The sequence below is a fragment of the Pholcus phalangioides genome, unplaced genomic scaffold, assembly GCF_987345545.1.
Source record: "Pholcus phalangioides strain wild (caught in Gottingen) unplaced genomic scaffold, Ppha-v1.0 ptg000012l_1, whole genome shotgun sequence".
In the NCBI taxonomy this organism is placed as follows: Eukaryota; Metazoa; Arthropoda; class Arachnida; order Araneae; family Pholcidae; genus Pholcus; species Pholcus phalangioides.
The window spans coordinates 854,645-926,733 of NW_028301605.1; the positions used below are offsets into that span (position 1 = coordinate 854,645).

The 72,089-nt window shown below is 38.9% G+C and overlaps 1 protein-coding gene across 1 annotated transcript; it reads left to right on the forward strand.

Moving 5' to 3' along the window:
- The first annotated feature begins 17,959 nt into the window (after nt 1–17,959).
- Nucleotides 17,960–18,451, forward strand: LOC149079117 (uncharacterized). Its single transcript, XM_089240407.1, has one exon. The coding sequence runs from the start codon at nt 17,960–17,962 to the stop codon at nt 18,449–18,451; it is 492 nt and encodes a 163-aa protein (XP_089096533.1).
- Nucleotides 18,452–72,089: the final 53,638 nt, after the last annotated feature.

The window sequence follows — 72,089 nt, forward strand, 5'->3', positions numbered from 1 at the left end:
CGTTTGTGTTTCGAAGTCAGTGAAACCAGTCACACAATAAATGTAATTATAATTGGGAATGTAAATAATTTGGCACGACTCTTCTCTGTGACCCCCTGCGAATAAAGTTCGGATCGGGACTCGTGGCTCAAGAATCTGTGGCTGCACGGTCCCATCTCCGAAGCCGCGGCAAATGAAGTTTGTATCGGCTCAAGAATCCCTGGCTGTAAGTGTAATTCAACGACCCATCTCGGAAACTCCGACGAATCAAGTTAGGGTTGTGATCCATTCCTCAAGAACCCGTGGCTGCAAGGGTTTCTGTACACCACTCACGATAACCAAAGCCTAATAAGCGGCACATTTTCAGATCACTAAAAGGAACCATGGCATATTTACGGACCACTTAAGTGACTCGCGGCACATTTCTACGTAACAAAAGTGATCTGCGGCGCATTTACAGACCGCTTGAGTCAGAGGTGTTGGGGAGGTGTAGAGACCCCCCCCCCCCAAGCCGACCAAAAATATAAAAAAATATAAAATATGCTTATATTAAGCATTTCAAACAATTTCTATTAATGTAAATGCTTTATGAAGGGTGGTAACTAGAAATTTATTGGGAAGAAAATTTTTGTGTCTCCTCCAAAGGACAATTGTCGGTACTCTACTTACTTGAATGACACGTGGCACAGTTCCGGATCACTTAAGCAACCCGCAGCAAACTCCCTGTTCACATAATTGATCTGCGGCACATTTATAGATCACGGAAGTGGCTCACAACATGCGTTCAAACCAATAAAGTGGTCCACACTCTCTACTAACCGCTTAGCAACCCTTGGTTTACGCAGGAGGCCTTCAACCTTTTTCTATTCACTGCCTTAGAGCACTGCCTATACTCGTCATTAAAAGAAGAGCACCCTTAAATTTGACCATGCGTATGCATGAAATCAGGATCATTTTAAACTCCCAGTGCAATTCGTACAAGGGGTTTAATTGAGACCTTGATCAAGGCCTCGCAAGCACAAGATCGGACTCAATCATCCAACACTCTCCGTGCTCCAAGGAGCACCGTGGTGCTCGCGAGCAACAGGGTGGAGATGCTCAGTTTAGACCCTGTAATATTTTGTGATGCAATTATATGTATATATTTTGTGTTTGGTGTATCAAATTAATACACAATTGAATCATTGCGTCTATTCCTACTTGAATCTTCACCATCAACTTGCAATTTCTTCAGCATTTACTTACAAACATACTTTCCAATAACTCAAGTACATTAATCTCCATAGTGTGTGGGTGTGTGTGGTGGGTCACGTACAAACTTAGTTCTATCGCGAGAAAGATATTGGTTACTTTATACCCAGTATACAACATAGCTAATTGCAGGCTCCGCAAATTACTGCGAACCGTTGACCGTAGAACATTACTAACAATTAGATACAAAAATTAAATAACTTGTAGACTTCAGATGTAAGTCATTCATGTTGCAAGGGATTGTATGGGTATTAAAATTTAAAAAAATTAGATTTTTATATGGGCACGCTGTCCCTAAAAACCGAATCAGAAAGTTGTTGCTCCGTCTCTCCTGAGCCCAATAAAAGTATCCAACGTTTCTAATAATATAGAGACCTAAGATGTTCTTAAAAAAATATGAAAACATTTGAGTACCTTCATCTCACCTGGAAAAAATTAGCGTTGGAATGCAATTAATAAAGCCGCAAAAAAATTATTAAAATTGCAGCGGTCGGCTACTCATCGCCTCTCGCGCTTCTTGGCGATATTTGAAAAAAAAACCTTTCCTTTCACTTTTTTTCCCTTTCCTTTCCCAGTTTCTCTGTTCTGGAACTGTAAGTTATTTCTGTCTATTCTAGTTATTTCTTTTTCCCCCCCTCTTCCTTTGTCTGTGCTGTACCTGATCAGAGCCGTTATTTGAATGGCGTCACTGTTACACTCTAGATTTGAGGGAGCTTTTTAATTCCTTCTTGGCTTTTATTGGCGTTGAAGATATCGATATATATATAATTTTTTAGTTTTGTGATTGTAGTTCGTAGTAATTTCGCCGGATTTTGTATTTTTGTGCATATTCAAAATAGTAGAAATCAATGGTAATTGAACTTTTTAAAGACACCACCTTGGGACCCTTTCCTTGTATGTGCACTGAGATATTTGAATTCAAAATTTAAGGAAAGTTGGGGAAAAACAGCATAAATGGGTGGGGAGAAATGTACGTAGTCAAAAATTTTGAGGTTTTTCCCCAATTTTCCACTGCGTGTGTGATTTTAGAGAATTCTAATATATTTCCCTTACAAACGTGTTTTTTTTAACTACAAATGAGAGACACAGCAATAGCTTTCTAACTGGGTTTTTTGAGGACAGAGTGTCCATATAAAAAAGGTCTTTATTTTAATAGCTATGCAACCCCCTTTCTACACGTTATTTGGATATTTAAATAGGTGAACTGAACTTCAATTCTGTGCAATTTGTACTTTTTCCTAAACTAGTAACACACATCGTACGCTACGTATTTCGTTATGTAAGTAAAACTCCAGCTTCAGAATATTAACAGTCCACATCAAATATCCAGTTATTTTTCGCCGGAGATCCAAACTAAATTTTAGAGACAATCACGTGACAACTGCGAAGACATTCCATTTCCTCACGACAAATACAACAACAAAAAAAGACATTTAGACGAAATTCATTCTTATCACGTCCACGACATACGCGACATCGCGTTTAGAGTCTCCGCAGAAGCATCATGTGCCGCCCCTAGGAGCCGAAATTCTTTTAAATCGTGTTGTGTTGTTGTTGTTGTTTCCTTTTTCTTCACTGTGTCGACGCCTTTTCGGAACCCGATTGTCCCATTGGTTATTTTAGATATATCAACTTCTCTAGGAGGTGAAATAACGTGTACGGAATGCGTTATCATAAAAAACAACAACATAATAAATAAAAGCCAGATATCCCCGAAGAAATATTTTACCAAGATGGTGTCATAAAAATGTTTCGAAATGGGTCCATGAAAACAGCAAAAAAATAATATTTTCCCAGAAATAAAATGATATGTACTTCTCCGTCATATTATATCAATTTTATGAAAAGTATGTCTAATGATAAGCTTTATTCTCTCTGTATATACCTTCGAATTACGTAATTGATATTCTAATTGGTTTTTACGATCGCAAATGAAGGAAGCCATTAAAAGTCCAATATCTTGTTTGTCTCGCATGATCCGGAATTTCAATAGCTTCAAAGACATCCAATTATGGGAAATGTATTTCATTTCATTCTCGTGTCGTGTGCATGCACTGGCATATACGCTTGTGATAGATTTCACAATGAAATATCCTTTGATGTTATGAAGGTATAGAATGAATTAGGGAACGGAATATCGAAACATATTTATAAGTGCTGCTTTGAAGAGTATTGATCATTTTAAAATCATCTTCACAGGTTTGGGAATTTAATAAATTAGTTCCGGATGAGTATTGATCGTAGTATTACTTGCTAATCGTGCTATTGTAGGGTGTGGGACTTCTAAATTTGGGCACTAGAGATCTATCAAAGTTTAAGATAAATTAAGATGTCTCTATAGTTCTGAAAGCATGGATGTTTCAAATGAAGAAGAAATCGATTGTAATCAGTGGTGGTGGCTTGAGTGGGACTACGAAACAGAACCCCTCCCCAAATCTATATACAAGGCGATTCAGAAAAGATGGGAAAATCTTTAAGAGAGCACATTATTACAAACAATTGTCATCAAAGAAAGCATGGTCTAACATCGAAACGGCCGGTCCGCAAACGTTAAAACGGCATTCCTGTTGAAATTCATCGGGAGAAAAAGAACATGCATGCAAATGTTACCTGGAGAAGAAAAAGAAACCGTATGCAAATCTGCGACACAGTCAATAAAAGGCTTTATTTTTTATTTTTTTCTTATTTGATGAAAAATGTTCGTTTTTATATGTACTGCCACCTTTTAAAGTTTTTGTATATCTTCTTAATTACCCTGTATAATGTATATACAGGTGGAATCCGACCTATTCTGACAAACAAAAGTGGTTATAGACGAGCCCGAGACGAGTGAATCACGAAACACCTCCACCAATCCGGTCCCATCTCGAACCGTTTTCGAATTATGGAGGATAATCGATTATTGGGAACAAATGCATCGTCTGAAAAAACCTGAATTTCTGAAGTTTCTAAAAGACCTATAAGCAAACCAAGCGCACATTTGGAAAGAGTAAAAACATTATAAGGACTATCTTCAAAGAATATCTGGATTTACTTGTGAACTACAGGCGCTGAAATATTGACGAAGTTCAAAATCGAATTGTCGCTACAATTTTTAATATCCCCATTTCCGCAAACACCGGACTAACTACAAGTCGGTCAAATTTGCCAAAAAAACCTTTTCCATTCTACCAGAAAGATTTGGGAAGGTTTCGAAAGAGCCTAGAATAAACCAAATTGGTGATCTAGTTCAGGAGAAATTTAGTCGTTTCTTTGCGATACATGAAAATGAAATTTGCATTCGTCGAAGTAATTTTAGCAGGTTTTGGCGACAATTCGATTTTTCACTTCACCAATCTCTTGTTGCTCACCATTAATTACGGATATCCTGTAGATAGAGATAGTGTCACCTTATAGGATTTTTTCTACAAAATCAATAACCGCCAATTCCGAATTTTCATCGAATGTCTAGTTCGACAAACGCTTATTTCAGTGATGTATTGCAAACAAACGACAAAATTTCTCCTGAAACAGAAAACCGATATGGCTTATCGTAAGCTCTTTCAGAAGCTGGTGGAATGAACAAGTTTCTGAAAAATTAGACCGATTATAGATAGCTTATAGGGTGTTTGCAGAATTTGCAATTAAAAATGTTGATAACAATGCAATTTTAAACATTGTCAATCTTTCAGCGCTTGTAGCTTGTCATTGAGACCAGATGTTTCGAATAAAATCGTGTCACTTATAGAATCTTTACCGTTCTTTCCAAATGTGTGCTTAGTTTGCGTATACGTCACTCAGTTTACCTGTCAGAAAATTCACAAATAATGGTTTTTTTCTGATCTGACCTGGCGCAGTTTTTTTTTTCCATAACCGATTATCCACCATAACTCGAAAACGATTTGAGATAGGAGTAAGACTTGGGCTCGTCTATCATCCCCCCCCCCCCCATTCGTTTGGCATAATAGGTTTAACCAATCTGTTGGTCTTTCAACCCAGGAACGAACTCTGTCAAATTTAGTCTAAGGTTGTTTATGTTCTGATATATATAGGCGTGAACGGTGCACGCTTCTACAATAAAGACAAAAAAAACCCTTTTCTATGTTGAATTCTAGAAAAACAATCAAAAATCGCGACTTGACATATGATCTTACACAAACTTTTTTATTACTTGTATATAGTCAGTCACATTATGCTGATTTTGTAATGGGGTGTATCGACCAATAGTTGTCAATCTGGACACAATCATCAGTCACGGTTGGATATTTCAGTGAGCACCACTGTGCCTGCATGCAAAGCATTGAAGAATCTTGTTCTGAACTCTAGATGCACTATTTTATTTCCCGTAAAAACAGAGTGAAATCCATATCTGATTACAAAACTAAAATGGACTTTATTTCGCAAATATTTTTTTTTTCATATGATCAACATGATTTTAAATTATGTAATTTACAATAAAGAAAGTTATTACATCGAATAGATGATCGGGCTCCGGATTCACAAATGAAATCTTCTTCGACGGACGTAATCTGAACTTTGGTATTTCCTGAAGAAAACACGAACCAATAACACACATAAATGAAAGCTATTTCTGTTTCACCATCACCATCAATGGAAAACGAACGAACGTATGATAATCATGTTTTCTAGTTGCAATGCTGGAGAACTGGAGAAACCGCGAGACACCCAGGCAATTGCAATGCTGCTACATCTTAACACGTATAGACGAAACAAATTCGGCTCACTGCTCACGCTTCACACAATTCGGCTCACAGCTCACACCTTGCACGCAGCAAGTTTATCATGGCTCGGGCATGTCGGGACGCTTAATATCAGGTTCGAATACAAGTGAGCCAAACTTGGTTTCCTGCCACTAGTCATCAGAAAAAGCTTTGGCGCCAATTTATAAAAGCTTTTTTTGATAAACACGCGCATGCACATTCCAACATAGTCAATCCTGCCGTAAGCCTCTTATTCAGTCCACAATGAGATCCGGGTTGAATAGTAAAACCTTCATAAATCTTCATTTCTCAAATCTTTCTTCAACAATCAGATGTTCATCATGATTCCACATTCTCTAATTTCTTATAAAAGAAAAACAAAATCATTACATCAAATAGAAGATCAGATCTCGGATCCCTAAATAAAACCCGCCTTTCTTTCAACGGACGTAATAATCTGAACTTTGATATTTCCTGAAGAATACCCGAACCAATAACATACAGAGATGAAAACTATTTCTGTTTGACGAACCATCAATGGAAAACGAACGGACGTCTAAGAATCTTGTTTTCTGATTGCAATGGTGCTGCTGCATCCATACACGTATAGACGAAACAAAGAAGCAAGAATAAAAGAGTAAGAAAAAAAAAAAAGCTTTTATCGTTAGGGGTGGGATAGATAATATTCCAAAGCCATTTCTTTTCTTTTGGGTTTCCCGATAAAGAGGAACAAGCAAAACCAAGTCCTTTGGGACAAAATTATGTTCTGGAGGAATGCTGTAGTTCGATTCCAGGGAGTCTTGATGAATAAATTGGGAGGATTCCTCTATCTTATATTTTTCTTTAGCAGCGTAGGAACCTTATGAGGAATGCATCAGAAAGCATACAGAGGAAATCTCGTCTTCCACATTTTCTGTTGATGTTGTTGTTGATGTTTTTGTTCCGGAGGAAATAGCCCCTGACTCATAAACGAACATGTTTGCTTTGGAAATGAGCGGAAACAAAAGACCATGAGAATGATAAGGGCATCTCTCTCTCTCTCTCTCTGTATGTAGTTTTCTTTGCAATGCTTATTGGTTTTCATTTCAGCTGAATATTGCTGATATCTATCTGTCTATCTTGAGTCTGATAAAATATTGGACATTACTATGCCGGTAGATTGAGAGAAGTCTGACGAATGAGGATAATAGAAATCCTACGTGATAGCCCTGGGTTATTGTCTAGAAATAATCTCCGTTAAAGGATACTTTGTCTTTACTTACATCCCATAATGGCGATGCAAATTATGTTGTATCGAATGTCTGCCTCTTTTGTATTCCGTTTCTTGAAAGCTATTTTCTGTCCAGCCAAGTCTCCAGTTTGTTTTTCTTGCTGTTTGTTTACAGGGCGAGTTAATTAAGGGAATAAAATAAGAATTCGAGTTACTGAGGAGTTTTACTATGGGATATTCACAAAAGGCTTTTTTATCCCTTTTGTTCGACCAAACGGGATGCATGGCCACCGTACTCGCAAATAGGACTTTTTTGGGATATAGTTACTCTTCGGTTGGTTACTATCAGGAACCCCGAGTCCCGATGCGATCACATTCACTGGCGTGCACTGTATCATGAACAATAAAACCTTTCCTTTGCGGACACCGGCCGGATAAAAAAACTGTGTCCGCAAAAGAGGGGTAGCCGTTGATGCGGGGAAAGAGTTAAAATGCATACTTTTATCGAACATGGGAAAACTATTATTTGACCGTAAAACAGGGGGTGTTCGTTAACAGAGTTTTCACTGCATTATGTGTATTTATGTGTATACTATACTATACATTGTGGAGAATGTATATGTTTATACTATGTATGTTTATGTTTATACTATACTATACATTGTGGAGAATGTATATCCCTACTCTAACACTAGAACCACCGGAACAGTCATTTTGGTCATTTTTGATTTTGAAAACGTTACAATCTGCAGAGTATTTGACGTACACACTCAATTTTGATAACTTTTCGATATTTCTGTACCTGTCCCTGTGTACAAAAATTTGAAGGCAGTGGAAGTTTTGATCGGGAGATATCGGCATTTATATCTAGAACGGCCAAGAGCAGTGCTCTTGTAAATTACATATGTTTTCCTCTTGTGGTGGTAGTTGATGTATACTTTTGCTGTTTGATTTATTCCCTGTTATTCCCTGATGACATGCACAACACAACACATATTCACGAGGTACATACAGATCCAAAAAAAAAAAAATTATGATATTCGTTACATTATGCTACTGGGCAACCTAAAAAGTGTATTGACAGGCACAGCAGAAGTTCATGTATCCACAATCAAAATGCTATCCCTTATTTAGGCCGGGATTACACTGTAAAAGTTTTGTGAAAGTGATTTTATAGTGTAATCCTGATCTTATATAAGCTATAGCATCTGTTATCAAAAATGATGATTTTTCTTCCTGATCGTTCACCTGGCAAGCTCAGTTTTTGTTGTAGTTTGACATTTCATAACTCTTCATGCCGGTATCCGCTTTGAAAGCTTCCTAGGAAACACAGGCTCATTCACACTGTGCAGAAATGGCTCTTAGAAGGACCTGTTAGAATAAAATAGATGATATTTTATCAGCACCAAATGATGTTTAGACAATAAAGCTGAGGCTGTGGAGACTAACGATATGCAAACTCCGACAACGAAAACCATGATTTTCTGCTATATCAACCCGAAAGAGAAAGTAGTGATTCCGGAATTGACTGGTCTGAATCAGACAACATGTAAATTAACTGCACATCTAAAGCACATGGCTGTGCCCGCTGCTAAAAATGCCACACTCTGGATTAGAGAGATTTTCAAAAACAAAAGTAGAATAAATTAAGTCAAGAAAATAATTAGATGGATAGAAGGCAATGAAGGCAAAGTGATACCACAGATTCCATATCAGCCAATAGCACAAGTACAAACTGCGCCACCTCGCCGTACACAAAGGACAAAAAAGAAACTGATCAACTATAAAGAAGACTGACTGATAGCACGAGAACAGTATAATGACGGGGAAATCGAACGATTTAAATTGAAAATGAAATCGATTATGAATATTATCTGATTTATTATTGCTTTCAATATGCGATTTAGGATTTTATATTCGAATTAAGATTTAATATGGAATATAGGATTATATGCTTGATTTCCGATTGCATGCGTAGATTGTGATCCTGCAACTGATTTTGTACTTAGATTATGATTTTATAGTTGTTATGATTGTAATGTATATTTTGTAATGTATTCTTTTTATGAATAAATTGCCAGATGTATATATATATATTCAGTCTGTGAGGACAATGAGCCGATATTGCCATATGGCGATGCGGCCTTCATATCTTTCGGTTTGACGGTCTGAATCAGATAATACTGCTAACTGTATATTCTTCAAAAATTAATCTCCATGATATGGAATTATAATAGTGCCCTAATTACTCCTCGATAGCGCAAATTTACAGTAGATAATGATATATGCTATCCATAACGTACGAATAACTAAATAGTGTCAATAAAAAAAGACCGTGGTGTACAAATAAATAGGTGTACATCATTAAAATGGAGCAATGTACGACGTGATGTAAATGCAATGTGTTTATAAATATTTTTCATGTTAAATCTCGTCCACAATTTCCCTCTAAATTTTAATATTTAAAGCTGGGGAGTCATTATGTAGACATCCTGTATGCTTCAGAAAAAATAATTGCTTTCAAAATCAACCATGTGGGATATGTAAAGCTTGTTATATTTTATTGTAAAAAATTAGTGTTGGAATTGAATATATTGCACCAAAAAGAAGCAGCAGGCGAAAATGACTGCTAGCGGCCTTTATAGGCATAACGTATAGAGTCTGGTCCTTCTAGTATTTTATAAAGACGTCATTTACGTTAGTACGCAAGCCAAATAAAAGTTGTTCTTGAAATTTTTCGCTACATTTAGCTCCTAAAATATTTAACTTATTTTCTTTTAATAATTAGAAAAACCTTCATGCACATCATTTTTTTTTATAAATTTAAAATCATGGTTTTTAACTCAAGAAAATTTTAACTATATTTTTTAAAATCGTAATGAAATCATCTTGCATAAGTTAGCAGCTGCGCCAACTTTTTTTTTTAATCTATCAACTTCATTCCTGTGGCTCGTAATTTCTTATATATAGATACTTAAAAGTTTTGCAACAAAGGTTGGCATTTTTAATGCAATCAGGCATAGCCACCCTTCAGAAATACCTACTCAATTCGAACCATGCATGGGGTTCCCCTCGATGACGACCCACTGCATATAGGATGTATTTAACGCTCATAAAATTTCATGTTTTTCCTTAAAATAATTTCCTCTTAAGTATATATTTTCGCAAAAGCGACAGAGCCTGGGCGTGCTCGGTTCCGTACTATATATATTTTGAATAAACACGTGAGCAGCACAGGTGCTTTGGCAATTCGAAAAGCTATTTTTGCTATTTCTTCATTCTCTATCTTCATATCTCTTGATCTCACGATCAACCGACACATACGCACAAAAATAATTTTTTCAGGTCTCACAAGCTAGCTCAGCCCTATAATGTTTTGTGTCTGTGTTTTTATCCAATAAATATAATTATCGTATCCTAGATTTGTCCCAAAAAACATTCATTAGAAAAATACGGTGTTTTTGAACACACTTATAGCAGTGATTCCCAACTTGAGCGTTAACGCCCCCCCTGGGGACGATAGAATGATCCAGGGGGTGGCGGTAGAAGCTACGAGTATAACATAGGATCCTATGGGTTAGATTGCGTTGGGGGGGGGGGCGCGATGGCAGCTTCTCCCTCTAGCCATCCCTCAATAGCTAATCAAAAGCATAATTATCATACGCATTCGCAAAAATAAAACAGTTGCATAAACAAACTCATACAAGACCTAAAAAAATAAATTTCTAATGATTTTTACTCTTAAAAAAGAAATGAAGAAAAAATTGAAATTTAAAAAAAAAAATGAAATTCGGAAGATATAAAACCTAATGGACGCAAAATAAACAAATCAATAAACAAACAGACCTCACGTGAGTTATGTACCTATCAGTAATTTTAAAAGTTGATCTAAGACGTAAGATGATATGTAAATATATTTTTTTTCTTCCTTCATCATTTAACAAATGTTTAAGCTTCTATAAACCTCAAGGAAGATTAAAATTTGAAGAAGAAAAAAAAAATTCACGATGAAAGTAATTACTTTCATCAATAAGAAAAAACATCAACCATTTCTTCTTTTTTCTTTCCTACTTAAGTTAACATTGGCGAATAAATTTACCAGGGACGTGATGATGATGGTGATGAGAGCTTTTCCACAAATATTTGCCACTTTCGGACCAACGAAGGAGGGGGGAAAATAACATTTATACACAAATTGGGCCTTGAAGAACGGTACTTACTTCAGGGAAAAGATAGGGCACACACATAAGAAATAATTAAAGAAAAGTTAAGAAGCAATTTTTCTGGTTGAAAAAAAAATGAATTTTTGTGAAGAGCGAGAAAAATTGTCGGGCAAACATAAGCGAAACAAGGTTCTTGTTTGCCAAGTTATTTTTGGTAAATTGCTTTCCGGTGTTATTCCGACATTGAATAAATAGCTATATATACTCTCGTAAGGTTTTTTTCCCTGCATCACTTCCTTTTTTTTATCTTCAAATACATGTTATCGCGCTAACTGAGAAAAGCAGCTAATGATCGGAAAGATAAGATTTTGATGGCAATGTACCAAAAAAGTGCTGATTCTGTCCTGGCAGTATTCAAATTTTCTAACGTTAGGTTGTTATACAGAGTGGGCAAAAAGTCCGTAGGATCTTTAAAAATAAATAAAAACCGGAAAAATAACTGAAATAAAAAACGGTTTGCAGGGTTAGCGTCGCTAGGTCACGGGGATATTTTTTCAGACAGGAAAAAAAAACTCAAAAAATAGCCGATATATGGCGCTGGTACAAGCGACTTAGGTGGGAAGATGTAAATGAGACGTTTATAGGAACTGCGCTCCTAATCAACAACGACCTCACCGTTGTAAACCGCGTGCGTGAATAAGGATGCTGAGTGCCCAGGATAAAGCTTTGTTGGTTGAGTGTTTTTACGGGAATCATACGAATCAGCGACCATTGCCTAGCGTAAATTCCGAACTCAGAAGAATGTGAGGACTGGTAAAAGGTCTTTAAGAGCGACAGGCCTCATAAATCGTGTTTAGCGGTTTGAGGAAACTGGAACGCTGAAGGATCGTGTAATATAGATCCCTGTTTATGGAAGGCACGTTGCCCGCGTGTTGCAGCCGAAATGGAAGCGTTAGCGTCCGAATCAGCAGTGCTCGTGAAGCTGCCAGACGCTTGGGATTACCACCATCCTCGGTACGCAATGTTCTTGATGGATTCCTTGATCTGTATACATACACATTATAGTTGTGCCATGAACTTTTACCAGCGGATACCGTAAAGAGGGAAGCATTCGCGAGGTGTGTGGGTTTTTTCCAAAATCGAACAGAATCCCACCTGGGTCTTCAACATCTTGTGCACAGATGAGGCTCATTTTTCGCTTCGTGGTGACGGTAACACCCATAACTGTCGCATCTGGGTGACGTCTAATCCTCGTGAGTACACGTAGAAACCGTTGCATTCCCCAAAAGTGACAGTGTGGTGAGGGGTCACAGGTTCGTTTATCATAGGGCCCTTCTTCTTTGAAACGCAGTGCCCAGTAAATGGGTGTAAAACGGCTACGGTGAATGCGCGGCGTTATTTAAGGTTTTTGCGCGAGAAGGTCGTGACATGCTTGCGTGAAAGATATGCGCTTTCTACCGTCATGTTTATGCAAGATGAAGCAACTAGTCACACTGCTACTCTGGTCAGGGCATTCCTGATACAGACTTCCGGGGATACAAAATGATTAGCAGGCGTTCCAGGTTCCCATGGCCTCCTCGGTCTCCAGATTTGACACCGGCAGACTTATGGTTATAGGGATATTTGAAATCCCGTGTGTATCGATCCGGTCCATCCAATCTGTCTGGACTGAAAGATGCGATCCACCGAGAGGTGGCATGTTTTCCTCTTGGACCTGCTGCAACTCTGCCGTTGCTGGATTTGTGACTCGTGTGGTGGTGGTGGTCATGTGGGACGATTTAGGGGCATTCTGTTCGTTATCTGATGAACTACTAACGGATTGGTGCATGTTGGAATGTGTGTGTGTGTATGTGTAGTTAACCTGACGTTAAGTTTGTTTGTGTGTAATGCTTGTTATGTGTAGTGCTGCCATCTGCCATCACTAACTATGGATGAAGTGTAATGATTGAATAATTGTAATGTATTAGACCTTTTACTCTCTGTGGCGAGACTTTTTAACGGGGAGATCGGCTCGCATTCGTGCCTCGAAGTTGGGAACTGCAGAAAGCCAACTTCAGCCGACCATCACTGCACCGATGCTATGAAAATGTATTCCATTCGTTTCACGCCTTTATCCCCTGAATGGATGTTAACAAATATAGAAAATATATTAAAAAGTAGACCGCCCGCTTTTGAAGCTATTTAATATCCCCTTCCGTTTGCCAAAAACATAAACGTGCAAATTTCTAGAACATGAAAAATGATTCTTGACTGTGTTTACTCAACCCATGTTTCTCAATGGAAGTTGCTCTAGTTAAAATGGTTTTTAAAATGTTTTTCAATAGGGGATACACATTTGCGTTTCTGGAAAAACTTGAATAGCGAAATCAGTGATCCAACCAGCTGATAAACCCAACTTGTCTTTTTACTTCAATCTGTAATTTTAGGAATAATCACTAGCTTTCGTTGAAGCTACTTGTGTTTCCTTATGTTGAAAAATACTGTTATAAAATACATACGATCAAAATAACTGATTAAAATGTTTTTAGATACGGTCACTTATCTGAAATGTTTTGCATAAGAACATAATGTAGGACAGTTAATTGAGTTAGTGAAATAAATCAAGTTAAATGATAAACTTTTAATACAAATTTTTATCTAATTTTGATCGATTGCTCAAGTCTATCAACTAAACTAAAATTTTTAACTCCATTGGCAATTGATCGTTTTACCGACCCGATCGCGAAAGCCCTAAATTATACGTCTGTGAATAAATTGATTAAAATCATGCTCAATAATAATTACACGGTACCCACAGCCCAGTTCAATATGAAAAAACAAAAAATACCAGTCGTTAAAAATTGAAGCAGTTTGGATGACACAATCCCAGCCTTTTTTCATGAAGTTTGCCCCCCGAAAATAATCTTCATTTTCTAGGGCAGCGCTCCCTAAATACTTTTTAGTAGACACCAAGATCTCCCAGAAATCTTGGTGTCAGCCATGGACCCTATAGCTGCCAAATCCACGGCAATCCTCAGCGAGGATGTTCTCGAACAATGGAGGTCATTCTATCCAGTACTATTATGATGCGATAACAATGCCATCTACTGGACTGCAAAAGCACTAAAACAACGTTTCATGCTCCTATCGAGAGATGTCGCAAGTACAGTTTTTCTCAAAAATGTTTTTTGTCTTTAGTCACCTCTCTCATTGTCGTTTATATACTCCAAGTATACGCCATCATGCTGTCACGTCCATCCCACGTCAAATTGTTGCAAAGTCTTCTATCTGGAATGGTGACAAAACTTATATTATTGTTATTGAAATATTTCAGATCATTGTACTTCGCACGAGAGATTGGAATTGGGACCTTGTACAAAACTTCCAATTCTTCGATACATATGTTCTTCTCTTGTTGATGGTCTTCCTTTTTGCTTGTTTTTAACCGTAACTTGCCGTGCTGATGTAATTACCAAAGAAACTGGAACGGTGGTACACTAATGGCCGTATTGACCGACAGAGTCTAAATTACAATCGCAGGTTGAAGGATTAGCGATCGACACACGGATTGGATAAAATCCTCAATTTCGACCAATCCGTCTCGATCTTCAATCTTTCCACCTGTGATTATAGTTTTAAACTGTGTTGGTGAATATATATATACACGGCCGTAAACGTGGTGTAGAACTATCTACGTGAAGGCATCTGATTGGCCTTGTCGGTAGTGTCCATTTTCTCTGGTACATAGACTTTAACAAATCTCTCCAAGCTAGAAACATTTCTAGTTTTACAGTCTTTCACAGTGAAAGGAGATGGTTTCACACGACTGTTTCTCTGGAATCTCGACATTGGACGCTTATTTAGGACACAGCATTAACCTATACTCAGAATGATACGGTTATACACGAACTAACCTCAAATTCATAAGCGCAAAGCATGAACTACACAACAGTAAAGTGAAACAATTAATTAATTAATTTGCACCTGGAACGGCGTCCGATGAGACACGTGACAAATGAACACTTTCTGATTACTGTTTCTCGGGTAAATTTCTCGGTTCACTTAACCATGGGATTGGTGTGTATATGAAGGCTCAATACTTTACTCTTTCCTCACAATCGAAAATGCAGAAACATTTGCTCAAGAATTAACAAAATCGGCGAATGCTTATTTTGAATTCACTTTTGTGTTATGGGTCGAAGTGTGAAGTGTATAGAGTGTTAATTATTTTACTATCAACACGATACACACGGTGTATTGTGTTACGCTGCTCGAAAGACAATTTGAAATAGAAGATCTTCATTCACCCACACGAACCCTTCAACGTTGCAAAGGAAAATCACATTCCTGGTGTACTCACAATTACACTCAGTATACTTCGGTGATATTAATGTTGGGCCATGTTAAACAATGATTTCTTGTGGCTCTTCGCATGGTGGTTCGTATCTCCAGTTCAAATATTTTAAGTCTGGAGTAGAAGTGATATCCAAGTGCCAGATAAAAATGTCACAACGAAGACAGCCTGTTTCGAACTCATCAAACCTCTGAATGTGTCTAAGCGGGATAGTTTATTCATCTTTGAACCGAGTATGTTTTCAGTGTCCAATGAAATAATTTGGGCTCAGCTCTGGGTCAGTAAGCCCACCTCCTCAAAACCCGGCACCAACTGGCACAGTGACTAGAAAAATACTAGCCCGTGATACCATTGCCACGACGATGTTAAAGTGTAAGTGGCTGAGCAACTAACCTCCAATGATGCGAGAGATATTCGAGAACACAAAGGGTTCTCGACTCAACCAGCCAGGAGATCAAGGTACTCGGCACCTCGCTGATCCACAGAGCTGAGACCCAATCTAACCGGGATGACAACAAACAACAAAAAACATCAAACTAAAACAGTGGGTTATCCCCGCAAAGCTGCCTAACCATGTCAATGCCCAAAACATGTCCCGGAAACCTGTGACACTTACCTGAATCTATGTTAGGCCTCAGAGAGGCCTTTCCTAGGAAAAATACGCAGAAGCGACTTACAGGTGTGAAATTTCCAACGAGAATGATCATCAACAGACGACGGTTCAATACTTCCAACGTTTACTGTTCGTAAATCCACTGCTCAACAATTAAAAGCATTGCGTTTATTGCATGGTATTGTTGTTACCACATGATCTGGATACAACCACTTACGCTGCTCAAAGCCACAGCCTTTTATTGCATCTATTTCTAGACCAAGATAAGCTAGTTAGATGACTAGTGCGACTTTCCCTCTGTTTTTCGTCAATGAGGATTTTTCAGCGATTTTAGTGATAGTTGACATCTTTACTTGTCATTGTGAATTTTTTCTAGAATGATAATAATAATTTGAAATAATTAATTTCAGAAATATTGAAAAAAAGCAGTTTCAGAATTATGGAAACAATTGAAAGAAAATTATTTACAAAATTATTAAGAACGTTTTTCTCCATAATAATTGAAAAATATATATATTTGAAGAAATTATTATTCAAATTAGAAGGATTTATTGAAAAACAATTTTTTTCTAGAATTATCGAAAACATTTCTTCAGAATTATTGAAAAGTATTTCCCAAATTTGTTGAAAACTATTTCCAGGATTCATGAAGAATCATATTTAAGTAAAAAATATTAATTTTAGATAATTGATAGAAATTTATATTTGATGAAATTTTTTTTTTTAATTTATGAAAATTCACATTCACTTGAATTTATGTTAATTTTCAAATCTTCATAAATAACAGATTAATATTAGAATAAATGAAATTAATGAGTATATATCTGAGCATTTAAAATAAAATGCTCAGAATGAATAAATAAAATTTTCCAAAGTATAAGGACCCTATGTTTGATTCAAATCCCTTTCCCCTATTTTGCTCACCCATTAAGACACCACTATGGGAATATAGGTACCACAGTATGAGTTGGTCCTGGGGATACATGAAATAATTGTTTTCGCTCGCTGTGTCTGAAAAGCTTGTGGTGTCTCACGCAGACGACCCCCCAAGAGTCGGGTCAACGACCTCGAGCGTGTCACGTGATCCCGGGTACTGGAGACGACCGTCTGGAAAACAGCAGAGCAGAGAGTCACTGCACACGAAAGCGTGAGGTTCGAAAATTTCTATGCCTGTCTTACTTTTTCATTAACCCAGATAATCATGTTTGTGTCGTCGTAATAAATGTTTATTCCGAAGCTGTGGCTCTGTGTAGTGACTCCGCAGTGGTGACCAGCGACGTTTAGGAACATTAACCATAAAAAAAAGTCCATCTTCATTGAAGATTTAATCTCATGCATTTTCGGAAATTTTCTTCTTTCCGAGCCTCCATTATGTCTCTGGTTACGACGACTAGATTCTTCCCTCAAACAGGCCCCTGAAGAACAGACCCCTCTCGCCCACGCATCATCGTCTGCTCTTTTTCTCTCCTGGTGTGTGACCTCCTCCTCCTCTCTCTCTCGTCTTCTCTTTTTTTCTCTCTCTCTCTCCCGTTGGAGCTGAGCGATGGCGGAAGAAAATGCTCAAGTTTCGAGGATTGGACTTCGATTACCTCCGTTTTGGAAATCGAATGTGCAACTATGGATTCAACAGTGCAACAGTGCTTTTCAACTCAGTGGAATCACTAACGATGATACGAAGTATGCAGCCTTGGTCTCTTCCTTGGGCGGAGAATGCCTGTCTCGGATCTGATATTAAATCCTCCGGCAATCAACCGCTATCAAGCCTTGTCGGATCGCCTCATAAAGGAGTTCGCTGCTACGGAACATCAAAAAGTCAAGGAACTTTTGAACGAGCTACAGCTGGGTGATCAAAAGCCAAGTCAACTGCTGCGAAAGATGAAAGAACTCTCCGGCAACAAAGTCACTGACGAGTTCTTGCGCACCTTGTGGATGCAACGATTACCGCAAAATATTCAAGCAGTGTTATCGGTTTCCAGTGAGCCATTAGTTCAACTTGCTGTCCTAGCCGACAAAGTGGCTGAAGTCACTACCCAAAATTACGTGTGTCACCAACAGCGACGAGCTAGGCGTTCCACATCTCGTTCAAGTCGAGCACGGGATATCTGCTTCTATCACAACAAGTTCGGTGAGAATGCCCGCTACTGCCGTCAGCCATGTAAATTCCAGAAAAAAAACGACGACCTTCCATCATCGCTGGTATGATGGAATCGGGCAACAAATCCAGCAGGCTCTTCGTGATTGACAGAGTTACGGGTGACCGTTTCCTTGTTGACTCTGGCAGTGAAGTTTCTGTTATCCCGCCTAAAAAAAAGTCGTCAGCACTACATCCAAGTTTCCATTTGTTCGCCGCAAACAACAGCAAGATTCTTGCATATGGTTCCACGGTCAAGAAACTGGATTTAGGTCTCCGGAAACCTTTTTCCTCGACATTTCTCGTAGCTGACGTCACTTCACCAATACTTGGAGCTGATTTTCTCAGCAACTTCAACCTAATCGTTGATGTGCGAAACCGACGACTCATCGATTCGCAAACATCATTACGGGTACTCGGATCGATCAAGCCCACAACACAACCTTCCGTCACTACCATTGGAGATTCTGAATACAGTGCTATATTTCAAGAATTCCCAGATGTCCTCAACCCTTCACAGATCGGTAAAACAGTGAAACATGTGACGCGACACCATATCATCACTCGAGGACCACCGGTGGCTTCGAAGCCCCGACGTCTCAATCCAAAAATTCAACAACAGGTGAAAACCGAGTTTGAATTCCTTTTGGAACAAGGGATTATCCGGCCCTCCAAAAGCCCTTGGAGCTCTCCGTTACATATCGTGCCCAAGGCAGATGGTACTGTACGTCCTGTCGGTGATTATCGTCGTCTAAATAGTGTTACGGAATTTGATTCTTACCCGATACCCCATATTCAAGACTTTTCTCTAGAATTGCATGGTAAGTCTATTTTTTCTAGACAAGACATCTTCATGGCATACCATCAGATTAGCATTGCCGAAGAAGATATACCAAAAACCGCAATCACAACCCGTTGGGGTTTATTCGAGTATACAAGATTGAGCTTCGGTCTCGTAAATGCCGCTCAAACTTTTATGCGGTTCATGCATGAAATATTACGATGTTTACCATTCTGCTATGTATATCTTGATGACATTCTATGCTTTTCTGAACTTCTAAAGAGCAAATCAGCTTTGCAACTGAAGAAAGTATTTCTTCCAGACGCAGCTAAAGCGCTCTACTGCGATTTATCAACAGGTGCTGTTCGACCTTATATTCCAGAAAAATTTCGATATGATGTGTTTTGGAATATGCACAAACACTCACACCCAGGAATTAGACGCACTATTGATTTGGTCAGAAAGCGATTCATTTGGCCATGTCTAGCTAAAGACTGTGCTAAATGGACAAAAGTGTGCATACCATGCCAAAGATCCAAAGTGCACAAGCACACGAGATCCACACTACAATCGTTTGTGGAACCTACCCAACGATTTCAACATATTCATTTGGATATCATTGGCCCACTGCCCATTTCCGATGGATATTCTTATTGCCTAACAATGATAGACCGGTTTTCACGATGGCCAGAAGCGGTACCTATCCGCGACATCACAGCAACCACGGTAGCTGCAGCTTTTCTTTCCTCCTGGATTTCTCGATACGGCACACCTTTGACAGCAACAATTGATCAAGGTCGCCAATTCGAATCGCAGCTATTCCGAGAGCTGTCCAAATTCATCGGAGCAAAACGGGTTAGAACAACTGGATACCATCCACAAGCAAACGGTATGTTGGAAGAGTGGCATCGCCCTCTCAAAGCCGCGTTGAAATGCAACCAAACCCATAAATGGACTGAAGCATTACCTACAGTTCTACTCGGTCTTCGGTGCTCTCTGAAACAAGATTTGGAGTGCACACCTGCAGAATTACTGTACGGAGAAACTTTACGATTACCTGGTGAATTTTTCCAAGCACGAGCTAATTCCAACTCAACTGACGCTTCCGAGTTTCTACAAATGCTGAGAACTCACGTCCAAACTTTCCAGCCACGACCAATCAAACGGCATGGAGGACATCCTACGTTCACCATGATTTGAAAAATACTTCTCACGTTTTCGTAAGAACTGATAGGGTGAAACGTCCTCTGGAACAGCCATTTGAAGGACCATACAGAGTGATCAGCCGGACCGACAAAGTGTTCAACGTGGACATAAGAGGAAAATCTGTGTCAGTGTCAGTCGATCGGCTTAAACCGGCATTTCTTGTGAATCCGACGGTGGAACCGGAACCTGTATCTCCAAACGTACCAACTGCAGTTACGTCTGACAGACTCGCAGCTGATTCTGCTGTGAAACCAGTCAGAACCACTCGTTCTGGACGTACTGTCCACTTTCCAGATCGTCTACAGTGCTCGTGATCACTGATGCTACTCCATAGTACGCGATCACCTCTTATTACTCGTGATCACTGGGGAGGGAGTGTGTGGTGTCTCACGCAGACGACCCCCCAAGAGTCGGGTCAACGACCTCGAGCGTGTCACGTGATCCCGGGTACTGGAGACGACCGTCTGGAAAACAGCAGAGCAGAGAGTCACTGCACACGAAAGCGTGAGGTTCGAAAATTTCTATGCCTGTCTTACTTTTTCATTAACCCAGATAATCATGTTTGTGTCGTCGTAATAAATGTTTATTCCGAAGCTGTGGCTCTGTGTAGTGGTGCTTACAGCACTCAATAGATCAGGACCTACTTTTTCTTGCAGATTACAAGCAATATAAAATAATAAATCGATAATTGTGCAGTAAAACCCATGTATCGTAAACAAACGAAATTCGCAACTGAAATCCTGGAATAAATCTGCATCATTTGGAATCGAGTAAAATACATTTTGAGGTTGAAAATTTTCAAAATGAGATTTTTGACTCTAGAATGGCCGGAGCAGTCATTTTGACTGTTTTTCGATGTTGAAAACGGTATAATCTCAATAATATTTGGCGTACGCACTGAATTTTTTGTGACTTTCCATTATTTCTGTACTTCTCTTTGTGTGCAAAAATTTGAAGACCTAGAAGGATTTTTTTTTTTTTTTTTTTTTGGAGTCATTGACGTTTATTCCTATAGTTTGTTTCAGGTTAACTTTGCAGTGGAGAGAAAGGTAGAGAGTGTATTCCTTAGCCCCAAAACATAGTTCCCATACATCGGAGGTTTCTGATGATCATTTATATAGAATATTTCAAATTTTTTTATGATTTTGAAAAAGATACTGAAAAAATACCGTTTTGAACCAATGTATATTCGTTTAAAATTTTTAAATTAGAAAAATATTGGTTACCATTATCAAAAATCCATGGCGAGCTCAAGAACATTTTGGCGCGATTTCCAAGAAATTTCCCCCGCCAATATTACTATCGTGCTTTTTTTTTTTTTTTTTTTTGATTGCTCAGAGAGAGAGAGATTATATATATATATTATATCGTCATTTTGTTGAATTTTTTCCGATACAATTTTTCATTCAGTTTTGCATGTAGTTATAGGCCTACACACCCAGACGAATATTCAATCAGGTTTTTTTTTCTCGCGAAAATAACCTCCAACGAATTCAGATATTCACTCATAGATTACAGGAAGTGTCCCTCTTTCACGACAGCGCCGATACCGTTGTGAGAGGCTCTCTTTATGGGGGTACGTTCGTGACCTTCGAAAGTAACACTTTCACCTACGTGAGTGTCACTCACGTAGGTCACGGTAGGTTACGGTTCCAGACCCCCCCCCCCTTTTTTTTATATCTATTTCTTGCCGTGTTCGTAGGATAGGGGTGGTTTCTGAATTCCGATAGCGGAGGGTGTTGACATAAGTAATGTCTCTTTTTCACCCACACCAACTTCCTCCCCCACAGCAGAGGCTGTTCCTCCAGATGACCCTTTAGTGTCTCTCCAGATAAATATAAATAAGCAAGAGAGAAAGACCCACAATGGTTTAGGCTTGCAGTGTATTTTTTTCTTCTGTGACAGTTGTATCTTGCTTTTCACCAGAGATAGACACGCTAAAACGTTCTCCGTTCTTTTTGGCAATAATGCATAAAGCACGTTATTGAAAAAGAAGAGGAATTTTGGATTGCAGGTGGCCTGATGGAACACATGTTGGAGCAACAACAATTAATAAGTAATAGAGAATCAGATTTCTACAAGAGGCGAGAGAGAATCAGAGAATCTACAACGTCAAGTGAGGATTCCATAGAATGGGAATCCGTGAAAAATGACTAAAACTGTAGTGATAATAAGTGCCATCGACGTATATGCGTTCGGGTGGATGAGCGGCGGAAATTTCGGCAAGAAAAGTGAGTAAAAGAATTCAAAATTTTGCCTTATCATTTTTATTATTATTATTATTTGGGGCTATTCCCAAATTCAAACGTGAAAACCGGGTTAATAGGAGTTACTGAGATACTTTTCAATAAAAAAAAAATGATTTCAAAAACCGCAACTTTGATTTCTGAAAGTATCGACAGTGATTTTTTTTTTTCATTAGCTAATTTTTTGTTACTAACTGACTGCAATTTTTTCTACAAGCATTACATTAGACGTAAAAAATATTTTTTTCTGCGCGATTGGCGAGAATCAGCCATACCTTACCGAGGCCGCGCATCGATACATAGGTTAAGAGGCTTTCGTTGTCATAGCAACGAGTGATGCGGTTCCCTCGTAGCTTCCTCTTCACTGCAAAGTTAACCTGAAACGGACTATAGAACGGCCAAGGGCAGCCTTTCTGACTACTATATGTAACTTGTATATGTTTTCTCGTTGAGGATACGGTGTATGTACTTTTAGCTTTTAGGTTTATACCCCCATCATTCGCTGATGGCACACGCAGCACAACACGTTTTCATTAGTAGAAAACAAATAAAAAATAATTATAATATTTTATTGCATCATGTTACTCGGCTAGCTAAAAAGGTCATTCGTGGGGACAGCATGAATTCAATGTTTTCGCAATTAAAATGCCATTTCTTTTTTAGGTATAGCCTTTAATATCAAGAACATTTTTCCTGTCGGGGAAAAGCATCTGTTTTTTTTATGATCGTTCACCTGATATGCTCAGTTTTTGTTTTCATAACTCTCCATGTAGCATGAAAGCCGCTTTGGAAGCATCCTAGGAAACAGGTTCATTCATAGTATGCAGAAATAACTCTTATATAGAAGACGGGCGCGTTTAAACATTAATGATATTGTATCAGTACTAAATGTATTTTGGGGAATCAATCGGAGGCTGAGGATACCTACGATGCTCCCAGAACTCTGACAATGAAGATCATGGTTTTCTGTTATATCCACCCAAAAAAGTGGATGTATTGTAATTCCAAAAGTAACTAATCTTTCGCAGATAATACTGATGGAAAACCAAGATGAACCGGTATTTATATATACAGTGGAACTTAGCTTAACGAGCAATTCGCATTACGAGCAAAAATTTCGAGCTTTGTTCAATTATCTTCCCGTTGTCGCAACTAAGCTGATGGTTTTTCGCTTTCGTCCACACACGTGATGCGAAATTGTGGGTAATAATCTCCCCTACAGTCTCCGGTCAGCGTGGTTAACTCGAAAAAATAAACTTCCGTACGAATGTGACTGTCTACGATATGAAACTAGATGCATCATCGCAACCACGCGTATGTGCTGCACTTAAAGCATTCTTTAATTGTGCTTGACAAAACTGTGGGCTGATTCTATTATTGAACGTGATTTTAAGGGGCGTTACAGCGCAAGAATAAGGAGAAATTGTGTCCTTGGGAGAAGATCATGGGACTGGAGGTTCATGAGCCCCTCATTCAAGAAATAGTGGTAGAATATGGTCATATCCACACAGGCGAACAGATGAATCTCCATTACACGCCTCAGCAAGAGAGCTTATGCACGGGATCTCGTCTGAGGAAGACGAAGAGAGAAATGAGGTGTCCCTCACTTCAAATAAGAGATTAAAAGATGTGTTGAACGTGAAATTCTGTGCAAAATTTTTTAAAAGAGAACCACCCCAAATAAAGCTGTAGCAATGCGAGCAATAAATCTGCCAACGGTAGTGCGATTTCTCATTTCCGAAATAACCAAAGAAAGAGGCAAAATCAAGTGTCGTAGAATATGGTTGTTTTCTAAAGTCACACAAAAAGAGTACAGAAGAAGTGAGTCCTTAAGTCACCCTAACCCAGCGGTTCTAAACCTTTTTTTGACCCACGGAACCCTTGCCAGTTTATAATTTCTATGGCGGAGCCCCGTAGGCCTATTTTTTATTCATTCATCAAAGTTACTGACTTATTTTTATTATTCAAAAATATTAATAATAATTATTTTTTTCAAATTTACTGGTTTTTTTTTATTTTCCTCGAGAGGCCGCGGAGACCCTGGCAGTTTACACGGAGCCCTTAGAGCCCCGCGGAATACCGGATGGGAAACGGTACCCTAAACGATAGTCTTCCTCTCTCTATTCAAGGATTACGTCACTCTCCGCTATCCATAGAAAGGTTTTTAACAACGAAAGATAGAATATTCAACTGCCCCTGCGGGGAATCCAACCCACGTCTCCTGTCTCAATCCTCTCTCTGGTGGCTTAGAGTAAGTTGATTTGTGCATACATTATCGTTATTGTATATTTATTTATGACATTATCATATTTACTTCATTGTATTATTTATTATACTATTTTGCGTTATTGAATGAATAGCGTTTTTATTAGTAATTTTAATGTGAATGAATAATTTTGGAACGAATTATCCAAGTTTCCCTTGTTTCCTACGAAGAAGTTTGATTCGAATAACGAGTACATTGACAGAACGGAGTAAGCTCGTTAACCGAAGTTCCACTGCATTTTTAAATTTGTATTCTCTTTATAAATTAACTTGCAGAATGAAATTTCGGTAGTGCGTTTGTTTTTCCCTCAAAGTGCAAATTTATGGTGACATAATATTACATGTTATCTATAGAGCGCGCGAACAACTAAATAGTCTGAATAGGAAAGACTGAAACACATGCATCCAAGTACACATAATCAAAACGAAACGATGTACGATGTGATGTTAATACAATGTTTGATCCATGTCTTTTTCATTGTGAATCTTGTCAGCAACTGCCCTCTATATTTTCATATATAGAGTTGGATAATCATTTTATAGACACACACACATGCTGTATACTTGGAAAAAGGTAAATTTCTTCAAAAATTTTTCTAAAAATTTAGAGTGATTAAATAAATTATTCAAAACGGAAGCAGAACTCAAAATTACTGCCAGGGCCCTTATATATAGTTAGTTATACGGTATAGTCCGGCCTTTCTAGTCTAAACATTTTTCAGATGTTTTTTTTTATTATTTATTCGCGTTACAAACATGTGCCATGAATGCAAATGTCATCAATAAAGCAAGAAAAGTTGTCATTCGCGATACCGCTATGGTAAGCGCGCGGTCAGATTTAATACAATGAAACTACCAGTTACGACACGCAATATTTTACATCCACCATCATTTGACGCCATCATTGATTAAGTAATAGTCTCATAGGGCTTTCGAAGAGAAACAATCAGGCTTTGCATAGCCAATAATAATTAAGGCTCTATGGTACACTTCCGTCAAAACGCAATGCAGAAGAAATTCTCGCTTGATACTCGAACAACTGACTGCACATGGATCTCTGTGAATGAATTAAATTCTTCACTAACATAAGACCCTCCCCACACTGCTTGACTTCGATCACTGGATCCTGTTGAGCCAACCCATTAAGACCCGCCACTATGTGGCGTGTATCTCGGGATTCATGAATTCCTTTTTTTTTTGCCCGCACTGTCAGAAAAAATCACACTACAGTCATTTGGTGCTTACCATAGGCGGAGATAGATTTGTAAGTCTGAAAGGGGCACGGTCATTATTGTTGGGGGGGAGGCACGATAATGATGATGTCAATTCATATATACATAAATACATTAGATCACTCGACTCTACCTTTTCTCACGCTGGTGGAGGGCAACGCCCGCCCCCCCCCCCTGGTATCTTCGCCCATGGTGCTTATGAAAGCTAATTAGACTGGAATGCAAAAATATTCAGCTGATTTTAACAGAAAAAAAAACCCGGAAAAAACACAAATGAGTTCCAAACTGCTTAATAAAATTTCCAGACACACCCATCCTCCGGGAACGCTTCGATATCTCAATGAGATTGGAAGCGGGGTGTGTTTGGTTTTCAAAGGTCAAAGTTCCAAACTTACACTGAAGTTCCAAAAGTCATGCGATACCTCTTAATATCGTGTGGGACCTCCCAGGGCCGTCTTTAGGGCATCATGGGCCTCCGGGCCAAGTGATTTTTCTGACGCCCCACCAGGTAAATTCTCATTTTTGTGAGGCATCTCTCCTCCTGAGGCCCCCGGGCCGTTTCCGGGTGGGCCCATGAGTTAAGACGGCACTGGACCTCCTTTTACCTGGCGAAGTGCAATGAATGAATGAACGCCAGGGTCTGCCACCGGACTTATCCCGTTGCCGAGATCTCTTCCAGCTCAGCTTCGTGGCAGAGTCTGGAACAAAGTGAGTGTGTGTATACACACTCACTTTGTGTGTATACACTAACAGTCTGAGTGTGTAGCTAGTGTTGTGTATGATACTTCAGTGTTGCCATCTATACTTCAAATTGTGAGTGAAGTGAAATGATTGAATATTTGTAACGTTGTAGGCCTGTTGCTCTCTGTGGCGAGACTTTTTAACGGGGAGATCGGCTCGCATTCGCGCCTTGAAGATGGGAACCACAGAAAACCAACTTCAGCCGACCACCAGTGTGGGGTTCGAACCCGAATCCTCGCATCACGAGTCCGCCACTATAACCACTCGACCACCACACCGGCCCTCGCGAAGTGCAGCAATATTTAAGAGGTAACCCATGACTTTTGGCACTTCAGTGTATATTTTATAAACGTGCAAAATGTTGAATCCTCAAATCAAGTAATCATGAATCTACATAATTTTTGATACTATCCGAAATGATAGAAAATAAATTTTGACATCGTAATTTACGTCATTTATTTTTCTTCATACACGTCGCAAACATGTGTCATGAATACAAACTGCTATCAATGACGCAATAAGAGTTGTCAATCCTGACACCACTTCGATAAACGGTCCGATTTAACGCTATTACCTCACCCAATAGCCTGTCACCTCAATACTCACGTGACCGAATTCCATAGTAAATCGTTCGTATTATCGAGTGAGTGATATTTATTTCGATCACGGTTTTTGTTCGATAACTGCCAGGAATCTTAACGCACAACAAAATTACTTCTGTAGCGTTTATTGCAATAAAAATATATTTTGTTTTATTACGGCATCGACCACATTTTGCATATTTTTCAAGATAAAAAGTAGAAAATAAATTTTCTTTTGTGTCGTTAATCTTTATCACGTAGAGAAATAACGATGACAGCTGCCACAAGTAATTTTATACAAAAGAAAATTTTCCAATGTGTGGTTTAAGAAAGTTTTCTTTAGGGTTCCCTCCCTTCCCCCTTCCCGATCAAAGGTAGCTGAAGAAGAGCAACTTCATGTCGAGGAAAGGGTCTTATTTATGTATAAGTTTTCGAAAAAGTTTTCGAGGAATATTTTCATTATCATTAAAAGACATATTTTCAGAGTTAGTGAAAACATTTCCAGAATTAGTAACAAATATTTTCAGAAATAAATTCAGAAATATTTTCAGAAATATTGAAAGAAATAAATTCAGAAATATTTTCAGAAATATTTTCAGAAATTTTGAAAGAAATAATTTCAGAAATATTTTCAGAAATAATTTCAGAAATATTTTCAGAAATAATTTCAGAAATATTTTCAGAAATAATTTCAGAAATATTTTCAGAAATAATTTCAGAAATAATTTCAGAAATATTGAAAGAAATATTTTCAGAAATAATTTAAGAAATATTTTCAGAAATATTTTCAGAAATATTTTCAGAAATATTTTCAGAAATAAATTCAGAAATATTTTCAGAAATTTTGAAAGAAATAATTTCAGAAATATTGAAAGAAATATTGAAAGAAATATTTTCAGAAATATTGAAAGAAATATTTTCAGAAATATTGAAAGAAATATTTTCAGAAATATTGAAAGAAATATTTTCAGAAATATTGAAAGAAATATTTTCAGAAATATTGAAAGAAATATTTTCAGAAATATTGAAAGAAATATTTTCAGAAATATTTTCAGAAATATTTTCAGAAATATTTTCAGAAATATTTTCAGACATATTGAAAGAAATATTTTCATAAATTTTGAAATAAATATTATCCGAATTCTTCAAATAAATAATTTCAGATTTAACTAAATGAAGAATATTTCCAAACTTAAAGAAGAATATTCCAGAGAAAAACATCCAGAGTTAGTTAAAATCCATACGTAGTGAAAATACAAGTTTTGTTAGGGCTCCAATGTCTGAAAAGGGTGCTCATGAGAACTGACTAGAGCGGGACCTAAAATTTACAAAATAATAAATGCACAATTTCACAGTTACAAGCTACCATTTATCAAACCAAAGAAAATTCTCAATTCACAAATCAAGTAATGAACCTTCATAATTTTTGACAACCAATGATCGATTAAAATATATTTTGACATTGAAAATTTTCAAAATGAAATTTTAAAATTCATATCTCATATTTTTTTTTCTTTATTCACGTCCACAAAAATTTGTCATGAATACAAATCGCTATTAATTATGAAGCAAATCCATTCCGGTTACCGCTTCCACAAGACAAGTCTACAAAGTAACATGAAAAATTTAGTTGTTTTCAATTCACTTTTGGGTGCCGATTCCATATCTGACCTTAGAAAATCGCTATCACGTCTAGTTTTTGTATTGTATGACATTTAATTTTGAATAAATTTACATATTTAGGTTGTGAAATGATGCTGGAAATCGTATTTATATTTTTTGCCATGTAAAACACTTGGGGAATGGCAACACTGATTTTATCTCTAATTGCAAATGGATTGTCCATTTTTTTTAACTGAAAGAGAAACACGCGCTTCATGTTTATGCCCAAAAATGGAACTAAGTAAATGTTACAGATGCATCAATGTTACAAATGAGTTTTGCTGCCACCATTTCATACTAAAGTGGGACTGATAACAGGTGTACTCGGGGTGGAGGGCATGGGGCTTTTGTCCCTCCCAAGACGATCATTTTAACAATGTCATATAAATTGTAAAAATTAAACACGAAAGAATAATAAAATACCTTTATCAGCTATTTTAATAAATTTCTGTCAATTTAAATAATTTTGATCATTGATGATGAATAATTTATCTGGAAGAAAATCCTTGTGAAACCACCTCCTCCAATTGCAACCCCTCCTAAGTCGATCCTGCGTACGGCCCCTGAGGCCGATGCGATGAAAAACATTATGAAGGTTATGCAAAATTCTGGCCCAGGTTTTTGGATCCTAAAATAATTGTTTTTTTGAAATCAAATGAAGCAAAACTAAAAGAAGAAGCATTTGTAAAGTACATGTGCACTCTATGGATATAAGTATGTATAAGAGGTAAAAAAGTGCTATTTCATGTACGACAATGAATGGATCTCTCAGGACCGTCATTTCAACTTTTTCCAGGAGGGGGGCGGAGGGCAAAGAACATGTACTAAAGGTACGCATATATATATATACCATTTGTAGTGTATTTTCTAAAGCCAGGGGGCGGCCTCCCCCTGCTCCCCCAAATGACGGGCCTAAATGACGGATCCATTCAATGGATATGATAAAATAACTATCGAATAAATGTATTATAGTGTTCCGGATAATTTTTCACAAGACTTAGAGATTGCAAATCAAGAAGCGATTCGACGGACAAACACAGATTTATTTACAGAACAGCAATTTATATACACGTATTTATCAGCTAATCAGAGAGCGAACAACTTTCTCGCAAAGTTAAACCACAACTGCCTTTTCATCGAGTCTCTCTCTCTCTCTCTATCCTGGAATCCTGCGATCGCTTCATAGCTCCGGTCGAAACTTCGAGAAAAAGAACATTCCACAAATTTCTATTTCATAGTACCAGGTTTGTGGCGCCACTGTCTGGACGGGCGTAAGCTTCTGGAAGCTTCTGTCCAACCCTCCACCAGTTCTTCGCCAATCGCATTCCTTTGCGCAATACCGAAACCGGTGTCAACAGATTTTGATATTTCTGAGAGCAATCGAACAAATCGCCTCGTCTATCGTCTATAGATCGTAACAATAGTTTGTTATTAAGAATATGCTAATTACAACCATTAATTAACCAGTTCTATTCAAGATGTGGAATTTTTTCATAGTATACTATATGTACTTTGAAAATTTGTCATCATACGTACAGAGAAATCTGTAGGTGTTATATTTGAGTTCAGACTCCAAAATTAGTATAGAAAAACTTATTTCGCTCATGTTAGAGAAAAAAAAAGTTGCAAAAATTGTTGACCTGTGTAATCGGTCCGAAGTAATGCAATTGCCTCACCAAATAACAAGTAATATAAGTCACTTGAATAATAATAAGTATTATAAACAAGTACCAAATAACAAGGTAAATCATTCAACCATAACACTTCACTCATAGTTAGTAAAACTGGGGGCAGATGACAGCACTACACATAACAAGCATTACACAGAAACAAACTTTACGTCAGGTTGCACTACACGTACACGCACATTCCCGCATGTACCTATTCGTTGGGGGGTTCCGCGGGGGGGGGGGTGCATGTGTGGTGTAGCAGTAGTAGGTAGGGGCTCAGGGATCCATGATGTTCTTAAGTCAGCCGCCTCGTTGGGCGGTTTGCCTGTTGTGGCGTTGTATTTGTATTTGTATTTGTATAAGTAATATAAGTCAAGCGCCCGAATTCCCCACCAAATCATTCGTAATATGAAAAATCCGTCGTTCAGTAGTACTTATTTTGATCACAATTCTTTTGTTCAGTAACTGCCGGAAAACACACACACATCAGAATTACATCTAGCATTAATTCCAATAATTTTCAATCTGATTATTTCCAGTGACATCACCCACATTTTGTATATTATTTTAAGGACAAAAAAAAAAAAGCAGCAAGAAAATAAATATTCTTTTCTGTCGTCAGTCGTTATCACGTAGAGATATAACGATGGCAGCTGCCACAGGTAATTTCCCACCATAGAAAAATGCCCAACGTATGCTTTAAGAAAGTTTTCTTGAGATTTTTTTTCATTTTTTTCGATCAGAGAAAGCTAAAGAAGAGCAACTTCTTGTCCAGGGAAAAGGTCTCACTTATTTATGTGTCACCATTCGAAGCAGTTTTTGAGAAAATTACGCGCCATTTTCTTATTTTTTGTCCTATATATATATATATATATATATATATATATAGAGTTTCTACCTCGGCTAGCTATTCACATTGAGAAATCTTCCTTTTCTATTCGCTTATGTGTTCTTTTTTGGAGAGAGAAGAGGAGAAAAACTTTTTTTTTTGAAATGAAATGGACCAAATGTATCATAACTTCTCGTCATGACCATAATTCATGGAACGGAGTTCTTCATACTGGGAAAATATTAAACTAAGAAAAAAATAATATAAAATTGGAGGTAAAAATAAACTGCCTGCCGCATCATCTAGGGGAAGAAAACCTTACGAGTTAGTCGATATAGTGGAAAAATATTTCTTTATTTCATTTTTTTCTTTTTTTGATTTTTCATCTCCTCCTTCTCCATTTTTCGCTTAATGTCTTTCTAATGGCTCGAAAAGTGAAAATAATACCGAAAGTGCTCACCGCTTCGAATTATATTTCTCTACGAAAAACTTATCTTCTGTTTAAGGAAGAAGGAAAAAAAGAATGTCAACTTTTATGAAATCGAAAGCAAATAAAGTTTGTTTTCAAAAGAATTCTTAGAATTTTTTTTTTAGAAGATTTTCCTGTATTTTTGGAAGAAGATAAATACGACTGTTGATATCGAATTTGCATAATTTTCTAAGGAATGAACGCGTTTGTGTCGAGAGGAAAAAAAAAAGTAAATATTTGCATTTTCTATGTGACCGCTCATCAGGATAACGAATCGTTGGAAATTTTTTTTTTTGGAGTTGCTTTGTCTTTAGTTTTAGAAAAAAAATTTTTGGAAAAATTTCCTTTCATTAATTTGACGGAAAATTTATGCATTAAAAATGATGGGGGCCGATGGGTTTTGTTTTGTTTGGTAGTGGAGTTAATGAAGCTCTAACTCATGGAATACAGATACTGAATGGTATTTGATGAACTTGCCAATGGGATGAGAATGGAAACTACTTGGTGCTCGCTTCACCTGTAGAGACCACAGACAGCACTCAGAAAAAATTCCGCCAAGCTAAATGGAATGCTTTCTCACAGACTTTATAACTATTTCTAGATGTTGTACAAATTTGTTGCTAAATTTTATTCTTGTTACACTCAACCAAACTAATCTTATGTGGTTTCACAGTTGAAAATAGATAAGAATTATAGAATTACTTTGTCTTAAGTTTCAGATATTTTTAGGGAAAAATCATGAATTTGACGGAGACTTAATGCATTAAAAATGAGGAATTAATGGTTTTTTTTGTTCAGTAAAGTTAACTAACTGACAAAGTGAAGCAAATTGAAATACACCAAGTTGTATTTGATCGACTTACCATATGACATTCAATACTTAATGAAATCATTAGTTAACATGATAGGGAAGATGTCATATATTTGTTACGGAGAATGTGATAAATCGAATATTGTACATAATAACTGGATACTTTTACTGACAAATATACAACGTACCCAATCATCGTTGGTAAATTTGATAAATACTGAAAATATTTTCACTTTTACTGGCGATTATGCATAATACCGTATTGGTGAATTTTATAAGTATGAAAAAAAATCCAAATGAGTCTAGTATGAGTAATGAATATTGTAGAATTTTTTCCAATACAATGATAAAATAATTTTAGGATCGTACCCCAATATAATGATACATGTGTCAATTACCATGTATAATACTGTATATCATATAGTAAGATTTATTATGTTTACCAACGATGCGACGCTTGGGGAATATTCGTAATCAACAGTAAAAGCGATATCTTTTTTAGTAACTATTAAGTTTATCATCGACGTTTCGATAAAACAATGCATAATCACCGTTGAAAGTGAGAAATTTAGGAAAATTTATCAAACTTACCAAAATACTCTTCACTGATAACCAGAATATCCCGGATTTTTATCCCGCCCGTTTTTGGAAATTTTTGACAATTTCCCGTTCCCGAACTCCCGAACATTTCGTAGTGAAATCGAAGAAATCGCTTTTAGCGATCTGTTTTACCCGCAATGTGAAATAATAATAAAAAATACTTGCTGATGTCTTGTCTGTGAGTTTTCGAATTTTCTTCTCCAGGCCCGTTTTTTTCGTTCTATCTCTGAGTCCGTTCAATACCGAGTGTGGGGAAGCAATCGCACCCAAATGAGTAACAGTTTCTGTCAAAGTAATTTCAAACTTCAAAAACTGGGATGAAAAAAATATAGTGCCACCATCTTGGCTGCGTTTTAAGTACTACTACTTTTAAGTCCCGCCAAGTACTACTCCGACATTTTTGGCTGCTGGACGTCACGAACGTGAACTTGAAATACCCACAAACATATACCCACGTTAATATTCCTTACGGAACCTCTATTGTAAAGGGTATCTGTTGGAAAAGTTGTGTTGTTTGTTACACACTGTATTTTCACTCTCAAAACTGGTACAGAATAATTTGTTAACGCCTATTGAGCATTTTTTAAATTGAAACCGTATCTCTACGACAAACGATTGATGAGGTAAAGATTACATTAGCACTTACAGGACACCCTGTATGAACAATGAATAATTCACGGTGATTGATTATTGGTCCAAGACCAAGTAATTACCCAAATATTTTATTCATTGTAACACAACACACACAAAGTATTTTCGAACGGTCAAAGTTGTCGTCATGCCATTTCGAAACATGTCTTTAAATTTTCACCAAGAACATCACAGAGCGGGAAATTGTTCCTTTGGCGTCTTCCTCTTTATGCACTTTAAGTAAAAGAGCGTTTTGAAGACAAGTCTTGAATTTCGACTGGGTCGGAATTCGTTCTAAATGTGCGTATGGAAGTGTTTCAGCTTACGTGTATGTATTTATACATGAGATATTCGGTGCGAAGGGAGGAGAATGAAATCGCATTTCTGTTACTGCGCGTGGCGCATAACGAGAACAGATCAGCAGCTTTTATGACAGTTAAATGGTAACAGCTGTAAACGAAGGGTTCCGAAGTTGATACGATTCCAAAAAATTTCGATTTGGGGGGTTCATTCGTAAATTTAGTTTCGTTTCCATGGTAGGTTCGTTTTTAGCCTTTTAAGAGGAAGCAATCTACAGTCAATATTCGTCATTACGACAACAGTTGTATCGACGCCTCGGCTATAACGTCAATAATTGTTGTTCCAGACTGATTCCCATCGAGAATACTATTGATGAATCTTGCTTGGAACGTCGATAAAAAGAAACCATATGGATATAAGTTGTCCCGACTTTTTTACAAATATGCCCCGGTTTTTCACGAATTTCTAACGAAGACAACTTGACATTTTATTCTTCAAATCAACGATTGAAATGATCCTTCCAACTCAGAAATTACATTGCGATATAATTACGACTGACTGAAGTGGAGCTTTATTTCCCGCGACTGCAGACTTTTCTGTGATTTCAGTATGAGTTAGCGACTTATACTTACTTTTGGCATCATTTTTGGCGATAATTGGCAACATCCCGCATTTTCCCGAATTTCGAAGCCCAATCTCCCGTTTTTTTCTCCAGCAAATATAGTCGGCCTAGAAAAAACGATAAATTTATCGCAAACTTAACTTTTTTCCGTTTCAGTGATTTTTTTTCCCGAGAAATTCCGAAGATTAAAGCTGATCACATCCAGGGAATGTTCGTCTGTTGTTCTATTTATACCTAACGTTCATAAACCGATTCATTGCACGTTTGACGTTCCGACTTGCTGATTGACATGACCAGTGCACGAAACATTTCCGTATTTTCCCCTTCTAGACAAAATTTTTATAAAAATATCCAATTATTTTTCAATAGGGCTCGCTTTAATTTCCAGTTTTTAATGGAAGCAGGAAAGAAGATAAATTTCATCATTCATAAATTGTGTTATAATAAATATGGATATAAATATGCATCTCGCATATTTGCCAAGTTCATTGTTTTCTCGTGAAATGCATTTCACCAGACTTGCTGTAGCATATTGTTTTTTCCCGCAAGGGTCACTTATAAAGAATGTTTGGTTATTCCTGTCGCCATTTGGCAGCATGTTTGGCGAGAATCGGCGAAAGGCCGTATTAATATTTTCCCGATTTCTCGTATTTTTCTCCATCAAAATGGTCACCCGAATCGGAAAGAATGAAAAACTTGATGAAAACTACACACGATTGTCTCTGATTATATTTTTCAAACATCGAATTTATCGAATAAGGTCTTGGAAACGTCGACCATGGATGTAAAAACGCATCGGTTGTAACGAATAAATATTGTACAATTGGCCATTGTCGTTGTAACCGAGTTTGGCTGTATCTGGGGAAAAAAATTAAATTCGTTTGATAATTTTCGAAAGAAAATGATCAGATGTCTCTAATCACCTTCGTTAAATTTCGGGTTTCCACGATGTTTCAAATGTGCGATCGATACAATAAAAATTTAACCAAGTATGTTTGAATAATTGATAACATTATCAATTTTAATGATTTTCATGGCTTCATAATTGTCATTGAAGTGATGTCAGTAAATGTCATTGAATGCTTGAAAAAATATTCAAGTGAAAATTTGGACTGTGTTAATATTACAATGATTTACAAAATAAGCGTCTTATATCTTCTTCAGTTACTTTATATTACACTGAAGAGCCAAAAAAACTGGTACACCTGCCTAATATCGTGTAGGGCCCCCGCGAGCACGAAGAAGTGCCGTAACACGACGTGGCAAGCACTCGACTAATGTCTGAAGTAGTACTGGAGGTAATTGACATCATGAATCCTGCAGGGCTGTCCATAAATCCGCAGGAGTAAGAGGGGGTGGAGATCTCTTCTGAACAGCACGTTGCAAGGCATCCTACATATGTTCAATAATGTTCATGTCTGGAGATTTTGATGGCCAGCGGAAGTGTCTAAAGTCAGAAGAGTGTTCCTGGAGCCACTTTGTAGCAATTCTGGACGTGTGGGGTGTCGCATTGTCCTGCTGAAATTGTCCAAGTCCGTCGGAATGCACAATGGACATAAATGGGTGCAGGTGCTCAGACAGGATGCTTACGTACCTGTCAGAGTCGTATCTAGACGTATCAGGGGTCCCATATCACGCCAACTGCACACGCCCCATAAAATCACAGAGCCTCCACCAGCTTGAACAGTTCCCTGTTGACATGTAGGATTCATGAGATTGCCTCCATACCCGTACACGTCCATCAGCTCGAAGCAAATGGAACTGAGACTCGTCAGATCAGGAGGCAACGTGTTTGCAGTCCTCAACAGTCCAATGTCGGTGTTGTCGGGCCCAGGCGAGGCGTAAAGCTTTGTGTCGTGCAGTCATTAAGGGTACAGAGTGGGCCTTCGGCTCCGAAAGCCCATATCGATGATGTTTCGTTGAATGGTTCGCACGCTGATGCTTGTTGATGGCCCAGCATTGAAATCTGCAGCAATTTGCGGAAGGGTTGAACGTCTGTCACGTTTAATGATTCTCGTGACTCGTTGTTGGTCCCGTTCTTGCATGATCTTTTTCCGGCCGCAGCGATGTCGTAGATTTAACTTTTTACCGGATTTCCGATATTCACGGTACACTCGTGAAATGGTCGTACGTGAAAATCCAAATTTCATCGCTACCTCGGAGATGCCATGTCCCATCTCTCGTGCGCCGACTATAACACCATATTCAAACTCACTTAAATCTCGATAACCTGTGATTGTAGCAGCAGTAACCGATCTAACAACTATGCCAGACACTTGTTGTGTTATATAGGCGTTGCCGACCGCAGCACCGCACTCTGACTGGTTCCATATCTCTTTATTTGCATACGCATGCCTGTACCAGTTTTTTTGGCTCTTCAGTTTAACTTTTATTGTTCAAAATATTAAAAACACTGCTTACAAATGTATTAAAATATTTGAAAAATGTTTATAAAAATATTAATTTTTTTTTAAATAGCTAAAAACAAATGTTTTGAAAAAATTCTTTCTAAAATTAAAATAAAAAAATCACGATAGTATTTAGAAAATTATTATAAAAAAAGTTTAAAAAAATCAGTTCAAAAATATTAAAAAAAATACAAAAATATTTGAAAATTCTTAGAGAAAATTTTGAAAAAAATTGTTTATAAAACATCAAAACTTTGCCTAACAAATATGAAAACATTGACCAAAAAAAAACTATATACGAAAACACTAAAAATATGTTGAAAAATTGGTGAAAAATAGTATTTAGTTGTCCACAAAGTTATTCAAAGTTTTAAAAAATATAAGAAAAAGATCTGAAAAAAATCACTTGAGAAAAAATGGTTTTATTTGAAAATTGCAATATGAAAATATTTTAAGAAAACAAATCAACCCTATTGTCTAATAGCACCATTGAATAAACAATTTCTTCACAAGCATCGACGCCTGTTGACCGATATTCAACACAATTTCTTAAAACGACTTATTCCACTGATCATCATAAATTTGACGCCCAACGAAGTAGCTTCTGAAATTTCAAAATTTAATCTTTATATTATTCATAATCTGCTGGAGAACAGGAGGAACTTAATCATAACTCATTTGAATACTAAACGTTGTGCTCCCGACAGAAAATGCATCAAATTGAAGGTCACATAAAGCATTCTAATCTGGTAGCGAAATAAAATCCGAGTTCACCTCAATTTGCGAAGGCCACGGAGAGAGAGAGAGAGAGAGAGTTGTTTCCACTTGGAAGAGTGGAAGTTGCAGGAAACCAAGAAACATCGCAGTTTATTGTCGCAGCAATTAAGTTTCAGATTTATCTCAGGCACTAAATCCAAATCTCTGGAGCTTAATCTAAACTCTTCTCCTCTCTTAATGGACTGAGTTTCACTCCACTACCACTGGCTCTTCCACCCCGAGTTTTGTATGAGAGAGAGAGGAATGCGTATTTTACTCCTTTATACCCGGCGGACCCATTTCCAGAATAGTTGGGGACACCCATCGTCCAACACCTGCCTTTGTGGAAGAACTAACCCCTCACGCTCCACAGTACATTGTTGCGGTTTCCAATGGAAGTGAGTGGAAGCAAATGTCATTAGTAGGAGCACTCTTCTACATCGATTAAATAACATTGTGTATATACTGCTCGGAAAAGAAACAACATGGTTTAGAACTGTATTATGTTCGGACGTTAATAACCCTTTCTGGTGACTGCTGATGATATGAAGTTGTTATTGGTATTACCGTTAATATACAGTCAGTGCCGAGTAAGTGGTCGTTTTAGTTGATTCAGTGATCTCTCACTTACGCACCGGCGATAGGGTAAAAAAAATCAGTGAGGCGTGTACGTGAATAGAATTATTGTCTATAACGTGTATTTATATATATATCACATCTTCCTTTTCTTGCAGAACATTCTGAAAGTTAATGCTCTAACACAGGCATCTTCAACCAGTTGCTCGCGAGCACCACGGTACTCTCTGAAGTACCCAGAGTGTTCGATGCTCGTGTCCGATTTCGTGCTCGCGAGGACTTGATCAGCGTTCCAACCACCTTGCACGAATTGCATTCGAGGATTGAAATCATCTCGATTTCATGCATTCGCATGTCAAACCATGCCGTAATGGTGCTCTTATTTTGATGATGGGTATAAGCAGTGCTCGTGACTAGAAAAAGGTTGTAGACCTCTGCTTTAACAGGAGTGGAGAATGTTACTTCATGGAACGTTTAAAGTTTATCAAACAACAAAAACATAATTTGGTATTTTGACATTTGTTATTCGGAATTTTTCGTTGCAATGCTAATTTATAGTTTTATTTTTCGCCCCTGCCAAATAAGTACTTGACGCAATATTTTTACCAATAGACAACAGCAAATTGGTTTTACCGTTGCCACAGTAGTAGTCGACTGAAGTTTGTTTTCTGTGGTTTAGTTTTTTTGTTTTTTTTCCGCAGCCACATTGGTGGTCGGCTGATATTGGTCTGCTGCGATTCCCACAGAGTGCAGTGATGGTATGGACAGACACGAGCTGCTGCGAAAGTACGGACGTTTGCTCCTTTGAGCGATGAGCCATGGACGATGGTGTTCTTTCGTGGGCTGGTGGAGCCGGGAGGATGTTCGCCAAGCCCAGATCCCTGCAGAGTTTTTCCAGCATAGCCCAGCCGCAAGGTAATCTGCGTATAGCCCGCAAGGGACAGAGCGGGGGCCATGTTTGGTGTTATGCATGCTGTGATTCCCAATGCCTAGTTGCAAATGTGCGCTGATCTTCCCGTTAAAAAGTCTCGTCACAGAGAGCAACAGGTCTACAACAGCAAGTACAATTATTCTAACAAAGCACTCCACTCACAGTTCGAAGAATTGATGGTAGATGGCAGCGGATGTGGTAGCCCAGGCCGATAAGATACTCGCAAAGGATGTTTAGAGGTGTTGCAATTTCGATACCCGGTTCATCCTTGTCAGAAACATGTTGAATCCTAACACAGGGGTACAACAGAGACGGCGACATGACCACAGAAAAAGATTCTTACCGCACAGAGACCCACACCGAGTGATTGAGACACACCAACCTCTTGGTGAGTATAAAACAGGCTGTCGTTCCGAATGGGCTATAAATTGTAGGTCCCAATATAATTAGCGATCGCGTGCAGAAAATGACCGTGGTGCGACAAAAAATGATCAATGAGGCAGATGGCAGCATTGCACACACATAACAAGCATTATACAGAAACGATCTACGTAAGGTTCACAACACGTACACGCACTTTCCGTCATGTGCCAGTTCGTTAGAAACTCCGTATAGGAATGTGTAGGAGTATCATGTACGGCTAAATAGTAGTAGTAGCGCATTAGGTGCGAATTTTTATGGAAAAGCTTAATAGGGGAATTCTTGAATGAAATTACGCTCGTCGAGATTACCATCATTGACCACAGATGATTACGCAAGGAAATGTGCTACCAATACTTCCATTACTGCCACAGACAGACAGGCATGACCGCACAGAGAGACTATCTTGGGATGGTTTGCACTCTTTCCCAATTGAATGGACGATCTCGGAGAGGAGACCATCCACATTACTCCCACAGTAGGTTTTTGAAATCAATCAGATGATCCGTGTGTTTAGAGAGGTATTGTGTTAGCGTGTTAAAAATGCAAATTGTTTTTGTCAAATCAGAAATATCCGAGGATGATGTCACTCTCCGCTATCTATACAAAGGTTTTTAACAGCTGGCTGATGCGAAGACATATTTTGGAAAGAGAGAAAATTCAATAGCCCCTGCGAGGGTATCGAACCCACGCCCTTTCACTTTCCGGGTGAAAGGACGCGGAAAGGAAGACAAAATATACCTTTTCGCATCAACCAGCAGATAAAAAACTTTGTATGGATTGCATCATATCCTCGGATAAGTCGCAATCTGGTGGCATTGTCAGCAATTGTGAGCTTTGCCATGAGTTAGGTACGACCATCAATGTACGGTACCGCTCAGTGCACACGAGTTAAAGATTGAGATGTTCGTTGCTTCTGTAGTCTAGTGGTCTAGGGCGTTAGTTCGATTCCCGGCAGAGATCACGTCTACTAGCTAATCTCAAGTTAAAAAGTTTTTTTTTGACTAAACTACCAAGGTGATCCTTCCGAATCGAGAAGGGAGATAGCAGCACTCGTTGGACACATAGCTGATCCTAAAATACCACAGACTTTTCAGTAGGTCACACCATATTCCGATAAAAATTATATATTTTTAGTAAGTAAACGGTCTTAAAAACCATTTTAACTTTTTTTACAATCGCTTATTGAATCTTTATGGTTTGGGGTCCTCATCACTATTTTGAAATCCTATCAAATTATCTTCTAACGCCAAGGCAAGACGAAACTGAGACGTCATTTGGAGGATAAAAGACAAGAACTTACTGGTGCCAAAACAGAAATTGAAAGTGATATCTCAAAAATAATCATCCGTTTTCTCCCAACAACGAAATAGACGTTCTTTCTATAGGTTGCCCAATTTGGTTGTTGGATTATTATGATTATTTGTTGATGTTGCCGTTTCACTAGTATCAATGGATTGCTGCCGATGTTGACGTTTTTGTTCGATTGGAAGAAATACGGTGAAAACAAAACGTTGGTGGAAGATCTATCCTTTCAGAAAACATAGGGTGACGTGGATGTCTTGCATGCGCTGGCCTGCATGTTGACCGGCTCTGCTGAAAATGTGGTTGCGCCGCCGGGTCTCCTAGAACTTCTGTCACCAGATTGTCCTGTCACGCGGATCTCTCGGGTTCTTCGCTGGGGACTTGATGATGGGAAAAAAACTCACTGGGGAACGAAGATTTGAGAACAAAGAAACTGCTTCATTTACATCAACCAGAAGTCCTGCTAAAACTACAGCAGCTTTCCAAACGTACGTCTCCTCTGTTCGAATTCTACTGTCCGAGAATCTCGTTCTTCTGTTCCAACAATCGCATGCCACGCGCACCACGCTCACCAGCGTTTTCAAATTTCCGCACTTCCTAACAATGTCATATTACAAGATATACAGAAGACTGGATGTTGTGAAGATATTTAGTATTTGAGATGTTAATTTTTTTTAAGGAAGGAAAAAACTCATCTCTGCCTCTACCGGGAGTCGAACCCGGGTCCCTCGATTGCCGGACGAGTGCTCTGACCACTAAGCTACAGAGGAGATAGAGATTTTCCTTCGCTAGAGCGTATCGTCCGGCAATCAAGGGACCCGGGTTCGACTCCCGGTAGAGGCAGAGATGAGTTTTTTCCTTCCTTAAAAAAAAAAAATGAACATCTCAAATACTAAATATCTTCACAACATCCAGTCTTCTGTATATCTTGTATTAACAAGTGGAGAGCGACATTCATGTCAAATGTCATATTAAAAACCGAAGAGGAACTTCTCTTAAAAGAATTCTTAGCATATGATAGGGCTTTTTCATTTTAATTCAACTCGAGTAGCGCTCATAAAAAAGTTTTTAGTTGGCTTTTTTTACGTCTTGAACATGCTCGAAGTTTTCATAAACCGATGCACCAGACCTCAAGAAAAAAACTCAATCAAGTCTTCATTAGAACTTACGAACTATCGATTTACGGAAAAATCACTGACAACAATTTCCCGACGTAGAAATTACAACTGGAGAAACTGGAGAAACCGCGAGACACCCAGGCTCTGTCGCAAGAAGCAACGTAAGCACTTCGCCCCCCCCCCGGAGGGGGGGAAACAGGGCATCTCCGGTAAAACCAAAATGTATTGATACGTCAAAGATTACATATAGTGCAAAGAAATCAAAAATTATGTAAATCGAAGAATCAAGTTAATCAAGTTAAAGTCAAAGTGCAACGGGCACGGATAATAAATAATCATGGAAAGTTGTATAAAAATCGTATCGCAAAAGGCGCAATCAGAAATTTGATTGATCAAGGATTGTATCAAATGACAAGAAGGGCAGAGCACCTCATTGCACTCCGGCAGTTCAATACAGTCAGTCTAATTTCTCCGAGACGTCATTAATTAGGTTTGGGATTCATCCTGCTCCTCGCTCGCAAACAGTGCCACCAGCGCACTGTCCGGGTGAAGACGCGGCGATCTCCTTAACGGCGCTGGCACCGGAGTCGCAGGAGCTGGAGGAGACGGATCCCTTATCTTCTCGGGATGTTCCTCAAGGAATTTCACCATTTTCCTTATCTTTTCCTTTGAGAAATTACAGCTGGGAAAATGCATCAGCAACAGTTTGGGGCGCGGTAGCACGGTCGACAAGATGCTCGCCTAAAGTACCAAAGGATGTTTAGAGGTGTCGCGAGTTCGATACCCGGTTCATCCTTGCCAGAAAACTTTCCTGTGTGACATAGGGGTACAACAAAAAACGGCGACTTGACTGCAGCAAAAAATTGCTACCGCTGGACTCTCCCATCGAGGGGTTAGCGCACCAACCTCTCGATGAGTATAAAGAACAAGCCTGCCGTTCGGAATCGGCAACAAATTGTAGGTCCCGGTCTAATTAGCCCTCGTGTGCAGAAAATGACCGTGGTGCGACAAAAATGATCAAATGTCCGACAACAGTTTGTCACTAATAAGTGACCAAGGAACTCAGTGAGTAAGGAGTTGACCGTATGGGCGGGGGCCCCCAAGCTGGGATCTATTGCGGGCTCCTCGGTCAGACTTTTCACAGGTTCCTTCTGTAGTTAATTTATAGCGTGAAAAGCAAAAAATGATGAGAGCTATTCCGGGCAACAGGGCTAGAAACCTGCCAGCCCGCACCCCCCCCTCTTTTTGGGGGCCATGCGTATGGACTACTCACTCCCGTGAGTAAGGAATTGACAGTATGGGCGACTCACTCCCTTGCTCATTTTCACAACTGCTCACTTGATCAGCCACTCATTCATTGGCTCACCTGCTCAGTCACTCATTCATTTGCACACCTGCTCACTAACTAACTCCTTGGCCCAATTGCTCACTGTCTATCTCTCCTGCTTATCCACGCACTCACTGTTGACACTTTATGAATGAATTGTTGGACGGTTAATTTTCTTGTCGGTGGATTTTCCACGCACGCCGATTATAACGGCTAACGAAATACAAACAACATTTACAAAATACCACATTAAGAACCGCAATTTTAGGATGATCCCTTCCCCCCAACCCTTTTATAGATCAATAACCACCTACCTACACATTAGTTTTTCAACAAGGACGGTAAAAACTGTAAAAAAAAAAATTGGGAAAAACTGGAGGGGGGGGGGCTACGAGCGGGAGTGGATGTGTTTTTTCCTCTGAGCAATCCCGTTATGAAAGAAACGGGAATTGAATTCGAGTAAAGCTCCACGTTAACTAATAACTTGGTTTCTTTCAGAGCAGGGTGGAGAAAAAATGAGAAATTTTCTCCGAAACGAGAGGAAAACGCTATATCCTGTGAAGCTGTATAAGTGTGTCCTGGATAGTTTATACGGCAATAAATGTATTAAAAGGATTTCTTCGGAAACACTTTCCGCCTCGAGAAAATAGAGGAAAACTTTTAAATTATTATTCTCCCACACGGAATTTTATTGTATTCTTTTTTTTTCTTTTCCTCCTTTCGTCGTTTATCGGTGTAGTCTTTGGGTATTGCTTAACATCAAACATGCATTAGCGGGAGCAGAATAAAAGTCATAATCTGTCGTTTTTCCGGGACTTTGCGAGGAATTTATCGCTGTATTTTTTGGTAATTTAGGAAATGAAATCCTCCTTCCTGCTTAGATATTCACCGTGTTTTTCCCACCACTGCCACCAAAGCGAAAAATGCGATGCAACAACAACAACAACCGGCTACAAATTATGCTGAAGGGAAATTTTTTCCGAGTTTTGGGAAAATGGAATTTTCGTCCTACCTTTAGACCGGGTAAGTAAATTTTGTTTCGTGAAAAGTTGATGTCCGTTAAAGTGGGAGTTTTAATGCATGTTATAAAGGGTGGGAAAAGGAATTTTCGGAAATTTTCCGTCGAATTATTTATTATCGGGTGTTATACGAGAGCATCGAGAGAGTTCGTCGGAAGTGATTCCTTCTGGATACAGGAAAACGGTTTTCCTTTTTGGGGGAAAAAGGAAACTCGCATATACGTATGTGTGACTTGAGCTCTATTATATATGGTATTTTAAACCCAAGGCGAAAAAATTAATTGATATATTTTCTCTGTTTTTAATTCACATAATGTCTCCACTCATGTTCTTCAGAGACGTTCGATAAAACAAAAATTTAATATATTTAATGCTACAATCTTGACTGAGTTCCATGGTGAAGACAATCGCAATCTATGTGTAGGTTGACCATATTTACTCAAGAAAAATACGGAAATTGAGCTTCGAAATACGGGAAAATACGGGACATCGCCAATTATCGCCAAAATTGATGACAAAAGTAAGAAAAGTCGCCAACTCATGCTAAACTCAGAGAAAAGTCACCAATCGCGGGAAATGAAGCACAAGTTCATGTTACAGTTTATTAAAAAAAAAAAAAAAAGAGAGACAAATATGTGAGATGCATATTCTTGTTTGTAGACGTAATTATGGTAATGCAATTTCTGTGTTGAAAAGATAACTTTAATCGATGTTTTGAGGAATAAAAAGTGAAGTTGACTTCGCGTGGAAAATGCGTGAAAACCGGGACATTTTTGTAAAAAAGTCGGGACAGCTAAAAAAGCAGAAAAAACCGGGACTATCCCGAGAAATACCGGACGTATGGTCACCACATTTATGAGGCTTTTTCGATCACGTGATATTTTCCTTCTTTCTTGAGGGACATTACAAGGTAACCAATATGACGACTTCCTGTGCGATTCATGAAAGAAACAAATCTAAATTAAAGAAACATAGAAATGAATCGTGTTTTTTCTTCTTTTTAATGGGAGCTAGATATTTAGAATTATTTTTTAAGTTCAAGTTACCGATCTGCCTGGTTTTGCTTAGGCTCCTTCCTCGAAAGAAATACGGGAAATTGGAATTCCAAATACGGGACATTGCCAATTATTGCCAAAAATGACGCCATGAGTAAAAAAAGTTGCTAAATATTGGAGAAATTACGTAAAAATCAAAATGGTGGGAAATAAAGCATTACTGCGAATTGCAGTGAGTTTAAATGAGAATTCCACGAAATAAAACGTTCACTAAGACAAATGTGAGAGATTAAGATTCTTATTTATAATTGTAATTATCATAATATAATTTATGAGTGGGAAAATAATTTCATTCTTTGACTTCAATAATGAATAAAAATTCAGGTAAGCTTCGTGTAACAAACGGGAAAAACCGGGACACTTTCGCTAAAAAGTCGGGCCGGCGAAAAAACCATAAAAAACCGGGACTGTCCCGGGAAATACGGGATGTATCGTCACCCTAGTTTTGCTTCAAAAAAATGCTTGATTAAAACTGCGGAATTTCTTCAGTGTAATTTATATTTGTGCTTAATCAATTTCAAAACAACCTAAACTATATGAATTTATGCAGTTGAATATTAAAAGACAATACGGAGACATTAATTCTCATTTCGTCTTGCAACAATTCAATTTTTTAAATTATTGATGTGGCGGAAAATCCCTCTAAATTTTTACATTTCTACGCTGGAATCGGCAATTTTAACATTGATCTCTATGGGAATCATTCAGTGTTTGTCCCTCAGAGTGATGCTGATGATGATTATGGCGTCTATTCGAAAAGCCTCATAGGCCGAAAATATGGAGAATGACTATTATATAAATAAAAATAATTTTCCATATATGCTCCTTACCCCCTAGCAATGACAAGAGGTCTTGAGTAACTCTATGTACCGTACATTGTATTCCCGCGAAAAAAATTGCCAGTTTTCAACTCAGCTAGCTCTTTGCAGAGCACTTTGTTCACAAACAGATCCCCTAAAAACTACTACTAAACCACGCATGCACCTCGTCCATACTACTGTGTGTAACTTCTAACGAATTGGGACATGTTCGAATGTGTATGTACGTGTTGTGAACCCTGGCGTGAAGTTTGTTTCTGCGTAGTGCTGCCGTCTGCACATCTATTTTTCTAACTATGAGTTAAGTGCAAATGATTGAATAATTGTACCGTTATGGGCCAAAACCAGCAGACCAACCGTAATCCCCCGCTCTGTCCCACTAAGGCAGTGGTCGGCAAACCGCGGCTCGTGAGCCACATGCATCTCTTTGGGACCTAGAGTGTGGCTCTTCCACAAAATACCACGTGTGGGCGCACAAAAACTCCAGATTTTTTAAAAATCATGTTTAGACCAGCGCCGTCTTAAAAGTAGGATTGCGCCCCGGGCCAAGTGATTTTTCTGAGGCCCTACCTGACAAATTTTCGAAAATTTCAGCCGGTTCTAATTTCTCTGAGGCCCCTTTTTCCTTGAGGCACCCGGGCCTTGCCCAGCTGGGCCCTATGCGTTTAGACGGCACTGATTTAGACACGCATCTTTGCCATTTTGTTCTCGCTCCTTTCTCCTCCCTTGTGAGTCATCTTTTTCGCGGGATTTTGCCGAAAGCCTGGCGCTGCTGTCATGTGACCCTTCCGCGACCAATCAGGTGGGTCGAAACTAGGAAGTTCGGGAAAAAGTTGTCGAAAACAAGGTCTTTTCTTAAGGTACTGGGGGGGGGGGGGCAGATAGAAGCAAAAGACGAGTCTCCTCTCGGAACATGAAGGGGGGGGGCTTGCAATCTTTTCCATACCAAATTAACGTCAACCTCTACCCGGCCACATCAACTAGGGAATATATAAGCTGGTCCGTCTCAGGAGACGCCGGCCACGGTGGAGGAATCCAAGACCAGCAAACCACCCACAGCAAGATACAAGCCAACCAGCAGCAGGACCCCCTCATACAACTTACCCAACCACACACACACACACTTCCCCACTTGTTGTACATGAAATGATATATCAATAGAAAGATATGGGGGAACATGGGCAAGTTCAGAGATGCAGATCGCCTACCATTATGGGCCTATTGCTCTCTGTGGGGAGACTTTATAACGGAGAGATCAGCTCGCATTTGCGCCTCGATGTTGGGAACCCCCCCCGGTCCCAGTAAACTGTCAGATCTGCTTCCAGCGGGCGGAGTCAGTTTTTAATTCAGAGTTTGATAACAGAAAGCGTGAGATGATAGTTTCTTCCCCTTGTCTCTTCGGGGTAGTATAGGCATACGTGTATGGAATAAAATTTATACTATACACATATATTGTTAGAATAGATTAGATAGAATTAGAATATTTACTATTTTGAATACTATTTGAGAAAACCGTATTAATTAAGTTTAAGACCAATAATTTTTGTCTCTTTCTTACCTTATTTTTAATTATCGTGCTAGTTTAATAATTATATATTATTTCCATTCATTATTCTAGTGCATGCATGCTCAACCTACGGCTCACGGGCCAAATGTGGCCCACAGAATGATTTGGTTCGGCCCGCAAACTCGAACCTAATTTTTCCGACAATGAACTAAGCGGTACGTCAACAGATCATTTCAGTGACCGGCTTACAGTTCCACTCCACTTGAACACACAGTTTCATAGCACTTTAGTGGCACGCAGCACATTCATAGATCATTTCAGTGGCACGCGGTAAGTTCATAGATCACTTAAGTGACCCCGCAGCACATTTATATATCATTCTATTAACGTGCGACATAGTTCCACGGCACATAAGTGGCCGGCGATGCGCTTATAGATCACTCCGGTGATCTGCGGCACATTTACAGATAATCCAAGCGGACCGTGGCATATTTAGGTATCACTTAACACTACTAGAAAGATGGAGATGGAGGGAGGGAGTAGAGTACACACATTCGTTGATCATATTCACAACCTACAATCGATGTAACATTGAAATCCTATCGGGAATATAGAAAATCCCCCCCCCCCCAGTGTTGAGCCTCCTTCACATTGACGCTCATCGAGGGAGATCGTTTGCACGGAATGCTTCAAAACCAAAGCAATGACAAACATATATATATAAATAGATCAATAGTTACACCCCTTGATTCTTAGTGTTATAACGATATTATGTCACAAAAATATTATACCATACTGTAAAATATAAAATGTTCAGAAATTGCCGGGGAAAATCAAACTGAACCAGTCCCGTCTTTCTAGTATAAGTGACTCGTATCCTAGTTGCGTATCATTCGGCACATTTACAGATACCCTAAATGACACGCGGTATATTTACAGATCACTCAAGCTGATCGCGGCACCTTTACAGATCACGTGAGTTGCGGCGTTGTTCCAGATCACTTAACTGGCCTGAAACAGGATTTGAAACCAATGAATTGGCCCCTCGCGACGTGTTTTCAAACCAATGAAGTGACCCACACTTTTCTAAATGTTCGGCACACTTGTTCCAGTGTGTGAGAACACTTATTACCTGCACAAAATGTGGGAAAAAAATGTTCTTCTCGAAAAATTGTGGCAGTTTGCGATTTTCACAGTGGAAATTACAAAGCGGATCAGGGAAATTTCAAAAACCTCTTTAAAAAGTTAATAAAAATCTGCATTTTCCTCCTTGAAATTTCGCTAATATAGCTAAAAAAATTCAGTAATACGCTAAAATATAGCTAAAAAGATTCAGTAATACGCTGTATTATGCAGCTACGAGTATGAAATATTTTGCCTGTCAAATGCACGTTATACGGAGTGCTCCAGAATTGACTTACTGACTATACTTATGCCTCACAGAGAACTATCCAAACTGATACAGAGTTTGAAAACTCCTGCTTTGAAAAAGGACAATACGGAAATAATCCGCGAGATAAAATTACCGTGGCGCCGTCTGTTATTCAAAAGTGCCATTAAATTCGCAAACTTTCGTATGCATTTGAAATTCGAAACCTGCCCATCAAACTTACCACTTCTTCTATCTTTCTACCACCGTTTCCAAAATATGCCGCTACAAACTCTTTGGGCAACTCCGGTGGCGTCTGACAATTTCACGTAAAAAACTGCGGCAGTGTCCGACACGCACTGCCTATTCATTCCTCTCTGAATTTTAATGGTGAATATTATGATACATACAAAACCAAATGTGAGTATCAGATCTATGAATCCGATCCTGTCCCAAATTTAATTCTGGTTTTTGTAGATAACTATTTAATTAAGCAATTGCACAATCTCTACTTTAATGTACAAGAGTTGTCGTTCCGTCACTGTTGACTGGTATCGGCTCTTTGCCCTCAACCGCATCCCCAAAAAACACCTGTCACGTGCACCGCAAACAACTTGAGATCAGAATTGCAGTAACAACCATCCCGCACCCGCCTCGAGTTTCCAAAACAACTCTATCCAATTTACTTTTGCACGTTAAAGCAAGACTTCTCTATAAATGCAACTGCTATTATTTACAAACTAACCAAATGCAAAAACATCTTCCAACTCGAGGATGCAGCTGGCTTATGTTCTGACAGAGCTAACCCGCGCAACCTTCACCCCTATCCTTAGTTAACAGAATCTCACAACAACCAGCCCAACGAGAATGAATCAAAGGTGCCACCCCGCACCCGCTACCGCTTTCTATTACCGCCATGGAATTCACCAAGGTTACCCTCGAAGTTAAAAAAGATGATTTTGTACATTAAAAAGTTAGCCGTACTCGTATGGGAATTATTCCCTGTTTATATAGTCTTTATTTTCTAACAGTTTAAGCCGATTCTTGCCTCAAAAGTTTCAAAATAGACTGTTGCAACAACAATGGAAGAAACCGCAAAATTCAACAATGGAATTGCGCATTGATTTTTTTTTTCAATTTCCTAACTGGAAGAATGACTCTGGGATCAACGGTTCACATCTGGTAATTTCACCACCAGTAATTTGTGGTCCAAGGACTTAGGCCATTACCCTGTATAATTCACGACCGTACTGACAACACCATCCATAGCAGAAGGCCTACGCGCGAAACTCGGGACGTCGCTGAAGAATGTCCTCTCACCTATAGCAGTGCTCGGCAAACCGCGGCTCGCGAGCCATATGCGGCTCTTTGGCCCCTTGAATTGTGGCTCTTCCAGAAAATACAACGTGATGGCTCACAAAATTTCCAGATTTTTAAAAAAAATCATGTTTAGACACGCGTTTTGGCCATATTGTTCTCCCTCTCAAGTGAATCATCTTCTTCACGGATTTTTGCCGAAACAAAGAGCGAAAGCCTGACGCTGCTGTCACGTGACACTTCCGCGACCAATCATGTGAGTCGAAACTGGGAAGTTCGGGAAAAAGTTGTCGAAAACGAAGTTTTTTTCCTAAGATACTCGGGGTAGATAGACGCAAAAGACGAGTTTCCTCTCAGAACATGGGGTGGGGGGGGGCATGCAATGTCTTCCATACTAAGGAACGTCAACCTCTACCCTACCAGATCATCGAAGACGATGCTCCTGGGGCACCACCTCTCATGACGGCTCTACCGAGGCCTCCTGTCTCCATCCAACATCGGTCAACACTGCTAGAAACGATTCACTAGGGTGCCACCCATCTGAGGACGACGCTCCTGGGCCACCACCTCTCATGAAGACTCTCCCGTGGCCACCTCTATCCATGTGCATTCAACGTCGGTCATCGCTGCTGAATTAATCCACCAGGGGCTGACGATATTCTTGGGACCTCAGCCCCGCAAGAACCGCATTGGGCTTTCATCGACGACGTCCTCCGGCTAACATCTCGTCGGATGAGCTTATAGTGAACCCGTCTTCCGCACATTTCTACATTCCGAACGAAAGTAGATAGACGTAACAAGTATACAAGACGAGAGTGGATAGGAGAGTTGGAAGGGGTCGACCTCAGCGAACGCACTTCCATCAGATCGAGGACGTTTTTAGCAAACGCCAGATTAGGAGTACCTCAATTAAGTTAATAACATTGTACCTACCTATATAGTTTAAGTTTGAAAAATTTGGCTCTCAAAAGGAATTTCAGTCGTTGTTCTTTGTTTTCAATGGCTCAGGTGACGAGAGAAGATTTTAATGTGTGAGTGCATATATTCGCGGTACAAAAGTACGTCGTGGAATTCCCTGGCGAGGGAAAAGGTGAAGACACGTGTTGCTTGTCATGTATGTGTTGATGTATGTATTGATGTGCGTTTTGTGGTTTCTCTATGGGAAGGCGAGGAGGGGAGGGAAGTGTTGGCGCACTCGTGACATTATGTTGCCCGGTATTAAATGTCAGAGTCCGACACGAAATTTTAGGAATGGAATGTCCTGGCAAATGCTGGAAATGAAATGATTGACGAGAAATGTCAGGAATGGAATAGGTAGACGAAATGTCAGTAATGGAATAGGTAGACGAAATGTCAGTAATGGAATAGGTATACGAAATGTCAGTAATGCAGTAAATGGAATGTCCGGGTAAAATGTCAGGAATGAAATGTTCAGGCAAAATGTCAAGAATAAAATGCCCGACGTGAAATGTCAAGAATAAAATGTCCGACGTGAAATGTCAAGAATAAAATGCCCGACGTGAAATGTCAAGAATAAAATGCCCGACGTGAAATGTCAGCAATAAAATATCCGGTGCAAAATGTCAGGAATGAAAGGTCCGCGCAATGTATCTGAGACGAAATGTTCCGGGCGAAATGTTTGGAATGAAATATCCCGAACAAAATGCCCGGGTGAAAAATATACCGAGACGAAACGTGCTAAGTGCGATGAACGTGCAGGGGACCAAGTTTTCGTAAACCTCCGCCAACGGGTTTCGAACCTGCATATCCACGATGCGGATCCACATCGATGATCCATATCACCGCATATTCGCTTAGTAAATGTATCTACGGTAAATTTCCTTGCAAACTCATGTCGGCTCTATTAATTAGGGTACAAAATAGTTGAGCGATATTAATTAAGTCTTCGTTTTCCCCACGAACTGAACCTCATCCAAACAAACCTTCGATCACCACACATTAGAGAGAGAGAGAGAGAGAACAACACACCGTTCTTCTTTAAACTCTAAAAATACTCTCCGTCGAAAACTCAAGCCTGCGTTGAAATAGTGTATCCGAAAAATCTTTATTCGAAAAATTTTTCCCCCAACAGTGTATAAAATTCCCGAACGACGCAAACAAACATTAAGAGCGGAATAAAATCCTAATATTTTAATAAAACATTAAAAAAAGGGAACTAGATTTAATATCTCTTTCTTCCTCTGAACTGGAGTTAAGTATCGATTACCTTTGAACTTAATTACGGATAAGAAATTTACTGCCACTTTCTACAACACCTGCTTTAAATGGAGTGAAAATTAATGAATTTGCCACTAATGACTCGACTCAAATTTACTAAATTGCTATTGCTGAATATGTATATATATACACACACATCTCGTTGTTTTGATAATGAAAGCGGTTCATTAATTCCTTCTTAATGAAGGCTATTTTTTATGAAAAAGAAAGGAAAGCACAATGCGAATAATTCAGTCGAGGGAGGAAGGGAAAGCGAAATGAAATTATTCAGTATATAAATCTGTTGGATTCGGTATTTTCCGTGTGTGTGTGTGTTCTTAAAACATCGTAATTATGATCCGAATTTGTGAATAACGACTGTGGTTTACATAATCGTAACGAAGATTCATAATCCTAATGGATATGTCTAATGGAAAAGAAAAGAACAGCATATTTGTTTCAGTCTCTGCAAAGAAAAGGCCTGTTCTCCATGTTTGAGGAATCGATAAAAAAGGACCCGTTGGAGTGAATTCATGAGGACTGACGACAATATATATATCCGATGGCATGGAAGAGATAAGCTAAGCATTATACAGGGTGTCCCAGAACCTCTAATGTAAAGACGACAAAACATTTTTTTTTATAATGGAACCTGTTGTATTTTTACGAAGTGGTGGAGCCTTTGACTGAATTATATTGATCAGGCATATTGTCGAAAAATAACATACTTTAATGTGACAAAAAGCTATTGTATAAAATGGATTAAATGCGGTCATAGTCAGAGCGGCAAAACATCGCGGCCCGGGAAATCTAAAGGTAAACAACAACAGACGGACGGCATTGACCACGGTTTTGTTTTTAATGTGAAAACTACAACAGAACGTCTTGTCGCAACTGACTATTTTTATCGTGTGGTAAAAAAGCAAATTAAGATATTGCCTAAAAAGCAAATTAAGATATTGCCTAAAAAGCAAATTAAGATATTGCCTAAAAAGCAAATTAAGATATTTAGATATTATTAGATATTAAGAAACTCTTTGAAGGGTTTTGGGGCAGATGGTGTCCCTCCTGTTTAAATGGTTTTTCCAAGGGTTCTGGAAAAATGTCTGCCCTTCAAAGGGTTAAAGAAGGGAGAAAGCAAAAGACCTAGGGGGCCTTTCGATCATTAGCCAACGGACCTAATGTGGCTCTCTGAGCTTCTTTTTTTTCTGTGGCCCACTGACCATTTTTAGAAAATAGCTACTTTACACAGGAAGACGAATAAATTTCTAGGAGAAAATCGTTAAAAAGCCTCTGGATACTGGATGGGAGATACTCAGTGCCATCTTAAGGCATGGGCCCTCAAGAGAAAGAGGAGCCTCACAAAAATTAGATCTGGTTGAAATTTTCAAGAATTTGTCTGGTAGGGCCTCACAAAAAACATTTGGCCCGTGGGCTCATGCATGATGTTCTTAAGACGGCCCTGCAGATACTTTACAGATTCAATAGTAATGTAGTGTATTTTTGATACATTAGAATGGACTGCGTATTGAATTCGGGTGGCCCGGAGCTAAAACAATTTTTGATGGCTATATCTGGCTATATTTTGATGGCTATATAATATTTTTCTGACGAGGATAATCCAGAGAGCGAACTCGCGGCACCTCTAAACATCCTTCGGTTACTTTAAGCGAGTATCGACCTCGGCTACCGCACCCAGAAATTATTTCATAATTAATGGAAATTTAAAACATTAATGAAAAATAATTTCAGATGTGTCGGGGAAATTTCACATTTATATAGTAAAAGAGATAAATAATTTTTAAAAAGAATTAATAGATGAAATAAAAAAAAATTGATAAGTGATTAATTAATTAATTAATTAACGAAAGGGAATTGTTAGAAAATTAATAAAAAAATTAAATTTGATGAAAGAAATGAATTCAGCGTAAATAAGAGTTATTGGCCCATTATAACCGCCATATTGGAAATGAACGCGCACTTTCGCTGCGGAATGTAAAATGTATAATCTACTTACCACTAGTATTTTATAGTCCCTTAATAGAACGCATTGATCGTGACGTTACGTTTGCGCCAACCGTTGGCTGGAACAAGACAATGGTGCACAGTGAAAGTGAAAATTAAGAATCCGAGATATTTCTGGGTGACCGGAACAAAGCAGAAGTGTGACGAGATATCTCGGGGTTGACACTGTAAGGGTTCATAATGGTGGACGAAAAATCATTAAAATTGACAAAAAATGAACCGATCGACGTAAAAAAATAGCGATTTGCACCAAAATACTTATCAAAGCGTCGAGTTTACTTTTTCTTTGATAAATTAAGAAAAAAATATTTCAAAACTTCGCCCATAGATTGCACTGAATCACATAATGAAGGAATTGCGACACATACAGTGCATAAATATAAAATATGTAAAAAACTCCCACATTGAAATATAAGCACCGTTTTTCTAGCTCGTATATTTAAAGGTATGCATTTTCTGTGTATCGTTCGTTCTAGTTATGCCAAGTTTTTCGTCATACATCACCGGGGTGAGTGAAATTTTGAAATTCATTTTGAAATTAATGTGGAAGGAAAAAATGGAGTTGGCTGTGTCATGGACACGGACGTGAATACGTTTTATTGCGCCTTGAATCGCGTGTTAGGGACTGACTAATTGAAATTGTCATTATTATCTCCATTGTCTTTCGAATAGCTTACAAACGACGCCAATGATCGATTTATTTTCGAATCGGGTTTGGGTCGCGACCGATAGCTGTGATTCCAATTTAAGAAGAAACTTTCACAAAAGATTTTAAAAATTTCCCTGTGTACCAATTTTGAGAGTGAAAATGCAATGCGTCACAAAATAATAAAACAATCTAAATAATTATACGCCCCCTGTCCTCTAACATCTAATCAGAAAGTTGTTGCCTTGTCTTTCTTGAGGCCAACAAAAAATTTCGAAGTCTCAAAGTACAATGTTCGCTGCGATATTCAAATTCAGAAATAGGTAAAAAAAAGGGGGAAAACACAGTATAAATGAGGGAAAAGAAACGTTGGCCCGTAAGTGTGTTTGCTGTTCTTTCACAACTTCTCTCAGATTTTGGAATTCAAATATCTTATTCTTCCATATCGAATATTGCACTTAGAAATATGGAGTTTTATTGTGTTGGCCTCAGGAAATACCGGGCGAAAACTTACTAATTGGTAGTTAGAGCAGGGGGGGGGGGGGGAGTATAAAAATGTATATTTTTTGTGAAACGATGTATTTTTCCTCTCGAAACTGGTACGGGGGATTTCTGAACGCATTTTGAGCATATTTTCCTTTAAATTGAAACCATATCTCTACGACAAACGGTTGATGACATAAAGACCGCATTAGCACTTACAGGACACCCTGTATACATGTTGTGAAGAACTCAGCAGATCGTACTCACAGTTTAGGGCATAGGAGTTCTTCCCCCTCCAAAACGATCGAGAACTAAAACGCGAATATTGTATCTTTGTTTAAAATATAGAAAGAAAATATTTTATGCTGTTTTGGTGGATTTTTGTTAATTAAATTACTTTTTTGGAGGGGTGTAGACAGGAATTTCGTTCGGTGGGACCACTTTCAGAGGGGGGGCCAAAGTGATAGCATAATAGATTTGGCCATCTTTTTCCCTTTTTTCGGTAATTTTCTTACATTTTGGGCAGGGGGGGAGGGAACCAGACCCCCAAGTCCCTTCCCCTTCGCTACGCCCTTGCTTTTTGGAGACTGGTAAATCAAACGTTTTCCTGCAAGATATACAGAAAATCGGATGTTGTAAAGACATTTATTTTTTGAGATGTTGATTTTTTTTTTTTTTAAGGAAGGAAAAAACTCATCTCTGCCTCTTCCGGGAGTCGAACCCGGGTCTTCGGACGAGTGCTCTCACCATTAAGTTACAGAGAAGATGGAGTTTTTTCTTGTTGGATTGGATTTTTACTTGTGGTTGTCTTTCAATGTTTTTAAGGTTATTTCGAAGGTCGCTCTGCTACGCCAGCACCGTGGTGCTTCTTCATGTACCCAGAGTGCTCGACGCTCCTGTCCGATTTCGTGCCCGCGAGCACTTCATCAACGTTCCGATTGAACACCTTGTGCGAATTGCATTCAAGGACTGAAATCATCGTGATTTCATGCATTCGCATGTCAAACTTGCCTTAAGGGTGCTCTCTCTTCTCTTTATGATCGGTAAAGTTAGTGCTCGCGACTTGAAAAAGGTTGAAGACCTCTGTGTTACGCTTTTGGTGCTCAACATCGACTTAATGGGTGACCTAGCTTTTAACATGGCGAAATCTTTCTTATGTGAAATATTTTATTTAAAATATTATTTATCCATTGATTTATTTCAAATTTTTACAACATATATCTGATTGTATATAATATTTTATGCCGGTACGAAATTCTTTATATATCTGATAATTAATTTTGTACAAATGTTCAAAAAAATGCATTAAAAACCGCTTGTGCGATTAAAATTGCATGAAATCAATGCACACATTAAATCAAAAAAAAAAAAAAAAAGACTCAAAATATGGAGAAAACATTCCTAATTTAAAAGATTGATATTTTGTCAACGCAATTTTATTCAAAATTTAATTTTAAAATTTGAATCTTTTAACGATTTAAAAAAAATTATAACCCAATATTATTTATGAATGGATATCAATCTTTTTTCTCCATTTTATTAAGTTTCCTATATTTAAGATCAATTTTTATCTAGTTTCGTTAGTGTCATGTTATTTTATCATGCGCACAAGCTTTTAATGCATTTTGTTGAAAATTTGTAAAAAAGAGTATTGAAAATATAAAAAATTTTGTACTTACATAAGGATAGCATACATAATCAAATATATATGGCTAAAATTTGAAATAAATCAATGAATAAAATATATTTTTAATAATATTTCTACATGAGAAAGCTTTTTACTATATTAAAAGGTGAAAGGAACAGCACTTCCTAGAGATAGAAAGCAGCCTCCACAGTCTGTTTGTGACGACAGTAAGTAGTCCATTTCCCATGAAAATATATTCAAAAATTCCCTGTTGCGCCAGTGTTATGGTTGTGAGGAAAAGAAATAATCGGGTCCAGAATTGGCGATTTCTATGCCCCACATCCAATCACTATGCGGTACTTGTGAGCCAATCAGGAAGATTCTACGCCAAAATAAGAAGAAACGGAATAGAATGCTATGTTTCAAAATGTGGCAAACTTGCTAGGTAGTCTGAATGACGTTTATGGCAATCATTGCAGAGGCCTTCTATCTCTAAGTGGTGCTGGTAGGCCCCCCCCCCCCCCCGTCCCCGTTTAGGTCTTGACAGCCAGTTGTGAGAGAACTCTTTGCCGATACTGATAGCTTCCCGTTTTTAGAAAGGAGATTCAGGTAAACGTCTTACTGACTCGGATCCGAAGAAGTTATTGATCCCAAAAATATCCAAAAACTAGCATGAAATGTCACGAACGGGAATTAATCATATTCATTTCTCCCTAACTTTTAATTAAAACCGATAATTCTCTCTCAAAACTGACTTGGGAGAGGAAACTGACAAGGGTAGGAATGTTTGAACCTTCACTGTAAACAAAAAGATTCACATGTAGATTCCTTCTGAGTAGTTATTTAGAACCTGGGACTCATATGGCCTACTTGTGGTCCTGAGATATTCCAAAGGAACCATGGGTGAAGATGAATTTGAACGGGAACCATGAAATTCAGCTCGCCCCATAAAGCACTGAGAAAAAAATTCTTATGCAAAGAAATTAAGTTTAGAGTCAAATGTGGTGGTCAAAAAATTGTGACTACTTTCAGAATGAAACAAAACTGTCCGTATAGACCACGGTTGTCTTAAAATATGCACCCACTCGGACACAGCCGTGACCTAGATTGCATAGGAGGGTACCACGATAGTGAGATTTGACCAGGGCCGTAACTAGGATTTTTGCCACCCCCACACCTTTAAAGTTATATAATTTTTGTAACGTTGTTCTTTGTTTCCACCTCAAACTGCCGCCCACTAAATTTTGCCGCACAGGGCAGTTCCCCTCTGCCCCCTTTAGTTACAGCCCTGATTTGACATCATTTGTCTAGAATAAGAGTGTAAATGTGAGTACATACAGTCCTAGAAAAGTACGCGGCCCCTGATACTGCTAATATGAACCGCCGCTGTGGTGGTCGAGTGGTTATAGTGACGGACTCGCGATGCAAGGATCCGGGTTCAAACCCCACAGTGGTGGTCGGCTGAAGTTGGTTTTCTGTGGTTCCCAACTTCAGTCGTTAAAAAGTCTCGCCACAGAGAGCAACAGGCCTACAACATTACAAATATTCAATCATTACACTTCACTCACAATTTGAAGTATAGATGACAGCACTGAAGTATCATACACAACACTAGCTACACACTCAGACTGTTAGGTATACACACTCACTTTGTTCCAGACTCTGCCACGAAGCTGGGCTGGAAGAGATCTCAGCAACGGGATAAGTCCGGTGGCAGAGACCCTGGAGTTCATTCATTCATGCTAATATGAACCAGTAGCATTTGAAAACATGGGCCCATCCAAGAATTGGCCTGATATCAATAAGGGGTCCTACATCATGGGATCTCGTGCCATGATTTACGAGAGTAAGTAAATCAAATAAGCCGTTCTTTCCATCTCAACTAAGGGGCTCAGGAACTATTTCTGCCAGAGGGCCTATGGAGCTGAGACGGCAATGCATTCAACCGACTACGAAATCCCTCACTGAATCCAGAGTCGACCGTTTACTCATGAAATTATTCTTCAATATCAATTTACTCAAAAAAGCAATTTCAATAATAAGAAGGGTTCCTCTCCTTTATAAGGGGAAGTGGCCATGGGTAAGGCAAGCAAGCGCAGATCCAGAGGTAGTGATGAGGGAGATCGCCCCTCTCAAGAGGAAAAAATATATACCCGAAATGTAAATTTGTCTGTCTTGTAAAATACGGGATGATTCAATGCGCCTACAGAATAAGTTGTTTTTAGGTACATCTCACCCGATATCCGCAGGCCTTCCCTCCATTCAACAGCTCAAGATCTGCCTCGGCTTCATTCGGAGCTGAAGATCTGCCTCGGCTTCATTCGGAGCTGAAGATCTGCCTCGGCTTCATTCGGAGCTGAAGATCTGCCTCGGCTTCATTCGGAGCTGAAGATGCCTGCCTCCACTCTATTTGCAGCTGAATATATCTGCCTCGGCTTCATTCGGAGCTGAAGATGCCTGCCTCGGCTTCATTCGGAGCTGACGATGCCTGCTTCCACTCTATTTGCAGCTGAATATATCTGTCTCGGCTTCATTCGTAGCTGAATGTGTCTACTTCGGTGTTTTGTTTGCAGTTTAATATATCTGAAACCTATTCCTTCGCAGCTGAAGTTGCCTGTCCCAGCTCCATTTATAACCTTCGCTCAAGCGCGGATTCAGTGGAGAGGGGGCAAGAGGAACGATTCCCTATCCAAAACGACGAATAATATGGGAAAATTTGCCTGTCCCGTAAAATACGGGAATATTCAACGAATTTACACATTCGTCTCTTCCTTCTTATCATCCTGGATTTGCACTTGAAGACAAAGGGGCCCACGAGAAAAAAAAAAAAAAATATATATATATATATACGGTTCTCCAGTCGGAACCAGGGATGAAGAAGGTAATAAACACTGAAATACATGCTATAGATTCTCTGAAATCCGGAAAGTTATCCAAAAAAAGAAACGGACTTTCCTCTCTCTTCTACATCTTCGAAATAGTTCAAGAAATTCCTTCACGAGCGTTTGAATTTGATCATTCATGAACGAATAAATACTATACACTTCAAAGAACAAACTTGAAAGAGAGATTACGTACCACCTAGACGTGTTCGGAAGGATTTAGGATTAGAGAGGAATCAAATCCTTCCGGAGTTTCAGAAGCTTTATGCGCATCAGAATATTCTCATTACCTGAACGGAAATCTCCATTGAAATATTTATAAGAGGAATTCTCGTGCTTTCAGAGTAGAGGTCAGAAGGATTTATAACTTCATAATGGTCTGCCCGAGTGACTAGTTCGGAGGAATAGCTGGTTGCTGAAAGAGTTGAAAATTATAAGATATTATATTAACCTCTAACGTGATTGAACAGCACCTGCTAGAGATAGGAGGCCTCCGTACAATGCCCGTGACGTCAGCAAGTAATCATCCTCACTCAGAATATTCAGCGAAAAAATTACGCTGCATGCGCCAGTATCATCGTTGTGGGGAGGGGGGCGAAGAACCGACCAAGCTTAGAATTCGCGATTTCCAATTCCCAGATCCAATCACTATGCGGTATTTGTGAGCCAACCAGGAATATTTTACGTCAAAATAAGAAGAAACGGAATAGAATGCTGTGGTTCAAAATGTGGCAAACTTGCCATGTAGTCTTAATGACGTTACAGATTAACATGGCAACCCGTGCGGAGGCCTTCTATCTCTAGGAGGTGCTGGCTTGAGGCACCACCGGTAGATGACACCTTTATCCCCAAACTAATTCCTGAACGGCAATAGATTGCAGTAGAGCTATCAGATATCATGGTATTCAACCCAAGCGGTATCCAACCCATTTCGTACAATGGTTAATGGTTATATATTTAATGAATGATGATTATATATTTTTATAATGGATAAATGGTTATATATTTTTATAATGGATAAATGGTTATATATTTAATGAATGGTGGTTATATATTTTTATAATGGATTAATGGTTATATATATTTTTTCCTTTGAAGACGACATCCACTGTGTGCGGAAAGGCATTGGGGGGGGGGGGGAGGGGGGTTTATATTTTCCCGTATATTTGCCTTATTAGTTTGGGATTTCTTAATAGTGTCCTAACCACCGATCCAACGAAATTAATTCATAGCATGAATCTCGTAAAAATCTGAGCGATTTCTGACAATATGGCTGATTTTGTTTTTCTGTATTCATCTAATGTAGTCTTCCCCCAAAGTAGGTGAGAACACCCCTTGGAGAGCGATTCAACGAATCACGGGGGTCGTAAAAGCTTCGGGTACAACATGGGAACATGTAGACTATGCTCTAAGATACATACGCATGCAGACACTGGCGTGTGTCGGAGAGATTTTTTTTAAAGAAATCATCATTATCAAAGAAGCAGGTATTTTCTGGATATTATTCTAAGGCGAACTCGGGAAGAAAACCAATCTTTTCTCCGCCGAGAGCCGAACCCTGACCCTCTTGCAGACCGGGAAAGAATACTTACCATCCACAACACCGGAGACACGATCATGCGCCCCCCCCCCCTTATTTCACGCACTATCGCTTGAGTCAATGAAGTGGATGTGTTTGTAGCCTCTATTAACTTCAGAAAGTGGCCCCCAGGTGGGACGGTAGAGAAAGATAGACGGCTTTTTTCTCAGTCCAAGATATCAAGGAAACATCCATTTTTTAGGATATTTCAGCCCCGTTTACATGTGTAATAAAATATCCCGGGAAGTTCCCGGTAACAGTGTTACCCGTTTCACATGTCATTTAGTTCATGCCGGTATTCCCTCCTTCTTTTCGGAAGTCGCCACTGGTCACATGGGTTGAACGGATGGTTGGCTCTAGATGGCCCACGAAGGAGCTAGGGGTCATTCAAGTATTACGTCAACATCGAGAGGTGGGGGTTCCGGATTTGCTGACTTTTGATGACAAGGAGGGAAGGGGGTTTGAAGGTTGCTCACGTCATCAACCACCCCTTTTAAAGATATGAAATATTCTAAGCTGCTGACGATATTGTGCTGACGGGGGAGGGGGGTGGAGGGTCAGTGTTTTGCTGACTTTTGCTGACAAGGGGAGGTCAAAAATTGCCGAAAATCTGTTTACATAATACTTGAATGCCCCCCCCCCCCTAACAGCAATGTTCGCGGCACAATGGATTATGCAAGAGGAGGTCGAAGTCACCCACCATTATTCCGCAACAAAGATGGGACTCTCTCGACAGATCTCCGTCTGACCTCTTTCTCCCCATGAGGAAAAAAAGTAGCCGTGCAAGTAATAATCACCAAAGCAACCCCCCCCCCCGCCCCCAATCTTGCACGTGGCTAATGATGAGGTGAACTCGGAAAGAAGTCATTTAGGCTGCCGGCACACTACGGTTCGGCTGGCGCGGTTGATCTTATCAGCAACCGTGGAATTTCGCGTGAAACACACACTGCTGTTAGCAACCGGGGTTTTTTATTTTTTAATGTCACGTGACATCTCGGGATTGGCTAAATTATTTTCGCCAAGCTGAAGTTGGCTCCAGTTAGCATGCAAATTCGTGCTCCCCCTCTTAACGGATACTCCCTCTTTTACGGACAAATAATAATTTAGTTGTATAATATATAAAAGTATGAATTTCAAACCTCTTTTTAACGGTCACCCATTTTACATGGATTTAATTTTTTTGTCCTGTCCGTGTTCACAAAATGGAGGGGTTTTACTGTATATACTAATAAAAATATTCATGTAATGAAATTTAATTTTCTGTAACAATATTTGCCGTTTGAAATTAATTCAAAGTTGAAGAAAGACAGCCTACAAGTTGACCCATTTTTGATGCTTTTACGATTCGTGACCAAATCGCACAAATTTTTTTATATATCATGACTGGAATCATCATAATTAATTTAAATAACATATATTAAAAACTATTTAAATAACATATTTTTGAAGTTTAAAAAAATTGGCCATGAATTTAGCACGTTTTTCTTCGTAATTAAAGTGAATTTCCAATTAATTAAATTTCTAATTAATGGAAATTAAGCATAATAATTGTAATTTTGGGAAACCCCATACGACCAAAAAAAAAATCAAGGAAAAAATTATTTTCACCTATTTAAAAAAATATATATTTCTTTTGATGGTCAGGAAAAAAAAATTCAGATAGGAATCGAAATAAAATTTCTGAAAATTTAATGTTTTAAAAACTAAAAAATCAAATTTTAAAAAACATTATGATACAACATTATGAAGGGTCGTCTTAAGAGTATTATGGGCCCCCCGGACCAAGTGGTTTTTAGGAGGCCCTACATGGTAAATCCTTTAAAATTTCAATCGGATCTCATTTTTGGGAGGCCCCTCTTCTCTTGAGGCACCCGGGCCGTGCTCGGGTGGGCCCATGCGTTAAGACGGCACTGACTGATGCCCCGAACTCCGAGCCAGACAGGAGCGCAAATGTTAACCTTTCATCTCTCCTTCAATATTAAAAGGGGGCGCCAAAATGCGTGCTTGCCCCGGCTGACCACGCATGTCGTTGTGGCCCTGTTCATCAGTATGTATGTTGCAAGGTTTAAGGTACATACAGGGCCGCAGCTGGATACTTTTTTAACTGGAGCTAGCAAGCTTTTAGCGTCCCCGTATAAGGAAAGGTTAGAAGGAGTGGTGTTAAAGGGGCAATTCGGCGCCCCCTCTAGTTCAGCACTCGATACAGTGGACCCGCTCTCCCTAGTTGCGACTTTGTGTGTGTATGTAAATTAAAAACTGCTTGAAAAGAACGGTAGGTGTGAAAATTGTCTTAGTGCACTCTTCGATATTACCCGCATACAACGTTTTGTCTAAATCAGCCGTTCTCAATCTTTTTTGACCCACGGAGCCCTTTCCAGTATATAATTTCTATGGCGGAGCCCCGTAGGCCTATTTTTTATTTATTCATCAAAGTTACTGATTTATTTTTATTCAAAAATATTAATAATTATTTTTTTCAAATTTACTGGTTCTTTTTTTATTTTCCTCGAGGGCCGCGGAGCCCTTGGGAGTTCACACGGAGCACCGGTTGAGAACCGCTGGCCTAGATGGTTTTTTTTTCATTGCAAAAACAACAGATAGACAGCCACATTCATATACGATACAAAAATAAGTAACAAAAAGACAATAATGAAAGCAAAACACACAATGCAGCTCTTAGGGACATATTTCATCCCCGGTTCATACTTAGGCTTTTAATAAATGTTTCAAAAGTTTGATATGGAGAATTTGCAAATATAAAAATATATTCCTTCAGATGTCTGATTATTTTTACTTCTAATTTTTTATGAATTTATTATAAATGGTTGGGCCCCGTGGTAATTTGTACTCTTTTGGAAGAGGTAACTAATTGGTTTTTTGCTAAAACGTTATAATCGGGATCCAATGCATTTCATTCAAGTGTTCTAAAATATACATCTCGGTTTTAGCGTAATCACGTTAGTTTATGAATGTCATTATAACCGAGTTTCAATGTATGCTCATGTAGGAAAGGAAAAAAAATTCACTAGTTAGAAAAATTTAATTTCTTCTTCATTAGTTTTTTTTTATTGTTATCAGTGCAAAAGCGCCAAACAAAGAATTAGTTTCCGTCGCATGGAACTTCACCATACAGTTCCTCGAATTTGTCTTCTCCTCTCATTTTTTTATGGCAGCCTGAGAAGGAGAGCAATTCCTTTGTCCAGTGCATCCGAAATCGCATCACCCTCCTTGTCAAACCACTTAATAGACAATGGAAGAGAGCAACCGCAGGTCAAGCCGAACCGTCATCAGGGAGCTCAAGCCTTTGCAATACATGATGGCAGCTTTCCGGTTACCCCAACCGTCCCAAAAAATGTGGATTTTCTCGGTTGAAAAAACCGCGCTCAGCGGTTGCAGTTGTATCTGTGCGTTGACAGAATAAAACTATAGATGATGCCTTCCCCCCCAACCTCAACCGCGTGCAACCGCGCCGTAGTCAGGTCCCAGCCTTAGTGTCGCAAAAACCCAGGACCTCTTAGATATAAATAAGAAAGACAGGGTCGTGTCTCTAGTGGTGTAGATGGTAGCAGGCTTGCCCTGTATGTATGCCTGGGTTCGAGTACCGGTGGAGTCAAGATGGAGTTTTTCTCTTTCCGAGTTTACTTCGCCATAATATCTAGAAAATATATTTTTCCTTGATATCTTGGGCGGAGGTAAAAAGCCGTTTACGTATGAATCATAATTATATTGAAGGGCTTGATAAACAAAGCATGAGACACAGCGGATCCATAAATCTATGATATAGTGTTGGTGGCATTTCATAAAACAACATTCCACTGAAGAGATGAGAGAAATTCAATCCAAAGAAATAAAATCATATCAAATATAACAACAACAACAACAGTATTTTCAATGTCTCCTCGAAGGAAATTGTCAAAGATATATATATATATATATATCACTTTTAATTTATTCACGGACGGATATATATATACATGTCAAAGACATAATATGGAAACATGTCAAGTATCAGTTTGATGAAATTGCTTTCCAAAACAAAATTCCAAAGTTTTCATGGAACAATTCTTGACGTTCGTGACGAGTGGAACAAAAGTGTTGGGATCCATATACGGAATTATGGGTATGAAATTCCATGGCAAGAAAAAAAATTTCTTTCAACCAGAATTTCTATGGGATGAAAACGAAAAAGAGGGACGAAGACATTTCGGCTTAATTGCGTTCCTCATACAAGTAGATGCCTTTCCCCCCCCCCCTTCAATATTATATGTGTTTTTGTGAAAAATAAATATATACCGAACCATGGCCTTTCAAGAAAGATGATGGATCACCGGATATATAAAGTGGAATTTCAGTCTTTTTCGTGTGTACTCGCATCTGATATTTAATGATCGAGTCCTGGGACCGAAGTTCCTACCGGTGGGTAGGCCACCCCCCCCCCCCCCCTCCGTAAGGTTTAAAAGGAGTTTGTTTGATCGCTCTTCAAATGCCTTCATAATGGTTCTTCTTCTAGATGGATATTCTAAGCCTAATGATTCAGGCGATGCTTTATTCTCAGTTATTTTAGTTCATAGAGTCCTTTGGACTTCATGGATGAGTGGATTCCAGAAGCTCATGAAATTTTAATTTGGGTTCCTGAATGCGTTTAGGAAAATAATTTTAGAAATTAATGTATTTTTTTGATTTATTATATGGTCTTCTTTCTTCCTTATATGGTCTTCTTCTTTCTTTCAAACCGAGCACAACTCAGGTCTATTGCCATCTATTGACAATTTACTACCTAGTAAATTGTGCTGGAAGTTTAAGTGTGTGTACCTAACAGTCTGGGTGAGTATCTAGTGTTATATTGATCCTTATATGATCCATCCTTTCTATAATATCCTTTCCCTTCCTTATAGCATATGTATGAATGCTGAGCGGGACTGCCATGGACAGCCTCCTAGCTCAGCTAATATAACACTCGCCGGGACAGTGAGAGATTGGTGGTTCGATTCCTCACAGAGGAATGTGAATTTTTTTTCCGAACTACATCTCGATCTATAATATGGAAATATTCCATCAGATGAGATGATTTTACATATTTATTAAATCCATTACAAAAAAGTGGTTACCAACCTAGTGCTGGGCTTTTGATGAGTATGTGTATGGGAAAAATTTATCAGCAATGCCGGAAAGAAACGTGTAAAGTATTGTAATAAGAGTTAAGCAACTTCCAGCTCATTTTCGAACGTACACACACCTACAATGCATTCCTTTAGTGGTCTACGTATATCCACCCGGGAGTTTTATATATCATTTATATGGATGCTTCCGTATGCATGTCCTTGTTGATGCTTCTGACGCATTTCTAGTTATAAAAAAGTCTCTAACGCATATCTGTACAGAATCTTCCTACGCATAACCGTGCAGAAGCTTCCTGTGCGTTTCTAGCAAAGAAAACTACCATACGTATTTCTGGTGGTACCAGAAGCCACTAACATATATCTGCAGGAGAGTTTCTCATAGATTTCCGGCAAGAAAGCCTCCTACTCATATCTATCAGCAAAAAAGCTTCCGACGCATATTTAGTGGCATAAAAATATCCAACACATGTTTGTACGCAAGCTTCGTAAGCATATCTATGTGGATGATTCCTACGCATTTCCACTGGTATAAATACCTCTAATGCATTTCTACTGGTACAAAAGCCTCTAGTGCATATGGGTACAGAAGCTTCCTACGCATTTCTGGCGGCAATGATCAAGTCCTAGCCCGACGTTTCTCAGCCCACAACTCGCACTATAAGTTTATAAGGAGTCTATTCGATCGCACTTCAAATGCCTTCGTAATGGTTCTTCTGGATGGATATTCTAAAGCCCAATGATTTAGCAATATTTTATTCTTAGTTATTTTGGTCCATAGAGAGCTTAGGGCTTCATGGAGGAATGGATTCCAGATGCTCATCAAATTTTAATTTGTATTCCTAAAAGAGTTTAAAAAAATGTGGTGAAAATTTTAAATTGATACTTTTTGCGAAGTACGAAAGCCTGGATAAGCAGGCGGAGATCGACATGTAGTTCGGAAAGAAAATTCACATTCCTCTGTGGGGAATCGAACCACCAATCTCTCACTGTCCCGGCGAGTGTTATATTAGCTGAGCTAGGCGGCTGTCCATGCGCAGTCCCGCTCAGCATTCATACATATGCTCTGAGAAACGAAAATGTCTGTCCTCTGTAGTTAAATGGTTAGAATATTCGCCCGGACAGTGAGAGATTGGTGGTTCGATTCCCCACAGAAGAATGTGAATTTTCTTTACTACATCTCGATGTCAGCTTGGTTATCCAGGTTTTTGTACTTCGTATGAACAGCGGAGAGACATCGTTTCTCTCTATCTATACTATGCTCTATGGAACAATATACAACGGGTTAAGCAAATTTCCTCCACTTTTTTTGTACACTGACCATTTAATTCTAGCACTACGTACACAAACTTCTAACGCTTATAAGTTACGAAGCTTCTAGCGCATATCAGTACGGAAGATTTTAGCACTTATCAGTACGGAAGATTTTAGCACTTATCAGTACGGAAGATTTTAGCACTTATCAGTACGGAAGATTTTAGCACTTATCAGTACGGAAGATTTTAGCACTTATCAGTACGGAGGCTTCTAACGCTTATCAGTACAGAAGCTTTATATGCTTATATGTACGAAGCTTCATTTGCTTATATGTACGAAGCTTCATATGCTTATATGTACGAAGCTTCATATGCTTATATGTACGAAGCTTCATATGCTTATATGTACGAAGCTTCATATGCTTATATGTACGAAGCTTCATATGCTTATATGTACGAAGCTTCATATGCTTATATGTACGAAGCTTCATATGCTTATATGTACGAAGCTTCATATGCTTATATGTACGAAGCTTCATATGCTTATATGTACGAAGCTTCATATGCTTATATGTACGAAGCTCCATATGCATGTCTACGTTGATGCTTCTGATCCATTTCTAGCGGTAAAAAAAGCCACCAACGTTTATCTGCACCCAATCTTCCTGCACATTTCTTTGGTGAAAATCCTCCAGCACTTATCAATATGAACGGTTTATATGCATGTCTGTGCGGATGTTCTACACATTTCTAGTGATCCAATAGCTTCCAACGCACATCTGTACAGAAGCTTTCTACGCATATCCGATGAAAGTTTCATAGGTTAGAAGTTTCATACGCATGTTTTTGTTGACGCTTTGGACGTATTTCTAAAAAAGCTCCAACGAATATCTGTACCCAGGATTCATAGGATACCTGTGCGGATGATTCTCACGCAATTTTACTGATATAAAAAGCTCCAACGCATGTCTGTACAGAAACTTTTTTACAAAAACCCACGCATTTCTAACTGAAGCTAAGCCTGCAACGCATATCTGTACAGACGCTTCCTTCGCATTTCTAACTACACAAAAGCCTTCAAAACATATCTGTAGGCAAGCTTCCTATGCATACATGTACAGAAGCTTCCTATGCATTTCTAGCTGCAATGATGCATCCCTGGGACCGAAGTTCTTACCCCAGTGACTAGCCCTTCCCCCATAAGTTTCTGAGGAGTTTGTTTGATCGCTCTCCTAATGTCCTCATAGTGGTTCTTCTAGATGAGTATTCTAAGCCTAATGATTTAGAGATGTTTCATTCTCCGTTATATTAGTTCATAAAAAATTTGGGACTGCGCGGAGGAGTGAACTCCAAAAGTTCATGAAATTTTAATTTGTATTCCAATAAAGGTTTTGGAAAAATGATGAAATTTTGAAATTAATATATTTTTTGATTTATTATATGAGATGATACAAGAATGGCCCTGCAAAAAACTAAGATAATATGGAGGCTCACTGAACTTTGGTTCAGGGGTTCGGAGAACTACCGTTCGCGATGATTTGTATCGATCTGTATTATTATAAAAAGTGTTTTTTCTCTAAAATTTCTCTTTTTATCTCTTGTCATATAAGGCTAATCTAATGCAGCTAATATATAAAGGGCGATTCAGAAAAGAGGGAGAAAACTTTAAGAGATGTTACAGTACACACAAATACAAAAAAAATTCATCAAAGAATCAATGCATGGTCTAAAATCAAATGCAAACGTGCTACAGGGGGCAACATAGTAAAACCGAGGATACGAGGAGAAAACACGAGAATAACGTATACGTTAAAAAAGCAATTTTAATGAATAATATGCAATAATTGCTCAAAGAGCGACCGCCAACGGTGATGGAAGAAGGAATTGGCGAACGCTCTGGAATATCCCAGGCATATCGCGAACCTCCCCAGCGGCAGCCGTAAGTCTTGCGATTTGGTCCTCTGTACAGTGAAGAGGAGTCTCATACACCAGACTCTTCAGCTGTACCCACAAAAATAAATCAAGACTCGGCGGATCGGGTGATCGTGGTGACCAAGCTAGAGGAATCCATCGTCCGATCCATCGGTTCGGAAAAGTGACGTCCGGATAGTGCCGTACCTCTCGCCCAAAATGGGCCGGAACTCCATCGAACTGGAACCACATACGCCACTGGAGAGGCAGTTGGAACATCCTCCAGCAAGTCTGGCAGCACTTCTTGCAGAAACTTCCTCAGCAAGGTGTTCCGGCAGTAGATAGTGTCCTATTAGGTGGTCGCCGATGATTGCTGCCCAAACACTGATGGAGAAGCGTCGCTGATTTGCATGTGGATATGCGGCATGTCGATTTACAGACGCCCAGACATGTTTATTGTGGGTATTAAGTGCACCATCTCGTGCGAAAGTGGATTCATCGGAGAAAAGAACAGTTGCAGCACTCTGCTGTAGGAGTCAGCGGGCGAAGTCTACGCGACGAAAATAATCTTCGTCATTCAATGCTTGGACTCGTTGAAAATGGTATGGGTGCAACCTCTCACCTTTCATCATCCGCCCTGTCGTGGATTGTGGCACACCAAGGCTATGGCGCACAGCTCGTGTGCTTGTAGTTGACTGATCTGCTACTATCTCCAAAATTTTGTCTTCCACGCCTGATGCTCTGGCAGTCCTTGTATGACCTGCATCAGATCGGGAAGCAAGAAGGGATCCCGTTACGCACAGCTGCCGATGCAAGCGCGCAAATGTTTTCGGATTGGGGCAACCACCTGTGGGAAAAACGCTCACCGTACATTAGTACTGTCTGTGGTACTTCCGTTTGCAGCTCCGTAAATTCGATGCATGTCTGCTTTTTCAGTTTTACTGAAGTGAGCCATTATCCCGTACGTTACAACTGTTAGAACGGTTGCACGATGGGATAACTTCACGTGGCTGACGTCAGCGCCTTTTATTCACTGTGACGCAGATTTTTGCTCGGATTCTTCTTCTTCCCCAGGTGACATTTGTATGCATGTCGTTCTTTTTCGTAACATAAATGTCAACAGGAATGCCGCTTTAACGTTTGCGGAGCGGCCGTTCCGAAATGCTCTAGCACCATGGGCGGAGATACGGGAATTGACATCATCATCATCATCGTGACCCCCCCCCCTAGCAATAATGACCGTGGCCCCAGACGTTCAAGTCTATCTCCGCCTATTTCTAGCGCGTTTGCCTTTCATGTTTGACCATGCATTCTTTGATGGCAACTGTTTGTATTGGTGTGTACTATCACCTCTCAAAGTTCATCCCATCTTTTCCTGAATCACCCTGTATAGAC

Bases quoted from the DNA above. Each gene is read 5' to 3' on its own strand.
- LOC149079117 (XM_089240407.1), top strand. From the start codon at position 17,960: ATGCCTGTCTCGGATCTGATATTAAATCCTCCGGCAATCAACCGCTAT.